Consider the following 72089-nt stretch of genomic DNA (forward strand, 5'->3'; position numbering starts at 1 on the left):
TGAGTTTCTGTTACGCGTGCCATCCGCCTTTGATCTGACGTCAGATGTGACGGGACAATCTATATAGATATAAATTCACGTCTTGATTCAATTAGTTGCATTAAATAGTGCTTGTTGTGATTATATATTGTATTTAAATGTGCCTGGAACGGTGGAAACCTGCCTGTGAGGTCTTGGTGACGTGTGCGCACTGCGGAAACTTCCGCTGCACCAAGCTGAATCTGTGACGCCTCCCCCTGCTGCGCCGCCACACCCATCTTGGCGCAGGCGATCCACCAAACTGCCAAACTGACCGTGCGCAAGGCTGCGCTGGTCGAAACTTGCATTACGCCAGCTCCGCCACCCTGCGCCGCCCTGCGCTGCGCCATGAAACTAGGGCCCCATGTCTTGATGTTGCTGAATTCTGATTGGTGCAGGGAAGACATGACATCACCTGATACCAAATACATGAACACATATACAGAGATGTTCCATGTGATTTAAGTGTTGTGTTTGTGTAGGACACACAATGCTCAGAGCAAGAAGCTGATTTAAATGTAGCTGGTCAAAGCAGATAACAAAGCAAAGTGTATTTTAATTCATAATATGAACATATCATTTGTTTGTAAGGTTTTAATCCACAAAGTAATGAGTAACTACTGTAAGGATAGGGAGTTCCTTTTGGATCTGGTGGAAGGCAACACTAGGAAACCAAAAGAGCCGAAAACTTAAATTATGTTTTATTTTGCAGCAATTAACTTAGTTTAAATCTCTATTAAAATAAAGTTCAATGAGGAAACACTGGAGGTAAAAACACACTGTGGAAACACAAATCCATCAAAAGTGTCAAATAAATAATCTGTGACAGATTCATGTAGAGGCACAAAAAAAAAAAAAAAAAGTTATTTTAAGCCCAAACATGTTTCAGTTGAAACATGTTTGGGCTTTAAACAAGTGGTTTTGTTGCCTTAGGTTAAGGCAACAAATTCACTTAATTAGGTTGAGTTAAACAGCGGTCTCCTGATTGAAAGTCCTGTGTTTGTTTGACCCATCCACCTCCTGTCCCACCCATCTCAATATATAATACTACATCACCAACTCTTACCATTGCATATTCACATGGATGCGTTTCATTTGTGTGTCCAGTGCAAAAATCCTAGTTGACTATTCTATTGGCATTGTTTTTGCGTTGCTCAGGAACAAATGGAAAATTCATGTCCACGTACATGAATCTCTCATTTCCAATTTCGTGACAACATGACGAACAGCCGTGACACTGGGTTGGTAGCGCAGTAAAAAGCAGTAGATTTCCCTCTAGCTTGTGGTAATTATTAAAAGATTATCACGAGGACTTGCATATAGCTGCTTAGTGTGCATCTGCGAGTCAGTAGGAAAAAAAAGCAATTTTGCAAAAGCAAATTATTATGTCCTCAGAGTTATTAAAATGAGCTGCTCAAGTTTAGGAATTCACTTGCAATTTATGCATTACTAATTTGAAAAAATAAATGCAGGACGGAGGGATGCTGATGGTGTTGACGTCTTTGAGGATGTCATTTTGAAGCGTTTTTTCATTTCCACGGTTCCCCCATCTCTGTCTAGATGCCGTGCGGCTGGAGCCGCGCCAACCCCATTACTCCTACAAGACTGTAACTCGTGGCATCATTGACAGCGATGTGACAACAAGCATTTAGACGGAGAGGAAATCATTCATCATTAACCGATGCAGCCGCGGAGGAGACAAACCCATCTGTGCCGGCGATAAGGCTTCGGCGGCACCCTTCCACGCCGTTCGGCGCCCGTCTCACACAAGCCTCTTTGGCTTCCCCACCTCTGCTTTGCTTTTGTGTTCGAGAATGGTAATTAGGGAACGTCCTTCATGAATTCTTGTTTGGAGCCCTCCCCAGTGAGCTGACAGAGGTGAGAGACAAACTGCTACAAAGAGGAGGGCCACCGGTAAGACTTTGACAAAGAGCACTACGATATTGCTGGATGTTTTGTATAATACCTTCTTTGAAGAGCTATCTCAAGAGATATTCTGAAAGCCCGTGGTAATCCTTCCCTCGCCATGTCTGTGTCTGAATCAGCATCAGTCCAACAGTGGTAAAATGAGATAATCTCCCCACATGTCTCTCTACTCCATTCCATTCTATCAGCGTCTTCACTTCAAAATGGAAACGTGCTCCTTAGATCCTCACCGTGCGATAGCTGGGACGAAGGCTAAACTTTTGCATTTGTTTGAGTCTGTTAAATGGCACTCGCTCCCTTTGCAACCACCGCCGCGTTCCAGCCTTGCTATTAGCCCGGTATCAAAAGGCTGAGGGAGGTGCTTCCGGGTGCTTTTGGTTATTGATTCGGCACCAAGGGAGCCAGGTATCAGATGATCGTTAAAACACCTTTCTGTGTTGTGGGCCCAAAGCAATGGTTGTATTGGATAAGCTCATCTCTCAACATGCTGCTAATCACCCCTCTATCTGCATGATCGTGGTGGTATACCAGTTGTATCTCCTTCAGTCAGTCAAACGTCTCTACGGATATTTAGCCACACTATGGTCTGATCAGGATTAGCAGTACATTCATGGTCCCCAGAGGATGAGGTCGAATAAGTTTTGTGATGTCCTCACTTTTCATCTAGTGTCGAAATGAGGTTGACATTTCTGTTTTGTTTTTTGTGAAATGTCTTTTTCAACTATTGGATGGATTGCATTGAAACTTGGTAAAGATATTCATGTGCTCAGGGGATCAGTTCTAATGCCTTTGGTGATGTCCCGACCATTCCTGTAAAAGTTTACACCTATTCTGGTCTCAACATCTAGGATGGATTAGAACAAAACTTGATTGTTTATGTTAATCCAAAGGTCACGTGTGGTGAATCCCTGACTTTTGTCTCGCGCCATCACAAGGGTTGACATTTGTACTTTTGAGTCAAATGTCCAAACAGGTATTGTTTTATTGTCATTCAGGTCCCCCTCAGGATGATTGAAAAAAGTTGCTTGCAAGTTGACTTTTGTGATCCCCTGACTTTTCATACTTTCAAATTTCTCCAGTACTTTGATTTATGAACAAATACTTGCAAAAAGACAAAAATAATACACTTACAAAACATGATGGATACATATTATATCGCTTCCATCCTTTACTGCCTTATTGTCTTCTTAGGAGAATACTGACTATTATATTTCACATTAATTATTGATTGATTTGTTTTTTACTGGAAGTACATGCACTGGTATTTGATCTGTTTTTACAGGTTTTCCTCTGACTAGATTAAATATTTTGCTATTATATTTCTTCCTGGCAAAAGGTCACCCTTTAAAAAAGAATAAACTGATGAAAAACACGTGTGCCTCAGGAGACGATGTGTTTGGTTTGCTATTTAGCAAATACAAGCATGCTAACAAAGTTAACTGAGACTGTGATCATGCTAAACCTACTACACGCTCAGAATTAGCAGGGCAGCATTCTGATTGTGAGTGTGTTAGCATGATGATGTTAGCATTGGATAAAAAACATCAGGTAAGATAACATTTGTGCATAGAACAAAGCTGAGTTAGCTAGCTAGGTAGTTAGCTAGCAAGTGATGGTGACGGTTGTGTTGGTGACGTACATTGCGTGAGATGACAGATGTAGTTCATGGACCGGTTTCACACAAAACTAAGTGACACTAGTACTTTTTTGACGGGCAAACTGATGTAACTTCATACATAAAGTAATTTATGGTACAATTTAAGTTCCTTAAGGGGGATATCGGAAGACTTAGCCACTCCATTAGTACAGCCTGGCAGGGTCGCCAGCGTGCCTGTGGATGGTTGTTTCCTCAAACTGAGACTTCTCCACCTCCCTCTCACACTGGAGCATATTTGCTTTGCCATTTCCTTGAAACCACCTGCCAGTATTGTTATATACACAGTGAAATATGCACGCTGCGATTTGATCCCGTATATCCCTGTGCAGATTAGGGCAGTGTCAGTACAGGATTACCCTGGTAATTCATGTAATGCCGCTTCGCCACAGTTAATTTCCCTGTGGATGAGCGAAGAGAGTTGAGTTATACACCGGCGAGAGCTCCCCAAACTACAGTACATCATTCCCTCGCAGTTCTCTATCTCCTCAACACGTTTGGTATGCAAAAGACACAGCTCCCGCTTTCTGTCTTAACGGCCTGTCGTGTATTTATTATGGGCATACGGCTCCGCCGCGGAGCCGTCTTTCCACTGAGCAGCGAGCTGCTGAATGCAAATAGCACGTTTGTAATCATCAGGCAATCATCATGCAGTCGGATCTCCAATCATCCTTGTCATCTCTCTTACAGCTATGATGTTACAATGGGGAAATAGTAGAGGTAGACGCAGCGAGCAAAAGGGAGACAGAAATCGAGTCATAACTCCTGCGTTGGACTCAACTGCAGCTGATTAGCACGGAGTCAAGAAAACTTCCATGGAGCTGTGTGTTTGTGGAGAGGAGGCCACAGGAGAAGCTGGGATCCCAAGTAATTATCCCTCCCAGTGGAAATTAGAGCTGACCTTTCTAAGTAGGAGCTGATAATAGAATTCAGGGAAGGGATAACTCACTCACGTATTCGCTTGCAGAATGTCCTGTCAGCAATATTGAAGCTGATTTAAGGCAAGACGCGAGGTTGCTAAAGGTCTTCTCTAAGTTTATAAAATTTCTTTGCTGTAAGGAGGTAAAACGCCACATTGGAGATGTGGGGGATGGCTGTACGGATGTGAAACTGAAGAGGTGCATTACAGAGAGAAAAAAAACAATAGCTTGTGCTGGAGAGACTTTAACAAGCGACTGCCACTTTGCTTTGGCTGAATTGCCACCCATGCATTTCATGGCGAGTATCTCAGTGAGGCTTTTTCCAGATAATTATTTGACAGTCTGCAGCAGCCCTATTAGCCCTCCGATTTTTTAATTGGCCCGGGGGCAAAGTGTGTCGGAGCTTGTCCCACTATAGGTCCACTCTGCCTTAAAATGAATTCATAATATGGAGACATTTTTTTTTCTTTAACCTGGATCCACCGCCACACAGACACACAGATGCAAAAAAAAAAAAAAAAAATATCCACAGCCACATTAATACACTTATACAGACCTAGATGAGGCTAACAGAGTACTTTTTTTTGCCCCCCGGCGCCCATAATTCTCTGCTGATTACACTGAGTGTGGTTTAATGGAAGCCCCAATAACCCAGGCTGGAGAACACACACAAACGCACACACACACACACACACACAGAGGGAAGCTGGAGAGAGCGCTGCTGTCAGATAGACAGAAAGAGGACGGAGAGATTAAATTCTGCCGAGAGTTTTTTGTCTGTGAGATTGGTTCTTCATGTCCCCAGCTCCCTCCACACTCCCTATTAGTGCAGCGAAGAAGAGAGAGGACGGAGGGAGGGCTGGAGAAAGGAAAAAATAGGAAACTTCAACGGAGACGGTACTCGGAGGATACTTAACAATGTTATTAATCCATTAATCCTTGTTTGACATTTGCCAATGGATCACCCCTGATTGCTCTTTCTTTTCCAGCTTCGGGCTACAGTAGGTGTGTGTATTTGTGTGTAATGTTGATTTTTTTTAACTGATTAACTTTCCAGAGTTTTCACTAGAATGGAGAGGCGATGAAAACACAACGAAGCAAGATTGTTTCAATAAAATATTCAGCACAGGGTGAGAGGTCAATGACAGTTCTGTCTGTTGCTCACTGTAGTAAAAACACTATGTTGAGTAAAAGAATTGTTGCGGCCCAATGGCAGCGGCTCTATGGCTAAATAGTATGTTTTAAAAGATGTGATGAAGTCCACGTCGACAAAATCAGGACAGTGTTTTCATCTTTATGATTGTATTAAAGTAACATTTAATCTCTCTTCATTACCTTGGATAACCTCAAGACCAAATATTGCCATATTTGTTTTGTATTTAAAGCAGAAAAGAGGAACAACATCACATTACTGTGCGAGTGATGCTGTCGTCGTCCAACGACACATTAGTGTCACCGATTTTAACTCAGAGCAGCAGCAGTACCCACATGAATTACGTTAACCTACTAGCCCGCTAGCAAAGCGGCTTGCTTTTTTCCAGCGAAGCGTCCTTTCACACTGGGATGCCCCTCGGCTAGAAGAACCATCTCGATGAACTGGAAAGTACGCGGAGCATCCTGCTTTGTGATAACTAGCACGTTACTGCGACGCTGTACCCTCTTTATGCGTTCACATAATGATAATACGTTTTCACCACGTTTCTTTTCAATAGCATTGTGTGAGCAGTGCAGTCGTCATGTCCGTAATAAATACATGAAGCTGTTACGTCCATATGTATGACTATGTTACAACATAGCAACGATAGCTTCAGCTAGTAACGTGCCGGGTGCTCGTCCGTCCCACTCACCGCAGAAACAAAAACGTTTTCCTCGTAGATTTTGTATCCATAATGAAACGATCCAGCAGTGCAGTCGTCCTGTCCGTAATAAATCCATGAAGCCGTTATGTCCATATGTATGACTATGTTACAACATAGCAACGACTGCTTACAGCTAAACAGTAGCCGGGAGCCAAAACAATGCAAGTCTCAAGCCAGTACAGTGAAAAATCTTGGACAGTCGCGCGAGGGTCACTTTGATCTCACTCTGTTGATGAGAGACTGCAGTCTGCACACGCGACAGGCGGCGACACGGGGCGACACGCGGCGGCGACACGCGGTGACCCGCGGCGACCCGCAGCAACACGCGCCGCCCACTCGTGCTGTCAACACAACTAGCCTACTGAGACTGCGCGAGATTTGTTGTGGCTGTAGCAGCTTCAACTGTCACACAGGCTAAGCAATCTTACTATGTAGGCTAGCGCTAGTTACACTGTCATATGGACATGACGGCACTGCTCGATGGAAAGAAGTTTGTCACTGTATTGGCTTGAAAACAGCTCCAGAGTGAGGACGTCGGCAGACGGGAACTTGCGCGAGATTTTTGGCTCCCGGCTACTGTTGTAGAGCAGCAGTCGTTGCTATGTTGTAACATAGTCATACATATGGACGTAACGGCTTCATGGATTTATTACGGACAGGACGACTGCACTGCTCGAACATTTCTTTATGGATACAAAATCTACGAGGAAAACGTTTTCGTTTCTGCGGTGACTGGATGGACAAGCTCCCAGCACGTTACTAGCTGTAAGCTATCGTTGCTATGTTGTAACATAGTCATACATATGGACATAACGGCTTCATGGATTTATTACGGACATGAGAACTGCACAGCTCGGTCGTTTCTTTATGGATACAAAATCAAAACTACGAGGAAAACGTTTTCGTTTCTGCGGTGACTGGGATGGAGGAGCGCCCGGCATGTTACTAGCTGTATCGTTGCTATGTTGTAACATAGTCATACATATGGACATAACAGCTTCATGGATTTATTACGGACATGAGGACTGCACAGCTCGGTCGTTTCTTTATGGATACAAAATCAAAACTAAGTGGAAAACGTTTTCGTTTTCCACTTAGTCGAGGGACGACAGGCGCTCGGCTATCTATTGCTAATGTCTACGGAGTGATTTGAGGTGAGTAACTTCATGCTAAAACACACATATTTATGTCGTTTTGCAACACTATTTGAGCTAAACGAGCACCGTGGTGTCTCGTACGGACCCAACCTGTGTTGCATAGGTCTTGGAATTGTTTTCTGAGGCCCAGGAGAGCAGATAAAACGTGCCCCAATGGGTTAGCATTGGAGCGAGTCTGGAAGGCTGCCAGGCAGGTACAGATCTCGGGCTAGGCAACTTCAATTTTTGTCGGGTTTTTTGCTTCGAATAAGTCGGGATGACCCTGGGGACAATGAAAATGGGGTAAAAAATGACCGGATTTCTCCTTTAATGTCAATATGATTATCGATACTAATAATTATATTTAATATATTATTATGATATAATCATGAATATATGGGGCACCACCCTGGGATCAGGGAAAAGATAACCTAAAACTGTATTCAGTCTCAATATAAAGGTCTTATACTCACATGCCAATCATTGTGATCATTGGCATAGAAGTATAAAAACACTCGTTATAATATAATAAGATTTATTAAAATCAGTAATAATGATCACAATCAATAACACTGCAATTAACAAAGCCTTACTACCTAACTACCTAACACACAAAGCTAAGCTAAACAAAGGAAGAGACACACGTGGAGTGTGTGTGTGTGTGTGCGTGCGTGTGTGTGGAGAGAGAGAGAGAGAGAGAGAGAGAGAGAGAGAGAGAGAGAGAGATGGCCGGGCGCGACCACCAGGTGGAGCTATTCCTCACAGCGTTCAGGGGTGGAGCCACTGACGTCAGCTAGAATCGCGAGAGAGGGAGAGAGAGCAAGAGATGGCCGGGTACAGCCACCAGATGGAGCTATTTCCCACAGCGTTCAGGGGCGGAGCCACTGACGTCAGCTAGAATCGGGAGAGACGGAGAGAAAGCGAGAGATGGCCGGGTACAGCCACCAGATGGAGCTATGTCCTTAGCGTCCGGAGACGGAAACAGCTGGCGAAGGATACGTGTGGGGGCGGTGTATGTGTGTGCACATGTGTGTTAGCTGGAACAAAGAGAGAGAGAATGCGTGCGTAATACACAAAGGATCAGTAAGCTATTACCATCACACGGGAGCTCGTGAATGAACTGACGTTCGTTCGGCGGGACCCCGGTCCTTTAACTGATGGTAGATCACTTACTGAGCTTGTGAGTGTGTCCGAGGTTAGACCGAAATGAAACCAAGCGGCGTGGGTACACAATCAGCACTCAAATACAACAACACAGAAAGCAACGGGCTCGGCGGTCCGTGATCAAAACTTAAAACATGTTAACAAGAATTACTATCAAACTTATATCTCTGCCCAGTAGATAGCCTCTTACTGGTGTTGTTGCGTAGGCTGTGAGTCCATTCCCGGCGATGGCGGCGTTCCTTAACGCGGCGGTGACGGTAGTTTGTGAGTCCCCGGCGTCAGTGGGGGATGTGAGTTGGCTGAGTCCAGACGAGAGCGGGGCGTTATCCCTCTCGTTGATCAAACTTGAATAAAGTAAACAGTTTGTGTTGCTTCCTTCCACAGGCAACAATAGAATTGCACGGCTGGGCGATTTAGTCAGCTGACTTCAGACAGGAGCGGGGCGTAGAAGTTATCCTTCCGGCTGGTCACTGAAACTAAAGAAAGTGTTTATTCTTCTTCTGCAGGCAAACAAATAATCGCGCGGGTGCGGCGGTCTCTCAGGATCCAAAAACGAAAATAAGACGAAAAAAGCGAGTCGCGGAAACGGGGGAAAACAGTCTGTCGCTCATCCAGCGAGTTTGGGAAAAGACTGTGGCCTAGGACAAAGGAAACGCTGCAGACGTTAAAAGTTGGCTTCCTGTTGCAGCGGTGTGCTGCGATGGACGAGTCCACCTCCTGTTGCAACGTGGTGTTGCGATGGAAGATAATGTTCTTAAGGCGGCGCCGGTTTATATAGCTCACGGCTGCTCCCGGGGACCCCCCCTGGGGTACCTGTGGTTGTCAGCCAATAGGGCACCAGTTGTGTGACGTTGCACTTCGCACCTCGGTGAGAAGTGAAACCAAAATGGCAGTTGTAGTTTTTTTATCTCCTTTGTTCCTTTGTCCTGATCGCATGTGAAGGCTTTTGAAGGCCGCATTGTGTAGTCCTCATGGTGAGGTCCCAACAGGGGAAACAGAACAAGCAATAAACACAACATTGTCAAGATTGGGGATTTTATTGTGAAAGGTAAGAATGGAAGTAGTGTGTTTCTATAGCGTATCTGGTCATCTCTGCCGTTGTCCAGGTTGAAAGGAGTAATTAAGTTTGTCGTCTTGGTTCGGACCACAAAGCCTCCTTTGTTTTTGTATTATAGATCAAATATTAATTCCCAGCAAGGTGTTTGGTTGATGCCTTTATTTGCGATGCAAAAAGCTCCGAAAAACATACCTTGTTCTCATATTTTACACGTTCTGTGTGGAAAAAAAAGAACAAAAGTTAAAAAAAATATATAAATGTGGAAATTATTCACACAATAACATTTTTTTTAAATGCCAACAGTGTGCCTTTACCTTTATTTGGAGGTACGTTGATTTCAGCTCTGCTTCCTCAGCTTCTATGGCGAGATTACTTTTTATTATTATTATTATTATTGTTATTTCATAACATCCATACGACGGGTGGACTTCTGTAAATCAAGGCACAAGTGCAATGTGAACTACCACAGCTCATAGTAGGCATTTTTCATAATCATTGGCTCAGACGAACAAGCATAGTGAAACTACAGTGTGCCTTTTTTAGTTTCTCCAAATCCCAGCCAGTTTAGATTTGAAACGTAGCTGTGAATCTATGAGCAGCTACTGTTAAACTGTTCATGTGTTCAGTGGATTTTATTCTCATTTGTCTTAGAAAAAAATTGGAATTCTAAATGGGTTATTCAAATCACATAAGCAATGCATATGTGACACTAGAGTTAACTCCACTTTGTACAAACAACTTCAGACTTTCTGCCAATTTAAGTAATGTAACCACCTTTTAAAAGAATATTTTAAACACAATCAGAGGAGTAAAATCCACGTGTCCAAGGTTGCAGTGGAATTCTTCTCCGGGGATCTCGTGAAATCTAAAGCTCGGCAACGCATAAAAGATGCATGCATACAAGGAGGGATATATGTACGTTTAATGTCTTCTCATATACAGAGTGTTTTCCAGCTCCCGTTATCAATATTATGTATGAGCAATAGTCTCCAGTAAATATTGAAAAAGGTTCTGCATGTTGTCAAACTCATTCTGCTGCTGCTTTTTATTTTCTCTCCACAATCGTCAACATGTTTCCACCCGAAGCGCCGTGTGATTTGTCCGTCAGTCTGCTGTAACATGTGATGACGTTTAGAGGTGGAGTGATGCGTGGTGTTCCAACAATAAGGCCATCTTTACATTTAGAAAGGAGGCACCAGCTGCACCACGAAGTCTTGCTGCGTATCAGAGACGGAGGCTTCGGGGTGTGACCCGTCTGCTGCCATGTGTGTGTGTGTGTGTGTGTGTGTGTGTGTGTTTTTAGAAAATAGAAAATTGAAAGCTCTGCTGTCATCTCGAGCCCAATCAACTCTTTGTCCGGAAGCCCAACACACACACACACACACACACACTTACACACACACACACACACACACAAAGAAAAAAACAAGACAGCTCAGTGATGGTGTTTGGTTCAGCTATCAGCAACACTCTGTTGTGGAATGACAGGTCAAAGGTCGAATTTAGAGAGCTTGGATACGCCGGTGCACACTTGACCTTTGACATCCCCAGTGATCGGCGTTAAGAGCGGCGATGGTAAAGCGGCATTAGAGATGAATGAGCGGAGAGAGTCATCAGGGCGCAGTCAGCTGTTTGCCGAACGAGGAAATGTACGTGTTTGGCCCCAACATGGCTGCCGGGGCCGTTATTGGATCTGGGCCCGCCTTGAGGGTCTTGATAATGTGTGGATGCAATAAGCATAATAAAGCGGACGGGATCAAACCAGCTAATCATATTCTTTATTACAAATGAGTTTTCATAATATTTACAACCCTGGAGTTGCCGTCCAGCAGGGACCCCGACGTGATCCAATCACATTGTTGTCTTTCAGCGGGGGACACACTCCGAGGCCCCCAGGTTGGCTTCATGTCTGTTCTTTGTTTACGATGCATTTAATTGCAGTCAGTTTAACAGCGGCTCCGCCGGGGCTTTGATCCTCTTTGATCTGCGCCGTGGAAAACACAGCCATGTATTATGGAGAGCCTGTTTGGTGTGTAACCGATGTTTAAGAAAGCTAATAATTGCTCTGTCTGTCTCATATTTCATCATTTATTCATAGGAGAACTGAGATTTCCAACACGGAGGCCCCCTTCACTTTTGCTCTCTTCTTGATTTATTAACCACCTAGATCGGCCTAATTAGGGAACTTTCTGGAGGAGTTTGGAGGAAAGCAGTTTTGACTTCGTCCTCGTTGCTTTTTGTCACTGACACACAGTTGAAACGAGCTCATTTGCACCAATATCAGACGGCTGTTGATGTGTGGAGACGTGGAAAGCAAAACAGCAAAATATAAATGTATAATGTTGTCCAATTAGTTCCAATTATTCCAAATATTTGTCTTAGCAGGTTTTGATTTGCAGGCGAGGCGGCGAGGTCTGAAACGTGCTGGAGACTTGAGATGTCCCGGGTTAGCACCGCTGGATCCATCAGCAGGCGTCCGGTCATTAATGAAGTTACCAGAGAGAAGAACACTTTCAGGGAGGTGGGCTGAGCACATTTCCCCCCTCTTTTTTTTTTTTTTGGCAAAAAAGACTTGACAGTTGATCCACATTGGTGTGTTTTGGATTAATCCGGATAACAAACAGTCTTTTTTTATTCCACTGAGAAATCAGCATATTAATCCGTCAAAATGAATACATTTTAGATTCCCTACCGTGATAGTGCCACCTAGATTCAGGGCAATCATATCACATCAGATCCATTTTTTTAGCATTTGGTTTGATTTGAAACGTGAAGTCATGACTGTATAGTTGTTGTTACTGTAACAGAGTGAAGTCACAGGACGAACGGGTGAGTTTTGACGGTTGGGTTACTTCCCATCAACACCTACGGATTACCTACCTACCTTGAATGATGCAAGTTAAATAGACTCCCTCGTCTCTGCCGAGGGTGTGCGATCCAGAAGTGGATACAGTTAAGATCCTCTGCCAGTAGTCTACTGGCTGATCCAGAGTCAGAAAGTAAAGAGCTTTCAGAGTGAAGACCCCGATGCTCTGGAACCACCTGCCTGAGGAAAATCTGAGCTAGTCTTCTTTGAAGGCTCTTTTAAAAACACTTTTATCCAAAAGCATATTCTGATTCCATCTGAGTTACCTGCTTTAATTTCTTGTTCATTATTTTATGGCGTTCATGTATTTTATCACTCACCTTGGTATTTAATAGTCTCTCTGTGAAGCACTTTGTACTTTGTTTTGATAAGCACTATAAAAAAAAGTTTATTATTATTAGAGCAAATTGCAAAGAAGTCATTAATTACATTTTTTTCCAATAAAATGCACTCCTGTTTTTCCACTGAAGGTGGGGCTACAAATATATACATATATCTTACTGTACAGACTCCACGGACAAGGAACCCACTCCGGGAATCAATCTAATTGTGATTGTGGAGGTGGGCGTGGTGCAGCATCAGGTGTGAGGAGGTGGATCACGGGAGCAGTGCCAGCTGATTAACGCAGCTGCAGGTGATGTGGGTGATGAGGAAGCGGATACCAGCTCCACAGAGGAGGCCGAGTGTTGTGTGTATGTCTGTGTGCAAAGGTGGAAAATAAAAGCAACTCTCTGAACTTTCTCTCATCCCTAAAGAGCTGTACAAACCCGGGTGGCAATGATCCATGCTACAGTGATTAATTGCATGATGGCCCATAATTAATGATAAATTAATCACAGTTTTTAATCGGTTCAAAATATCTTAAACAGAGATTTTTCAACATGGGAGCGGACAAGTGTGCTTGGTTGAAGAGATTATATGTGTATTTATTATCATGAAATAATTTTGTTTTAAAAACGAATTAAAAATATTGTCCAGAAACTCTCATGCATTCTTCATTTATTATAAACAAATATGCTCAAATCACAACCTGCAACAGATGGACACTTTTAACATCACCTAGAAATGTGACAGACATGTCTACAAGCATTCACTCAAGCATCTGCTTGTTGTCAAGCATTAAGAGACAACAATGGACCTCAATTCATCTCAAAAACACACACACACACACACACACACACACACACACACACACACACACACACACACATTGTAGAAACAGAAAGGATATGGAGGTGAATGACACTTTTCTGTTTCTCTCCCCAATTAAAGATACGAGTTTCAGAAAGTTAATATATTTCTGAGCACATTCTTGGGGAATAACCTCTGGACATCAATCTGACTCGGTCTGTCTCTCTTTCCCTGTCTCTCCCCCACCCACACAACATCTTCAAAATAAAAGTCCAATACATTTACGGGAGGAGCGACAGGTCTTCTGTATGTTAAGAGAAAACTAAGTACGAGGCTCTTTTATAAAAAAAGCCCATAATGTAACTCAATATCCCAATAGGAAGCTCAGTACGTGTGCACGGTTTTAATGGTTGTGCATTTTAAACATTTTAATTCAATTACATGTTATTATAGTGTCCTATCACAACAAAACATAACTCCGGAACCTTTGCACATGGAGTAGGACGAGAACACGCTGATGATTTTCAGAGTCAATTCATTTTCGAGCAGTCTTGAGCAAACCATTTTAGATTTTAGGACCTCATGATTTGAAGGTGTAATATGTTACATACTGTATGTCTTGAAGTTCAAAGTTGGCCGCTCCTCTTCGTCTCAACAAGCAAGAGAGAGAGAGAACACAGATGGTTGAGCGAGCTACAGAGAAAAAAGAGGGAGCATCATTACTGAGAACAAAGCAGTCAATCAGAGAAATAAATGATGATAAAAAATGGAGGGTGGAGAAAATGAATGTGATTTGATGAACTGGGACAAGGTGGACATGAAATGAAAAATGGAGTGATCAATTATGAAGGCATGGGATTTAAAGATCTGGTTTAAAACAGTTGTGATATGATGATATGAACAGAGCCGTGTTTCATCCCTTCTCCTGTCTTACATTCATCATTCGCAACACATTTATCATGTCAGGAAAGTGGCCTCAAGGATGGTGAGCAAAACATTTGTGAACTGAAGACTACAACGATTCATCATCAATTGATTTGATGAACTTGATTGACGTTTCATTTGAAAACAGTGTCACTCTGACAGGCAACTGTCGACGATTCATCGTTTACAGCACGCAATGCCTGTTACGTCCACCCAAAGTGTCAATCAAAAATGAAATCAGCTTTGAATTAATCACTTGATACTTTGTCACACTGTCCTTTCACGTCCATCACGCCACCTTTCCTTTTTTTTTAATCAATGAATGTTTGTTATCTCCAGATGTCATCCTGCCCTCTCGGCTCTCCATCAGTCAACGGACACACTTCCGTGTTCCCATCCGTCAAATGTGGCCGCCGATGGAGCTAAAGGGGGGAATTCAAAGTGAATAAATAAATTAAGAAGCTATTTGAACCCAGGTGTCAGGAGTCAGAGATACTATTGGCACCCGGGGGGAATAACCAGTGAGGCCATTTAGACCCGGGTGTGTGACAGAGACGCACCCAGATGTCCTTGATGCTTTAGAAGAAAATGTGTTACCTTACAATTCTTATTTGTATCTCATACTAATATTCCTTTCTCTCGGAACAGCAAATGTCCTGCTGAGCTGTTTTTTATTGTGTGTAACCCTTGCCGTCTTGATGAAAAGACTCTTTGATCTTTCCCTCTTCCTGAACTGTCTCCGTAACATTTGTCTCACATACATTGATCATGGGTGACCCCTGTAGTGACATCGTCTAGCTGTCCCGAGAACAGTCACATCTTGTAGACATCCACAGATGTCTCTTCCTCTGCAGAGAGACATGTGTTGATTCAATGCAAATCCACTCATGACGCCTTCCCTTTTGTTCTCCCGATTGTTCTGTATAAATCCACCTCGGCCAGGCCATTCGGGAGAATGGATCTTCATGGATACACTGTGCATTTCTTTTCTCCACTGTCAGTGATTAAACCTCATTTGAACCAGCCACAGAATTGGACCTGGAGAGTTTTTCTTCCACAATGCCAACAAGGCAATGTGCCCCTTACGTAGTATACTAAACATACAAAGGCTTATTATGAGCACTGTAGTAAAACAAGCCGAGGGGGGGGGAGATTTGCTACTTTATTACGATGCTAACAACCAGCATCTATGCTAGCTAACTTCCAATGAATGTTGCATTTATTTTTCTAATTAATACAACGTGACGCCTCGTTAAGGTCCTTAAGGTGGTGGCCATTGATGGTTATTGTTGGTTTTATTTATATGAGGCCAAAGTTTCATCTTATGGGTGTTTATAGAGTGGTGAAGTCCCGCCCCTCCATTTCCGGGACATGGGTCCTCAAAAGCAAAAAAATATCAATGCGATTCAATGGGTAGATACAAATTATTTTCTGGTCCCGTTTGAATTGTGCCATGGATTTCACATATGTTCTTTGTGATATTTAAAGAAAATTTTTCACGCAAAGAAGACGACAATTAAGCGCGAAGAGTTTTGATAAAGTTAGGTTTTGTGTGAGCCGCTTTGTGAACTACAGCTCCTCGCTGTTCTCGTCGCGAATGATATACGTCACCACCCGCCGAGTCCGAAGTCCGCCGAGATGGCTGTTTCTCTGCTCCACTTCACCGCTTTTTTCCAAGGGCAGAATAAAAGTATCGAAAGGGGGGAGAACCACTATAAGTCGGGTCATGTGGAGAGCCTCAACTTCGCCGATGGGGAGGGAAAAGGGCGATGACGTGACGTCACATACGCGACACAACATGTAGTCTTTATCATTGTGTTTTCTCAATGAATTTTAACTGAAGAATTGCACAATAAACGGTCAAACTCTTGACATGGAAAATTATAATTTAAGCCTATAAACAACATTTGTGTAATCCAAGGCATAACGACCGGGGGATCAGATAATAATTATTTTCCGTCCATTGAACACCATTCATTTTTTTCGCTCCGAAAGGACCCATGGCGCCGTTACTTCCTGCTTCCGCTTCGGCACTCTATTGATCGGGTGGTTGGGCTAAGATGCTAGCGGTAGCTTTTACTTGTCATAGCAATGGCAAAAATCTGTTCAATCAACATGTTTACTTCCTCTATGACCGCTATAATAAAGTAGCAGATCTGCAACTTTATAAAGTCGCAAATTTGTGACTTTTTTTTTTCTCCGAATATTGCCCACCTTCCTTGGCTTTTTTTCCCTGCAGCGGCCCTAATACGCTATCATAGAAAACTGAAAATCATAATATAAAAAAAACAACAACAACAGAAAATCTGAATAAAAAACAGAAAATCAGAATAACAAAAAAACAGAAAATCAGAATAACACCTCCCCCCAGAAAATAAGCCAATGATAAGTCAACTTAATGTAAAAACAGTCTCCTTAGTGAGCTTAACCATTTATTCTGTTCCCTATACATACTTGGTAGTTCTTTATACTACTACTAGTACTATTAGTACTACTCCTAAACCTTTCTGCTTTCGGCTATACTATTGCATATTCAAGTAGCACATTCAACGTGAAGGTGTAAATATCCAAATAGCTATTGAATGATAATGCTGAAATAGAAGGAACTCAAACAAATCAATCTCAAAGGTTCCATCCCGTTCCTCTGCAGCACCTGCAAACACGCTGAGTAGCAAACCCTATTCTATGATTAATAGAGCCTTGACCTTGTCCTCTCTGCAAGCCTCTGGACTGTAATGAGAGATGCTGCACTACACGAATGCCAGTAATTACACACACACACACACACACACACAGATGCACACACACACACACACACACACACACACAGATGCACACACACACACACACACACACATGTGCGTGCACACCGTCAAACTCATAGCTTTTAATTATTCACAGCAACAAAAAAACCTGAAAATAGCATCAAGGATAAAGTGTCTATTTTTACTCCAAAGCCAGACGTCCACAATGCACTGAAACCTGTCATCGGCAGCGACCGCCAGGCCTCATCGGAGAGGCTTTCTGGCTGTTAGCACGTGTGAACACACTGCACACAGAGGGATCTAACCAGAGCATGTCAGAGCGCGTTGACGGGGCTTTTGTTCGTACCTTTGTCCCGTGAACGCGCTAGAAAGAGAGAGAGCTGCCAGTTGGCGTCGCAGCCGCTGTAACTGTAACTTGTATGCCCTTTGTTTTTCTGACAGCTCGCGGAGACGAAAAAGATCGCTCTCTGATTAAATTGACAACCCAGAAGCATCATTAAAGCTCCGTCTTTGTGTTGTAAATAAACACCTGGGAGATGATGAGACGGAGAGAGGGAGACGGGGAGAAGACGCCTGACAGCCGTGCAGGGATGGAAAAACATATCCGCAGGGTGTTGTTTTTTTGTTGCTATTTACAGTAAGAAACACACAAATCATTAAAAATGCATCTCCTGGCTGGAAGCAGGTTATTAAAAACTACATTCACATCGCAGACGGTGCTCCACGCCACCGCATGTGTTCCAATCCGTGTTCGTCTCAGCGCTTACGTGATTAATCAAGCCGGCCAAGAGCGGCCATGATGATCACATCCCCATCACGCCCATCCCCGCCACCACCCGGCTTCATACTAATAATGAGCCAATCCAGTAATCCCCCCCTTCGAGGTGAGACGGAGAGTGAGCCGTCGTAATCTTCTTATTGAGTTCAGTGTGTTAGCGTGTCTGGTTGTGTGTGAGCACGTTTCCCTCCCCATGAGGAGCTGAGGCCACAGTCCGGGCCAGCAAAGCGTGACACTCTTATCTGAAAACAGTCTTTTACGCAGTGACGATCCTGCTTTCCAACCTCTCTCTCCTTATGCCTTTCTGTGTTTCTTATTGTTTTTATTTAACACTCCGTCAGTTGCAAACTCAGATAGATCAGTGCTTCCCAAACTTTTTTGTCTGTCTTATTTTTAGAAATGACAGACCATCTCCCCCCGACTCCCAACAGGCCTTATCTAGAAATGGTGAGAAGATCGACTTCCACACTGCCTCATGTTATCTTCATACATTACAACTTCATTCCATGCATGCATCATTAAACACATCTACACATGTTGAATACTTCGTAAATGAGACCGGATGTGTTAGTGCCATTTTCTATTTTCTGTAATTTGGTGCCAGATCAATATATTTTATTAGTTTGATTCATATTTAGTAATTGCCCTTTAAGGATTACTAATTGTATTCTATAGTTTGCATTTTAGTTATGGATTTAGGAGATGTTCGATGTACTAGCATTGCATTGGCTTATAATGGAGCGCATGCTGTAATACAGAGCTGTGAGCTGCGCATTCAGAGAGGGAAAACTGTGTGTATTGTATCTTTTTGTGAACATTCAGTAAAGACCGAGCGAACACTGTTTTCTACCGTCGTTCAACTACAAACACGCGTAGAGACTCGTTCTTTTCCATCTAGAGGGAAGGGAACTTTAGCCACTACAGGATGTGTTGGGGCGTGTGCTAACAGACCGCTGTCTCCGTTTCCTCTCAACAATAAAACAAACAGGACGTTTCGTGTTGGATTCATCGAGGGCCTCCGAACCCCGCGTCCTGGTTTTTATTTATTTATATGGCTCTATGAATAACTACCTCCCTTAATGTTTCCTCTAGCGCCACCATGAGGCTGACATACTTGGTTTTCTCAACAGGAGACGGATTGCTATGCAATTTGATTCAGACTTTCATGCTCCACTCTGTTGCCACTATTTGTCAAAATCTAAGTTTGTCCAAAAACTAATGGCAGTCCCATCAATCTCAGCTGCACTTTGTGTTTGGCGCTAATTAGTGAATGTTAGCATGCTAACATGCTAAACTAGATTCTTCATTGTGAACATGCTGATGTTAAAAACGGCCCCACAGAGCTACTAGCACGGCTGCAGACTCTTGTTCTACTCAGCAGGGTTACAAAATGACATTAGAGCTTGTGAACCAAATTATGCACAATCGAGCTCATGTGAAAATGTCTATCCGATACATAATAAAATACTCATTTTGCGAGAGGCATTCGTAAATTCCAAGTCCCTGCCGTTAAAAATGTCAGCAGAAATAATATGACCTGCACAAATATGAGCTGGAAGCTCAACAAGGAGGAAAACTGAAGTTTAAAATAACACAAAAACAATCTAACTTGCACACATCGGTGCCTCGGGCGTGCATTCACGCCCCATTGCACTGATTCTATTGCTGTTTGCTGGCAAAAACAAGGAAAGTGTCAACAGCAGAGCCAATATATGATGAGTTGAAACGATGTGGAGCACATTAGATGTGCACGTGTTGTTTCGGGAGTACGTAGCGCTGTCGGAGGAGCCCCACAGTGTGTGTTTGCAAGCCAGCGTCCGAAACGCTGTCCGCCTTCCTCATTCCCTTTTGTTTGTCTGTTTTATCACCTTTAGGAGATTAAAACGCCTTGTGAAGAGACTGTGCCAGGCAACTCGTGAAATCATTTGGAGGTTCAAAACAACTTTTTTTCCTGTCACATCCAAAAGGATTATTACAGCAAATGTTCTATTTCCATTCCAAATGTATCTGCAGCAGTGGCCTCATTGTTATGAGAGCATTTCCATATGACTAAGAGAATGCAGCTTCTCTCTCCCTGCTTAGGTGATAACAGAATAAGGCAGAGAGTAATAATGGGAACACATTTTAGTACTCGCTGTAGTTGTTTGGTTGCATGGATAAGTGTTACGACAGGAATTCCAGCATGAATTTAACTAAAGAAAAGCTATCATGATGTGTAATTGTGTCTTTTGGAACTTTAATATGTTGCCTCTCTCATGCCCCTTTTACACCCTTCAGTAAAAAGACATTTACACCTGGTATTGTTGTGTCTCCAGTCTCTCTTCACCATTTGTCATCACACCATAAGAGGTTTGGTGGTAAAAGTCACAAAGTATGGTTTTATTCGGACATAACCGAGAGCAGTCACTTGTCTGGATTCCATCCACAAGTTTGACAAGCGTTCCTGCTGCTTTCTTGCTAGTATCTTAGCTTGCTAACTGGCTCGCTCAGGACATATTCCTGCTGCTAGTCGTTGTACGTGGACTGAAAGGCATTTACATTTACAATTGTGCTCAATGTGGTGATCACTTTGGGCCCTAGTTTCGTAGACCAGGCGCAGTCAGCTTTCAGCGCACCTGCGCCGCGCCGACGGGGTGTGTCCGCCTGGACTTTGCAAGTTTCGTGCACCGCGCAGGCTCGCGCAGGCACACCTCCCGTCTCGCCCACCGGCGCAAGTGGGAAAGAGGGAGGAGAAGAAGGCGTGAGTGGGAGACGAGGAGGAGACGAGGCGTGGACTGGGATTAATATAGCCGATTCAGATCTTCACCAATCAAATGAGCTCCTCTCCTCTCCTTTAATGCGTTAGGGGAGGTTCAGTGCAAGTTCCGTCATTTGACAACCCGCTGCTCCCACCACGCTCATCACGCGCTGTGCGCGCGTATCATAATAATAACAATGCCCATATTATAAAAAACAGGAGAGAGAGAGGGATATGTTTTGGTCCGAGAGGCTGAGTTTCCGTTACGCGTGCCATCCGCCTTTGATCTGACGTCAGATGTGACGGGACAATCTATATAGATATAAATTCACGTGTTGATTCAATCAGTTGCATTAAATAGTGTTTGTTGTGATTATGTATTGCATTTAAATGTGCCTGGAACTGTGGAAACCTGCCTGTGAGGTCTCGGTGACGTGTGCGCACTGCGCGCAGTCAGCCAAACTTCCACTCCGCCAGCTGTGATTCGCATTGAATGAATGGACTTTATTTACGCCTTGCGCCGAAAGTAGACCAGGTTGGAGCTGGCGAGCTTTCAGCGCAGTCTCGGCAAGGCTTTTTGCCACGAAACTTCCGCTACGCCAAGCTGAATCTGTGACGCCTCCCCCTGCTGTGCCGCCACACCCATCTTGGCGCAGGCGATCCACCAAACTGCCAAACTGACGGTGCGCAAGGCTGCGCGGGTCGAAACTTGCATTGCGCCGGCTCCGGCACCCTGCGCCACCCTGCGCCGCCCTGCGCTGCGCCACGAAACTAGGGCCCATTGTGTCTTCAATGAACGTTGGTTGCTTCTATCTCAGGGCTGTCTAACTTTCAAGTGGGCCAGATCAGTAAAATCCTGGCCCCTCAACTATAATGGGTTTCGGACTCAATTTACCTACAAATAAGGACAACTTCAAATGTCAGAATGCATGAATTCAGACAGAATTAAACATGGCCAGAGAGTAAGTCAAATGCAGAAAGAAAAATAAAGACATCTGGTTATTTTCAGAATAAAACACTCCGTGCTGACGACAGGTTATAGTTAACGTCACTACGTTTGTACATCACATACCACTCCTTCGGTTGTGAAAACTTGTCTGTGTGTTTTTGCCACATACATCGTATATCCGTGCCGGTCAGCTCCAGCATGGACAGCGACTGTCAGTGGACAAATTTGAGATAGCAGTTACTTTTACTGAAAAAATCTCTGTAATTTTTACACTTATCAGAATCATTAATTAAATGATTAAACCCAGCTGTAAGATTGACACCCCTGTTCTATCTGATTGCAATCCCTTCACTCCAAACGCGTCATGCTCCTTGGAATAAATTCTCTGTATCTCAGCTGCAGGAATTAACAGCATTGTGTCTAACATGTCACCACACCACAGATCAAACACTACGGGCTATTCACTATCATATGATTCACAACATCCTCAATGCATTCAGCAAGCCCTTCAATACTTCACGTAACCATCTGTAGCATGTTTGTTGCTCATTTTCAATGTTTTTCTCTCCCCCCACAGGGCCTCGCGCTGTTTTCAAGAATGTTTAAAGGTGCTTACGACATTTCTATTGCCTCTCAATGGCTCTCAAAATGGCGAGCCGGCAGTGCTAACAAAGCAAAGAGCGAGCAAACAGTGTTTATTGGAGGGGGAGCAGAGATCACTGCTACGCTCCAGTGATGTCGCAGTGCAGAGCGGCTCCCTGCATCTTTTGCATAGGAAATTGTTTTCTGCAGATATAGCGATGCTCTGGACCTCATGCAGACAACTTTAGACATAAGCACTGAAATGTGCAGCGACTTTTTGCGAGGGCCTCAATTTCACACAATTTCCAGCAATCACTTGAAGCTGCAGCCCAACCTCCTTCATGATGACAATTACAGCATTCTGACAGTAACGTGCTGCAAACGCTGATGAAGAAATTAAGATGATGGAGAAGAAGATGATAACGAACAGTGCTTGTGTAAATAACGATTATGATGATGGCGGTGGGGGCTGACGTTGACGACGATGAGGGGGAAGTGGTTGAGAATCCATAAAACAACCCTGACGGCGGCTGCAGGTGAGATCTGGAGTTTTTTCCAGCTGGCGGCCGCACTTCCACCACTCTCTCTTCCTTAGCATCACGCTCATCTACCAATCTGCAGACGAGGGGAATCGCAACTCTTCTGCTGAGTGAGCAGCCGTTTCAAAGTATCAATCGGACACGTGTCAGAGGAAAGTTTTTGCTGCCAAAGCAGCACCTTTCAGAACACATGAGTCCTCCCGGAATGAATGAATCGTCCCCTCTGTCTTCCCTTTCTCCTTGTACTGTTTGTTCCCCGCCGCCGCAGAGGAAGGAGGAGCGCTTCCTGCGAACGGTTTGAGTGATGAGAGAGATAAGTGGCAGGGATGCTTCGGAAGTGGAGACCGGGCCCCAGCAGAACAGAGTGTGTGTGTGCAGCATCGTGTATAGGTGTGCGTCGGCGGGAGAGAAGATGAAAGACCGAAGGTGACAGATGTCAGTAGCCAACGATGAGGAACATGATAAGCAGCCTTCCTGTCATTCAGATGTACAGACCATGACGTCCATGGAGCGATGCGGTTCGAACCGCGGCGTACCAGCAATGTCCGAGCGGGTGTTGTTGATAAAAAAACAACAACTAAGAACAAACAACCGTGGAAACTAACTAACTGCACTCCAAAAAGAAACTTTTTTCAAAAGGCTTGCTTGCTTTGGAGATATATTTCTTCATTCTTCGTTCTGCAAAGGAAAAACTCAGAAAGAGTTGTGGAGACAAATGGAATTCAAAAGGAACCTTTAAGCACATTCTTTTTCCACGACTGGGAGATTAGGAGGTTGGGACCCGTTCATTTTAGCTCCTCTCGTTTTCTGCTGAGACAGGGCAGTTTGCTTTCTGAGCCAAATTCATCATCGGGAAACTGCCGTTTGCTCACACAATAGGCGTATTATGTATTATGGAGCACTACATCAAAATATTGCAGTTACATGGTTTCCAGTGACAGCCCCCACTGCTACTATAACATTAAGCTTTTATGTACACATGTCACATATGATCATATTGTCCTTTGAGCTAATCGATAAGATCGACAGTGTCTTACAATAATTTACTATTTCATGGGCTGAGTGACGTAAAAATAAATGGTTAATATGTTTCCATGTACATGAATCACAAGATTTCAAATTCTTTGCTATTTTACGATCCCGGCAATGATCGAGACGGATCAATGTTCCTGTGAAGCCGGGTCAGTCTTTATTCACTGAAACAGATCCATGAGTCTATAGCCCCTTTGAGACAGATGATTCCAGCATAATGGCAGAAAGGCGAACCAGAGCGTTTAGATAGAACTTTGTTTGTAGCGTTTAGATAGAACTTTGTTGCGTTTAGATCAAACTTTATAGCATTTAGATAGAACTTTGTTTGTAGTGTTTAGATAGAACTTTGTTTGTAGCGTTTAGATAGAACTTTGTAGCGTTTAGATAGGACTTTGTAGTGTTTAAATAGAACTTTGTTCATAGCGTTCATTCCTGCATCATAAACATGTCGATGTGTATAACAGTGGCCTCATACGAGCAACTACCGGCGTTTTATCTTCTTCTGATCTACGCTTTGAGCTCATTAAATTTGACGGCCGTGTGTTGCCCTGGTAACTGTCTTCACTACGTCACGTATTTTCCTCCTCGGAGCGTTTAGATAGAACGCCTCGTCTCCCCCTCTGTGATGACCTCCATTGAGGCATAATATTCTGTTACGCTTCTTACCCTCGGCAAGCGTTTAGACTGACGACAGGGTGGAATAACGGCGGGATACTCCTGCAACAAAAAGGCTGTCTAAAAGGGGCTTTTGAGGGGCTGGATGCTGTCGTAGCCGGCTGATGATACACTATGATTGGCCAGTCTGCATTAACCAGCGGGAGTTAGCGAAGGTTCTATAGTCACTGTTGGTTACTTTTTTCACCTGCTCCAAACACTTTCGATCAGTATTTTAGGTTAGATTTTTAACAAAATCACTCCAATCACTGATTTTAACACCAGATTTATATAGGCAGCGATTCCTACAAGAAAATATTTAATTCTGTGTTTTTTCTCATTTCACATCTGTGCAACCTTCTGGGTTGGGTCAAGCGAGCACATTGACAAAAGAGTTGATCTAAAAAAAAAACATTCCTGCATCACACCCGTAATGTCTTCCCTCTCGGGCCGAGCCAACGAACCAAGAAGCTGCTAAAGTGCCTTTTTCTCAGAGAGGGAGCAGATATCCTGCACGCTGCGATAGATTTTCACCTTTTCACTCCCGCGTTTTCATCCTCACTCCTCTGTTCTCCATCGATCGGGCCGAGAACGTGTCCTGGAGGCACGCGAGGCCGTGTACAGTACACACACCGCATGTCAAGCCATCTGCACAGGACGCCAACTGCTCTTCAGCCACGACACCCTCTTTTGCAAAACAGCCACACATGCTCTTTCCCCACTATTATTTGTTATTCTCACACTAAACTTGCTCTAAATCTCATCTCCTCCTACAATAAATGTATACATACACCTTGTAATATCTCTTAGGCGGTAATTTTTCTGCACCATAAAATGAGTCATTTGTCTCCCGTATGTTTTTCTCTCTCAGCTGGCGAAGAAGGAGGAGCAAGCTGCAAGAGCACCGCTGCTGAGATTAAAACCTGATGGAGGGTGTCTGGGCAATGCATGTGTGTGGAGGTGAGTGTGCGTTGTGTACATATGATTGTGTGGAAAAAAGAGGGGATTAAACCTGTATCTCGGGGCCTCTTTTCGATGTCAGGGAGGTGCTGGGAGGAGGAGTGTTATTGCTGACAGGGCAGTCTCACTCTCATGATATGAACACACACACACACACTCACACACAGAGGCACCCGACTCTTCTTCTGCATTATTTATGAAATGCCGCCATTATCTCTTGTTTTACACCTTGCGTCAACTGAGTGCCAGGAAAAGAGCCATGCATGTGTGTTTGTGTGTGTGTGTGTGTGTGTGTGTGTGGCCCCACCACCACAGACAACCTGCGACGGCTCCTTGCTGAAAACCTCAAGAAGATCCCAGAGGAATCAGACGACTGGCCAGCTCTGCGCCAGGCTATCCACAGCTCAGCCTTAGAGGCGCTCGGCCAGTCGAGGAAACGTCACCAGGACTGGTTTGACTGTAACTCAGCTCAGATACAGTCACTCCTAAAAAACAAGCATGAGGCCCACAAAGCTCTCCTGTCCTGCCCTGGATCTCCCACCCTCAAATCCACCTTCACTGCAGCAAGATCAGCAGCCCAGCGAGCCCTCCGGACTATGGAGGACACCTGGTGGGTGCAAAAGGCGCAAGAGATCCAGAACCTGGCAGATTGCAACAACACTCAAGGCTTTTACGATGCCATCAAAGCATTGTACGGCCCCAGGAAGCGGGCGATTGCCCCGGTCCGATCAGCTGACGGGTCCACGCTCTTCAGGGACCGCCACCAGATTCTTGCCCGCTGGTCAAATCACTTTGAGAATCTCCTCAATCACACCAACCCAGTCGACCCACATATTCTGGATAATCTCCCAGACCTCCAACCAACGACTCACCTGGACACCCCACCACTCTACTCAGAAGTCCAGCAAGCCATTGCAGGGCTGAAAAATAATAAAAGCGCTGGACCCGATGGAATCCCCGCAGAGGTTTTCAAACACGGAGGATACATCCTCACTCGTCGCCTGCACCTCCTGATTCATAACATCTGGGAACATGGGACAATCCCACAGGACTGGAAGGATGCAAACATCGTGGTCATTTATAAACAAAAAGGAGATAGAGCAGTATGCGGCAACAGCCGCGGAATCTCTCTCCTCTCCATCGCAGGGAAAGTCCTGGCTAAGGTCATGCTCAGCAGACTGGTTGAGCACATATCAGAAGCTGTGCTCCCAGAAACACAGTGTGGTTTCCGGAAAACAAGATCTACAACAGACATGGTATTTGTCTTGAGGCAGCTGCTGGAGAAGAGCAGGGAACAACACAAAGACCTCTACATAGCCTTCATCGACCTCAGCAAAGCCTTTGATACCGTCAACCGTGAGTTACTCTGGAAACACCTCTCCAAACTTGGGGTACCACCCAAGTTTCTCAGCATCCTTAAGCAGTTGCATGACGGGATGCAAGCCAGAGTCATCTCAGGAGAACTCCAATCAGAGTTTTTCAAGGTGAACGTTGGGGTGAAGCAAGGCTGTGTCTTGGCTCCGGTGCTCTTTAACATCCTCCTCTCTGCTGTCACCTGCCTCTTCCACCGGGTCATGGGACAAGAAGACGGTGTCCATGTGGAATACCGTCTTGATGGAAGCCTCTTTAACATCCGCAGGCTCCGGGCCCACACCAAGACAAAAACCCGCCAAATCTGTGAGCTTCAGTATGCTGACGACTGTGCCGTCATAGCTCACAGCCCGGACACTATGCAGCACGCCCTCAACAAAATATCCGGTCTTTATCAATCCTTTGGCCTACAGGTTAACACGCAAAAAACAGAGGTCATGTCCCATCTCACCACTCCCGCCCCCACACCCCCCAGTTTTCACATACACGGTGTTCCACTCAAAACAGTGGATCACTTCACCTACCTTGGGTCCACTCTGTCCTCATGCTGCTCCCTTGACACAGAAATACACACCCGGATCAACAAGGCCTCATCATCATTTGGACGCCTGCGCAGCAGGGTCTTTGAAAACGGCAACCTGAAGGTCAGCACCAAGGTTGCCGTTTACAACGCTGTCTGTCTCTCCACTCTGCTCTACGGGGCAGAGTCATGGACCCCATACCGCCGGCACATCACAAACCTGGAAGCATTCCACATCCGCTGCCTACAAAAGGTCCAGGGTCTGTCCTGGGAGGACCGAACCCCCCATACAGACATCCTCCGAAACACTGGCTCTGTCTGTATGGAGGCAGCTGTGGCAAAAAAACACCTGCGCTGGATCGGGCACACAATAAGAATGCCTGAACACCGCCTGCCCCGCCAAGTCCTCTACAGCGAGCTACTGGGCGCAAAGCGCTCCGCTGGAGGGCAGAAGCGGCGCTTCACAGACTACACAAGGGACCTCCTCAAGCGAGCGAACATCCCCCTCACACAACTGGAACCCCTGGCCACAAACAGATCTGCCTGGCAGGGAACCTGTGCCGCGGCAGTTCACCAAATACACAACAGGAACCAGGACAGAATATCTGAGCGGCGCACCCAGCGACACCGGCGGGAGGCTGGCATCCCCCTGGCGTCTGGCTTCCCATGCACCATCTGCGGGCGAGTGTGCGGCTCAAAAATTGGGCTCTACGCCCACGAAAAGTGGCACCAGCGGCAACGTCGCTGACCCCTCCCCCACCCCCAACCCCATCCCTGGAGCAAGAGTCGTCATCGGGAACGATGGACAGCCAAGAGAGAGTGTGTGTGTGTGTGTGTGTGTGTGTGTGTGTGTGTGTGTGTGTGTGTGTGTGTGTGTGCGCGTGTGCACGACCAGAGGTAGTGCATGTGTGTTATGAATGCATGAAGAAGGAAGAGGTAGAAAAGTGGAAGTCTCACCGCTACGGAGAAGAAAATCATACAAGACAGAAAAAGAAAGAATTTAAAAAAAGTTTAATTGGTGTTGGTGTTGAGCTGGTGACAGAAGGCAGAAGGGTGTGGGACAGAGGCTGTGTGTGTGTCCTGGAAACAAAACCAAAAAAGGTTGACTAATAAAAATGTCGACAGTCCAACAGACCATTGAGTACAGTAAGGAAGCCATGGCATTAATAGTCATTGGGCCAAATATATCACACTCACTGTTCTACAGGTTGTTCATTGGTTGCACAAAATACAGATCCGATGCCTGAACTTGCGCATCGGCTGAATCTGAGTACCAATCCGGTGCCAGCGCATTAAAAATTGGATGTTATTGATCACCATTTAGCTCCGTCTGTGGGATTTACAAATATTTAACCATTGAAAAGTGCTGGTCACTAAATATTGCACCCCCTGAAACCGTCGCTCTGGGCCGAGCCGAAGGTAAACGATGACGAGGTGATTTCACCTGACTTCTTACTAGTGCTGCATTCATACGCAAGTGTTCTGATTAATACAAGTAGGACTAATCTTTGATTTCCAAATAGACATGTGTAACGGAGATCCGTTCCGTCTCCGTTAAGTGTGTTAACAGCTTCCGTATTGGCGACGCATATGTGCACCGTAGGATATTTCACACGTTAAAACACAGTAACGTATTGGCACAAGAAATTGCATAATTAATATAAAAATGACACAAGCTACTGTTACGTTCAAAACCTTTATTGGAGGGCTGTGTTTTGCCAATTGTGTGTTTTCCGCAGGCGAAATGGTGATGGTGGTGGTTGAATTGGCCGCGTCACCTGTGAAAAGATTATAACAGTGGACCCCGAGCGGCTAGGCCGTCACTCAAGTGTGGTCAAGTGTATTGATTTGCATTATTAATCATGTCATTATTAAGGTTTGAAGAGTTACGAACAAAATGTAATATGCTAAACACTTACCTGTGCTCTCCTGTCTCCAACTCCCAGGGTGCGCCACTAAAAGAGTCCCCGGGGAAACAAGCGCCTCTTTGTCGTTCCGGGAGGGTTCCATCAGATGGGATTGTGTGGGGGGTGTTATGCTATGTCAGGTGTTATAAGAATTTTGTATAACCTCATGTCTTAAAGTTTTCTTTGTTCGGGTTACAGCTTTATGTGTTGAACTGTTTATTACTTTAGTATCCCCATGGCTGACCTAAATGTTATCAGAGGCCTGGTAGTCATGATGTCTTGTTCTACATTAACTGTCAGTGACGCGTTATCTCCTGTGCCTTTAAAAGACTCAAGTCACAACAATGATTTGAGCACTTCCTCTGTAGCATCCTTACACGTTGTTGCATTGTAACTGCTCCTCTTGTACAAGATTAAAGTCAGACGTCGACTTTACTTATGTCTCCGATCTCCTCCTTGGGTGAATTTATTCGTTTATGGAAAAATTCTTTTAACATCAGGTTATGTGGGTTAGATTTGTTATGGTATCTTGGTGAGGGTTAACTATCAATGGGTTAACGGCAGTAATGTAAATATTTAGTACACATGTATATTGGGGGTTTTGTTGTATTTCTAGGTGTGGGGTAATATGGGTTATATTCAAGCACCCCTGTTTTTCGTAGCACCCACCGGTGGGGACTATAAAGGGCTGCGCTAAGTGCTAGTAGGGGGAGTAATGCTGGTAGCGCTGGGCATGGTAGCTGGTCCTGGATATGCTGGATGATATGTACACACTGAACTTTAAACCTGACTGCAAATAAATGCCCACCATTTGGGTTTACTTTACATTGTTCCTCCGCCTCCTCACTGTTGGTCTGGGCCGCTCACAAGGTCAGTCTAACAACATGTTACAAATACAGAGGCTGGATATCAGAGCTGATGATGATAGTCGCTTACAAGTGAGCCTCTGTTGAGAGGTGAACAGGCTCAGTATTGATCAGACAGGATGTATTGATCGGGTAGCAAGCGACACATGTTGTAAATGAGCTGATAAATGATTAGGAGTGGGCTATATCACATTTGTATCGCAGATACAATTCACTTAATTGGCCATGTAAGGGAACACATCTTAGATAGGAAAAAAACAATATGTTTATTGGCTGACTAATCTTAGTCAGCCAATAAACAGCCTAGGCTGTCTAACCCGTTAACATGGCTGTTAACATGAAAACAAAGGGATTCTGTGCTAGCTCATCCTCTTGTGTGTGTGCAAAAACTAAAAGCTTAAATGTGCGTGTGTTTACCTTGGTAAAGCCGGTATAGCAACATCCATGTCGTCACCTAATGTGATGATGACACCGGTGTTCCGCCGGCCCCTTTAAATGATAATGTAACCGTGTAGATTATTATGTGTTTATTATTTTAAGTATTTCATTTTATGTCACATTATTTTATTATATTAATGTGCAGTTATGATGTTGGTTCCGCATGCTCTTATTTTGGTGGGGACCGGATATACGTGGCTCGAGAAGGTGCTAGCTCTGCCCTCGTGTGCTTCGCTCTCGTCGTTGAACCTGACCTGTAAGTGAGTTAACAAATAAAGTCTTCCTGTCCTGCCGTAACGGTGCCTTTTCATTGGAGAAGTATTTTCCCCCTTGTAACCCGCAACACCAACAGTCCTGGCACGCTACCCATCCAGAAACCAGGGTTACAAACTGGTAGCAGCTGTGTTTTTTTTTCTTCTCCGTGAATTAGCCGAGGCAGTCAACTAGCTACCGCCATGTGGAATCTACCGAACTACAGGCCGCCGCAGCGCTCTGCAAGTGTTTCTTTACGTTCTCCTTGACGAGACGGTTTTGTGGACAGTGCTACAGTGCTAATGTGGGCCGGAGTTTTTTTTCACCGGGTCGTTTTAAGTTGGACAGTTTGGGAACCATGTGGCTGCAGTCGGTTACGGATGGCGCTGAGGACATCGTTCAGGACAACGACTCTCACTCCGACAATGGCGGTGCAAGCGGCGCGACCCAGAGAGACACGACAAAGACGTTTTTTCACTAGAGAGTGGAGTTGCCGCCATACTTTCACGGCGATGGTAAGGACAAAGAAAGCTTTTCTCTGTGGAAAACGAGACGGGAACTGGCAGTTAAAGGGATAGTTAAGAATTTTGGACATGGACACAGTGCACCCGAGGCAAATCAATTGTAACGGCAGACTATCGATGTACATATGTGTTGATAGAATGTTTGAAATAAAACCAACCTTGCATTTCTAAGGATTTATGTCTCAGCAGCAGCAGCGTGTCATACTTCCTAGTAGGCTATGGCAGCGGCGGACTGATATCACCTAGCACTTATAAGTTACTGGTTCTATAATAGTTTGTTGTCCTGCTGTCATTGCTACAGACGCAGAGTAGCCTGCAGTGCTAGTTTCTTCAATCTCACAGAAATGGACACTTTTGGAGAATATACTGAAACTTTTGAAGACTCTGATGAGGAGTTTTTTTCCACCCAAACCCAACCGTACCTGTACGAGCATGAATATACAGAGGAAGAATTGCGCGAGAGGGATGCTCAAAGGGCAGAACGTGAACGAGCGTCTGTGGAGACCGAGATAGCCCCCGCTGGAGCTGTGAACCGGGACCGAACAAACGGAGACTGGTGGTGCCAGGAGGGAATCCCCCGCAACGCGTCCGAGGGTTTACGGGTCTACGGACGGAGCAGAGGTCCGGGTTCGCGGTGCGTAATTGTGGGTTCGCGTGGCCGTTGGCTGCCCGGTGTTTGAGTGAGCTCCGAGGGCTTTTCAGACAGCCTTAGGGGTATAAGTGCCGACAGTTTGGCCCGGTTCGATTGCCTATTTACGGGCAGTATTTCGGGCGGCGCGTCTTAGAGTTTTGAGTCCGACGGAGCAAAGTAAAGTTCCGCTGCTGCTGAGAAACTAGTTCCTCAAAAAATGGATGATTCATGCGATGCAAGGTTAGTTTTGTTTCAAATATTATTCTATCAACACAGATATGTACATCGACAGTCTAGTGTTTTAATTGATTTGCCACGGGTGCACTGTGGACTGGGCAAGACTGTTTTTAATGCCTGTCTAGCTAAGAACCATTGACTTGCGCTAGCCATAGCATAAGCGAACTCGGCAACTAGAAGAACTGAATGAAATTTCTTGAAAACGTCTCCAGACGTCTCGAACACATCCGGCTCACTTTGAAAATAGGTCTTATGTCCAAAATTCCGAACTATCCCTTTAAAGCGTGTGCAGAGGGACAGCAGCTAGATATTGCTACAATACTTCCCACTCGTCTAAGCGGGGATGCACTGACATACTGGCTGTCTTTACCGCCAGATGTGCAACAGGACTATGAGAAATGTGCGGCTAAGCTGAATGAAGTTTTTGGAAGAAAACAATTCTTGCTGCATTTTCAGACATTTGTAAAAGCTAGACAGCGCCTGCCTAAAGAACCTTTAGAAGTTTATGCTGCAGAAATTACTAGATTAGTAATAGAAGCTTTCCCAGAATATGGCAAACCAGCTATTGCCATGGAACGCTTCAGAAGATTTGTTGCTGGTGGCCAAATGTCACGAGCATGGTTGCTTCTGCTATTCCTGCTCCTCAAGAGGAACTGTTTGCAGCTATGGTGTCAACCAGACAAAAGAAATCTCAATCAGACCCATCTGCTGGACTTTTTAAGGGCAGTTAAACAGCTCTCGAATGATCTCCATGCAAAGTTTCTCAGCTGGGACGTAATCCTGATCTCGCAGGGCAACACTGCATTCCACATGTTGCTGCTTCCACCCAAAAATATGACCAACGAGATGAACCGAGGTATCGGCATGGCAGAGAAGGATACCGTCGCTCCCCATCTGCATCACCTGACCGAGACTCACGTACTCGCCGATACTCCATCCTTGGATTCTTTTTGGACTATTGGAGGTATTTGACTGGTATGGAAGAAGCTGAAGTACTTCCTTCAAGCTGAAAGTCCTGCAGATTGGATGCAACTTATTGTTCTGATGCACACTGAACAAAATTAAGATTTCTGTGATTCATACACAGCTATGAGGCACGACTGGGGGTCTTTTTATATCTGGGAAGTCAAAATCATGGCTTCATCTTAACGAACAGCATGTACTTGATTATATTATATTGTATTATATGAGAACTCGCTCAACACGAAGGCTGTATGAATCAACTTTTGATAAGAGGTGTTTGACCTTCCCTGCTGTTCCTGAAACCACTGCTGAATTCATTTTTAAGGTAATGTGCTGCAGCAATCAACCCTCTGTAGTTGGTGGTTTCTACGTCACTACATCCATGGAAGCCTTTCTCACGGATTATGAGGACATTCAGCTTTTGTCATGGTCTTGTAGTTTAATGGATGTAGAACAAGGACTGAATACAGCATCCCTCCATTTATTCTTATGAAAGTTGCTCAGTGCACAAAGCCAAAAAAAACGTTGACTTCCGAGTATAAAATCACCCAGGTCTTCAGCATCAATCATTCTCATGAATGGGGGAAAGAAAATAACTGAATTTGGCTCTAAGTGTACTTTATACCTTTTAGGACCAATTCATTTAAATAAGGGCTGTTAAAGTGACGTCTCTCTCCCACTTTAAGTCTAATGTAAAAATTGACGTGAGGCAAAATCCGTTCACAACAAGCACATAAAAACATGGAACGGTATTTACAGGGACACTTGGGTAAAATCGCAGATTGCGTGCCACATGAGCGGAAAGAGGCAAGAAGCTCTTTTAATCTGCACTCGTGGGAGGGTCGTAGGGAAAAGTTCCCCACATAAAGATGGAGGATAAGCGTTAACTGCACCTAAATATAGAATCCTCAGCATTTACAAAAACTGCCAGTCATAGTGCTCCTCTATTCTGCCTCTTAAAAGCAGGTCTTAACCAGGAAGCACCACATGGATCAGACTATCAATCATGCAACCAGAAATCATTATTACATATTAATTAGATTAATAAGATGCAAAATAAGGAAGTGCAGCGTGCACCAGTCTTATTACATCTACACCTGAATGTCTCTTATATGCAGTTGCCATTAACAAATATGCAAGCTATATTTAGTTCAGCCACCGCTTATGTATTATGCTACATAACTGTATGATTATTTAATTGGAGTGCTATCTTTTCTGCCGCTTTTCTTCAGTGCATCTTTGAGAAAAGTTTGGAGACCCCCCCCCCCCCACCCCCCTGAGTTGGCATCAGTAATGCAGTCCACAGTGACTCACTTCCTGCTGGCACATTAGGGGAAACTTCAGTGCTGATACTACCAGTTGGCTCCCGGCGGCTCAAGTCTGGCAGAGCTGCTCCTGGAAGCCAAAGTCAGAGTCTAAGAATCTGCCTTATTTTTGCTTAATTTCCTCAAAGGTAGACTCGTTGCTAATGCTAATCCCCTCTGACACCGACAACGCATCACACAAACTAATCCATATTTGTCCTCTGTGTACGTAAGGAATTCATTTTGCCTGTCCAAACTGACGCTCCCATAGGCTTCCAGATGACAGTGAAACGTATCTGAGCCAAACTCATTTCTCTGCTATCCAAAAATAAGTCCGAATATGTCAGTGCATAGTGGAGTCGCTGTACACTAAGCTGCTTGTAGTGACAAAGTATACATCCATATATTTTGGGCTGAATCTCTGCCCTGACAGAAGTGGATTACATGGTTTTGTTTAAGTATAATAGCATATAATAGTGCTGAGATTTGAGGAATAGATTTTGATTATTATGTTATAGGTTGTGATTACCACCAAAGCAGATGTTTGACTCCTTTACATAGCAGAGATGTTCACACACAATCGCTGTCCCTGCCAACACATTACCTTAACTCTAAAGTTTCAAAGCCCCCCGAGCCACGGTCTGAAAAGATCTATGAGCTCAGCTTTCTTCGGCTTTCAAACTTCTGTTTTCCTAGTTTTCCTACAAATAAACACCTGTTCAACAGAAATCCCAACCTCCCTGGCTGTGTGCACAAAGCAAACTGAACAAAGGAGCTGACAGCTGCACTTTGGAAGAAACGACAGAGCAGGAGTCAAGGGCCAACATGAAAGATGAAGATTCTATGATTAAAGGAGGAGACACAAATGAAATGGGGGGATGGCGGAGACCATTACCTGTGTGAATCTGTAGACATTCAGGGAGACAGACGCTCTGAGAACAACGTCCATTAGAGGAAAACGCCCAGCGGAAACTGTCTTTTCTACTTTGCGTCAGACAAAGAGGACGAAGAGAGTTGGAGAGAGCAGAGGAAAAAGCTTAACAAGGTCAACAAAGCATTTGAGGGATGCTCGACCTCTCATCTTTTTTTGCAAAGCTGCAGACAGCCCACTGACACACACACACATACACACACACACGCACACACACACACACACACACACACACACACGCTGTAACATCTCAGTATGCAATGAGACATGACAATGGCTGAAGGAAGATTGTTTAAGGCGATCAGTGTGACAGCTTCTTCTCTCCGTTGTGACGTGATACAGTGTGAACGCATCACTAGAAGCCTGAATATTTCACCAGAAACATGACCTGCTTTTCCTCTGCAGACACCGCTCTACTGTAGCACTTTATAGCATCCACATAAAAAAATAAACTTCGCCCGGGCGAAAAGCACAGTCAAACACTTTATTATTATTGCTTATATCTCAGTGACAACGGGGACCTCATGGTAGTTTTCCCCACTTTTACTCTAGCTTTTACCCCAAAAAACGTACCGTCTGAAGGTCACCTCCTTCCGGGTTCTGCGATTCAATATCGCAGGAGGGCATAATTCATAAGTGAACACATCCTCTTACTGCTCAACACTCAAAGAATACACCATGCTTTTATATTATTTAGTGATGACTTTACTTAAGAAATAACGGGAGAAGCTGCTCTGCTTCAGAATATGTTCTAAAGCAAAATCTTAAACTATTAATAAGCCAGACTAGCTACATTTTACCTCATGTCTATCCAAAGAGCGCAGGAAGAACTTTGCTTTCGTGTTAGCCGTCTTTTCATCTTCAAGCGTTCCCAGTATTTAGAGCATTTTAGCACCCAGCCTCTGCATTTCGGGTGAGGGTTAGCTTCAAACAGACCTTTGACCTCTGACATCCATCCTAGCTGCAAATGCTACCTATCTATTATATCTCTTGGCAGCGATAAATTGACAACACAATAATATAGTATATAATACAATAGAAAGTGGTGGTTGTTGTTCGTTGCTTTGGTGAGAACACGCGTAGTTAGCTGGTTAGTTAGCGAGCTAGCTTGTTCTTCTCCAAGCAGCAGGAAATGACACGGAGGAAACCGTTAGATCGACCGCTGCCGCCGTCCACCAGCCTGCTGCTCGGCTCATGTTCTGCCACCAGTAGCATTCAAGAACGACAGAATTAGCAAGCAAGATAACCAGCAAGCTGTCCACTATTTAGCTATCTAACATGCAAAAGCCACTGCTTTTAATTTATTTTGCACTTGTTACACAAAAAGAGCTGAACATGGCTAATCTTGCATTCTGCTGCTGCGAACTTAATATTTTGGGTGGCCAGTTATGGCTGCATGCTCAAGGATGCTAACAGTGTGTAGGAGCCACATTTAAGTTTATTTGGATTGAACTTAATATCTCTTGTTTTCTGCACTTTTGAGCTTGCGCCCCCTTTAGGTGGTGAATGGTGCCACCTCAAGGGAACCGATAAAGGGATGCCGATAAATCAATTGCGCATGACTGGAGGAGAGCAGGCCGCAGAATACAGTCATTGACCTCGCTCAACAAACAATACATCGCAATACATTACAACAATCCCGTTACATTTTGCATCCCACGGCATTTTTGTTTGTGTATTATTTTACTTTATAATAAAAACGGCAACAACTCCGGACAAAACCATCTCACGTGGATTATTTCGGGTGTGAGTCAGACACTGCAAACCTGCCTTCTCACCTGGTCAAAACAGATAGGACTGGGGCTACAGGAAAAGCCAAAACCTGTTTTTGCCAGTACATTTAGTCAATGACTTCTGCAACATCGGGATACTTGGACAACGAAGAACTGTCGCCACTACGCGCAGGAAAGAATTGTTAGACAAAGGAACAAAGGAACCACTCGTTGGAGGGTATGTACGGCAAAATGCCAGAACATTAAGAACTTTTTCGTTGGACAAAATTCATTGGATTATTAAGAAGAAAGTTTGGTTCGTGTTTTTTGAGCCAATTTTTTGGATTACTTGTTTTTGACGTTAATTAATGACCAAACAATCGGAGCGGCACACGCTGTTTATTTTTTAAGGAAATCCGATGTTTAGGTTGAAAGAAAAGAGAACTGTTCTGAACTGCATTGGACTTTTAATGAGCTGAAAGAAAGGAAATTATTATTTGTGACTTTTTGGGAACTTTATTCTTTGATCAATGGCCGAATCAAATGATTCTGAGACACTTGTTGCAAATATGGAGGACGATGCAGTGACGCGTATGCGCAAAGCGAGACAAGGAAAAATGTCCCACATTACACGAAGAATCAACATTGTAAATGACTTGATGGTAGATAAAGACTTTCTTGGCGAGGTTAAACAAAATATGGCGAAGTTTAATGCATTTTTGGAGGAATTTAAAGCGTTACATCCATCCTATACGGACATGCTCGATGAAACTGCTCGCGATGACGATGAAGAAAATCGGTATAAGCCGAGACATGCAGATATTGTTGCTTTTATTGATAAGGTGTGGGAATGGATCGCTTTGGTTGAAAATCGTAGCTCCCCCAGTGCTACTGAAGTAACTTCCTCTGCCAATGTAGTGCCCGAATTGGCCCCATTAGTTCTTGGCAATGCCCAAACCGGGCTGGACATCGTTGATGCGCAATCGCATAGGTCCAGCACTTCGTCAGGCAGATCATACTCATCGACCCGATCTTTACGTATTAATGCAGAAGCAGAGCGAGAAGCTTTATTGGCCAAACTAAGCTAAAACACGCTATTGAGGAGCAGGAGCAATTGTTACGTAAGCAAAAGGAAGCGCTGGAGCTTAGTGTTAAATTGGATGCCGCAAACGCAAAAATTAATTACTTAAAGGCTGCTGAAAGGAACCCCATCGGTCCCATTCCTTTCAATTTAGACACCGCTAGTAGGTCTGTGTTGATAGCAGGAGTATCACAAGCTGCACATATGGAAGAACTGGAAAGTTCAGTTTCTTTTCTTGAAACCCCCTCAGTAAGACCCAAGGCAGGTGCTGCTCATGTTAATTTCCCGTTGCTTAACCCAAATCACAGCAGACCTACATCACCCAATAGGCCCACCAGTACTGACCAGGTGCAGTTCACAGCACTACATAGTCTTCCCTATGGAGGTGATTCAAATACCTCCCTAGCCCCAATTCAGCCAGCTGTTAGTTCAGCTCAAGGTATTCTGCCTACACAGCCCCCCACTCACCGGCCACAACCACCTCCGCCTCCACAGCCTCAGCCCCCACCATGGCATCAGCCTCAACTGCAGTCTCAATTGCCGCCTCAGTCACAGTCTCAGCTTCAGCCTCAGGCTCAAACACCCTCTACGCCCAGCTCGCCGTATGACAGTCATATGATCAAAGTGTTGGAAAATCAAAATGAACTCACCAGACTGCTGATGAAACAACAGTTGTCATCCACCTTACCACAGGGTAGCATTCCGGTCTTTGATGGCGAGGTGCTTGAATATAAGTCATTCATTCACAGTTTTGAAAACATGATTGAACGGAAAACCGACAACCACAGAGACCGTTTGCAGTTTCTCATACAGTACACAAAGGGCCAAGCCCAGCGGCTAGTTAAGAGCTGTGAATATATGGCACCAGATAGAGGATATCAAAAGGCTCTGCAGCTATTAAAGGAAAACTTTGGCAATGAGTATAAGATCTCTTGTGCCTACTTGGAAAAGGCCCTCTCATGGCCTCAGATCAAAACACAGGATGCTAAGTCCCTGCAGGATTACGCCATGTTCCTGAGGAGTTGCTGCAATGCAATGGAGGAGATGTCATACATGGAGGAGCTGGACACCATATCCACCATGAAGAGCATTGCCGTGAAATTACCTTACAAGCTCAGGGAGAAATGGCGCAACAAGGCGTATGAGCTACAACAACAACGCCAAAGCAGGGTAAGAATTTTAGACCTAGTCTCTTTTATGGAAAAGCAGGCTCGCATAGCAGGTGACCCAATGTTTGGCGATCTCCAAGACCAGTCAACTATTACAGGAAATGCAAAAGCTCCTGTTAAAACGCGGCCCTCCAAGTCCTCTAGCATTAGCCATGCGACTAGTGTAGCCACTGTCACAGGAGCAAATCCTGACCCATCATGTCTGTTTTGTAGCTCCAAACATGCACTAGACTCATGCCAAAAGTTCATGAAAGGGGCCCATAGAGACAAGCTAAGCTTTTTGAAAACCAAGGGCATCTGCTATGGATGTCTCACCCCAGGGCACATTAGTAAAGACTGCAGTAGGCGTCTTACCTGCAACGTGTGCAAACGAACCCATCCCAGCATACTCCACATTGCAACCAAGAAAACAGATAGTCCATCTATTGTTAGGGTAGCAGAGTCTTGTGGTCATATAGGGGCCGGAGACCATGAGAGCATTCTTTCCATTGTTCCGGTTAATGTCAAGGCAGCAAAGGGCAGCCATGATTCTTTCCATTGTTCCGGTTAATGTCAAGGCAGCAAAGGGCAGCCATGTTATACAAACGTATGCTCTGCTGGATCCTGGGTCTACTGCCACCTTCTGCTCAGAAGAGCAGAAGGTGGCAGTAGACGAAGAAGTCCACCTCCCTCCCCTGGCTCAACTCTACCTGTCTAAAACTGATGAAGCATAGGGATCAGCTCCTCAGAAAATCTATTAAGTCTGGGCTTAACACAGACCGACTGAATTTTATAGTTGCTAGAAACAAGGTGACATCAGAATTACGTAAGGCCAAAGCTGATTTTTTTATTCAAATTATTGAGAACGCTAGAGGTAACAGTAAAAAAATATGGCAGAATATAAATAAATTAACAGGAAAACAACCCAAGCAGGAATCTAAAGGTCTGGAATTAAAAATCGACAATAAGCTGGTGAGAAACCCTGGTATCCTGGCTCAGGAATTTAATTATTTTTTCATAAACTCAATAGAGGAAATGGTGAAACAGTTCACACCTCTCGAAGTCTCTGAGCAGCAGGTTTCTAACTTGTCTGACAACATCGAGCCTAAATTTAATATTCAAGAAATCACAAAATCAGAAGTTATTGATATCATAAGTAATTTGAACAACTCTAAAGCCAAGGACATACACGGGCTCGACACAAGTTTCTTGAAATCACATAAGGAGGCCCTAGCTCCCCCACTTGTGCATCTGGTTAATTTATCGATCAAAAACTCAACTGTACCTAAGGCATGGAAAATGGCCTCAGTTACTCCAGTATTTAAAGCTGGCGACAAGTTTGATTTAAATAATTACAGACCTATTAGTATTGTGCCTGTAGTCTCTAAAGTAATTGAAAAGTGGGTCGCCAAACAAGTAATTGATTTCCTTGGCAATAGCCATACTCCTTTACATCCCATGCAGTTTGGGTTTCGACCTTACCATTCCACCGAGACCGCATTGACCATGTTCATGGAGAGAACTAAGTGTTATTTGGATGCTCATGGATGGGTTGGTGCTGTCTTTTTAGATTTAAAAAGAGCGTTTGATACCGTCAATCATAAGGTACTTTTATCCAAACTGTCTCATTTTAATTTTTCTTTTCAATCTATTAAATGGTTTGACTCATACTTGTCACATAGAGAACAACGAACTGTGGTGGCCGGTGCCAGCTCCTCTTTTATGGGTTGTCCAGTAGGGGTCCCCCAAGGGTCCATATTGGGGCCCATTTTATTCACATTGTATATTAATTATTTACCCGATTTCTGTTTAGATGTGGATGTTCAGCTTTACGCTGATGATGCGGTAATTTTCACTAAAGCTAAAAATCCTAAGGAGGCAGCACGGGTGCTTTCTACAGCACTCACACACATACAAACATGGCTTACAAGTTCGTGTCTTATTTTGAATGCAAAAAAAACTGTTTGTCTATTTCTGTCGAAGCAATCTGCTTCTTCCATGCCTTCTCGCTCAGGTGTTTTTTTGGGTGCTGACGAGTTGGAAGTTGTTAATGAATTTAAATATTTAGGTGTGATTATAGACTCTAAACTTTCTTTTAAAAATCATGTTAAAATGTTATCAAAAAAAATTAAATATCACCTTTACAACTTTAAGCAAATCAGAGGATCGTTGTCAGAAGCAGCTGCTCTGATGTTTCTGCATTCTATGATTTTTTCTCATTTAAGCTACTGTATTACTAGCTGGTCCATGACCGGCTCTACTATCGTGAAACCAATTGAGCTTCTGTATAAAAAAGCACTCAAAATCTTAGACAAAAAAACGTTTTCTTACCATCATTGTAACATTCTAGTGAAATATAATTTGCTGAGTTTTTCTAATCTTTGTAAGTTCTCCTCTGTATGCTTAATATATAAAGTACTTCATGGCCTGGCGCCATCTCCACTTAAAGAGTTTATTGCATTTAAACAAACAAGGACCACCAGATCTATTACTAATAGGGACTGTGTGGTTCCATACAGGAAAACCTCTTTCAGTCAAAATGCCCTGTCTATGAAAGGAACTGCAATCTGGAACACACTACCCTTACCCGTAAAGGAATGCCCTACCTTGACTACTTTTAAGAGCCACCTGAAGGTATGGCTTAGAGCCAACCAAACGTGTAATCACCTTTAATGTTTTAACTGCATGCTACCGATTAGCTTTTATTTGTCTTTGTATGTATGTGTGATAGAATGGAGAGGGCCATCGCATTTGGATCCATCCATTTATCCATGCACTCTATCTATGTAAACTTGCACTGACACTTTATACCCGGCACTTTATAGAACTCACGCTGACATTACTGCACTTTATTGTCTACGTATGAATGTGTATATGATGTGAATTATTGTTTAACTGTTGCTGTGTATTTTTTACCTGCCAAGGGACTGCGGATGTAAATTAGCAGTCTTGCTAACTCCGACACATTTACATTTGTATTCACATACTGATGTTCATTAATGTGTATTGTCCCTTTCAAATAAAGAAAAAAAAAAAAAAAAAAAAAAAAAGAGCTCATGACGCGTCTCAATCTAAGAGGAAAGAGGACACGCATACTTCTGCGCACCATGAATCAGGAAACATCAGTCCCAGTGCATGTCATATCAGGATTGGAAGTTTCAGCACTGGACAGCGACACATTCTTCCATCTTCCTGACACCTTGACTCAAAAGGACATGCCAGTAACCAGTAGCAGCATCCCCAAGCAAAGTGACCTGGCGCATTGGGCGTACTTAGGTAAGGTCACCATTCCCTCCATTAGTTCAAAGGTAGAACTGTTGATTGGCACGAATGCTTCACACCTATTAGAACCTTGGGAGGTAATAAATGGCCAAAATGGGGGTCCCTATGCAGTTAAAACACTTTTAGGGTGGGTAGTAAATGGGCCATTGAGAAGTGCTGCTGGTACTGGAGGAAGTGCAACAGTCAATAGGATCTCTGTTGCGAGTCTGGAAAGGCTGCTAATCTTGCAGTACAACCAGGACTTCCAGGAAAATGCATCAGAGGAAAGGACAGAAATGTCTGTCGAGGACAAAGCTTTCCTACGCATGGCGAATGAGGCAGTACTGGAGAATGGCCACTACAGTTTGAGACTGCCCTTCAGGAAAGCAAATGTGCACATGCCAAGCAATAGGCAAATGGCAGAACAGCGTCTGTATAGCCTGAAAAGGAAAATGTTAAAGAATGAGCAGTTCAAACAGGAATACACAGCATTTCTCACTGACATCCTTGAGAACTATGCTGAGGAAATCCCACAGGAGGAACTCATGCAACCACCAGGAACATCCTGGTTTTTGCCACATCATGGGGTTTACCACCCTAAGAAGAAAAAGCTCAGAGTGGTGTTCGACTGTGCGGTGTCATTCCAAGGTGTGTCACTCAACACTGAACTACTACAGGGTCCAGACCTCACCAACTCTCTCCTTGGGGTCATCATGAGATTTTGCAAAGAGCCCATTGGAATCATGGCTGACATCAAATCAATGTTCCATCAGGTCAGAGTGGCAAAGTCTGATGTGGACTACCTGCGATTCCTTTGGTGGCCACAAGGTGACACTAGTCAGACCCCAAAAGAACACCGTATACTTGTACACATCTTTGGCGCTGTGTCTTCCCCAAGCATTGCAACCTATGCTCTTCAAAAAACTGCCACTGACAATGAAAGCTGCTTCCCCCCGCAGGTAACAGAGACCATCAGGCACAACTTCTATGTTGACGACTGTGCTAGGTCAGTGTCCAGAGTGTCCGATGCCATCCAGCTGGTAAGAGATCTCACTGCATTGTGCAACAAAGGTGGGTTCCAGCTAACTCAGTGGGTGAGCAATAGTCGTGCAGTGCTGTCATCCATTCCCAAAGAACACAGATCCAAAGACATTAAGTCACTTGATCTTGACAAAGACAACCTGCCAGTTGAAAGAGCATTGGGACTGCAATGGTGTGTAGACTCAGATAGCTTTCAATTCAACATCAACCTAAGCCAAAAGCCTTATACACGCAGAGGCATACTGTCTGTTGTCAGCTCTATCTTTGACCCACTCGGCTTTCTTGCTCCTCTCATTCTTCCAGCCAAGCAGCTGCTACAGGAGCTCTGTCAGGCGGGCTTTGGATGGGATGAGCCTTTGCCACAGGCGATATCAAGGCAATGGATGGAATGGACCAGTAGCCTGGAGATGATCAAAGGCTTCAGAGTGCAGCAATGTCTGAAACCAGAGGGCTTCGGAATGGCCAGGTGTGCCGAACTGCATCATTTTGCGGACGCCAGTGAGAGTGGCTATGGCTCTGTGAGCTACATCAGACAGGTGAACCAGAAAAATGTTGTGCATGTCACCTTTGTGCTTGGCAAGTCTAGAGTACTACCCTTAAAGAACATCACAGTGCAAAGACTGGAGCTGGCGGCAGCTGCTCTGTCAGTCAAAGTGGACAGAATGCTGAGGAAAGAATTACACCTTGATTTAGAGCCCTCTGTGTTCTGGACAGATAGCCAAACCGTGCTTAAGTACATTGCCAATAACCAAGCCAGGTTTAAAACCTATGTGGCAAACAGGGTCTCATTTATACGAGACAACACAGAGTTGTCTCAGTGGAGATATGTAGGCAGCAAAGACAACCCTGCTGACGACTCATCCAGAGGGTTGAATTCCAGAAAGTTCATGGAGCAGAAGAGATGGATTCATGCACCTGAGTTTCTATGGAAACCAGTGGAAAGTTGGCCAGTAGTGCAGGCACTGGGCCCCATGCTTCAGGATGATCCAGAGGTTAGGAAAACCACTACAGTGTTCACAACCATGGTGAAATCTAGAACCCCTACTGACCAGCTTATTCTGTATTCCTCAAACTGGATCAGCCTTTTAAAGGCTGTAGCTTGGTACCTCAAGCTGAAGAGAAATTTAATACTGAAAGTGAAAAAAGGAAAAGAGTTCGCCCCACTCGCCCACTCCGACAGGTCACAGTCAAGCCAAAAGGTGGTAGACGTAAAGCCCCGTGTTGAACAGCACCTAACAGTGAGAGACCTAACGGATGCAGAAAGAGCAGTTGTCATGTACAGTCAGAGACAAGCTTTCTCTAATGAATTCTCAACGTTGCAGATGACGCCTCCCAGAGTATCCTACAGCAGTAAGCTGTGCAGGCTCGATCCTGTACTGGATGATGGCCTACTGAGGGTAGGTGGCAGACTACACAGATCCACAATGCCAGAGGACACTAAACACCCCTGCATCTTGCCCACAGATTCACACATCTCAGTGCTGCTGTTACGTCACATTCATGAACGCATTGGACACAGTGGCAGAAACCACATGCTCTCAGAGCTCCATAAGAGGTACTGGATTAAAAAAGGCAACTCAGTAGCTAGAAAGGTGCTCTCTAAATGTGTAACATGCCGCCGTGTGAGAGGCAAAGTAGGTCAGCAGAAAATGGCAGACTTGCCGGTGGAAAGAATCCTACCTGACCTCCCACCCTTTACAAATGTTGGACTGGACTACTTCGGCCCGATTGAGGTGAGGCGAGGGAGAAGCACCATCAAAAGGTATGGAGTAATCTTTACTTGTATGTCCAGCAGAGCTATTCATCTGGAAATTGCTTATACTTTGGACACAGACTCATGTATTCATGCTTTGAGGAGATTTGTGTGCAGGAGAGGCCAAGTCAAGCACATCAGGTCTGACAATGGGACGAACCTGGTGGGTGCACATGCGGAGCTGAAGAGGGCCCTGATGTCCCTCAATCAGAAGAAAATTCAGGATGCCCTGCTTCCTGATGGTGTTGAATGGAGTTTTAACCCACCAGCTGCATCACACCATGGTGGAGTCTGGGAAAGACTCATCCGATCCATCCGGCAGGTGCTCAACTCCACTCTGCACCAGCAAACCACTGATGACGAAGGCCTTCATACCCTGTTCTGTGAGGTGGAGGCAATCCTGAACAGTCGCCCCCTCTCCACAGTGTCCTCAGACCCCCATGACCCGGAACCGCTGACCCCCAATCATCTCCTTTTGTTGAAGACCATGCCCACTCTGCCCCCTGGAGTCTTCCAGCAGTCCGACATCTATGCCAAGCGCCGCTGGAAACAGGTCCAGTACATGGCTGATCTATTCTGGCTCAGATGGACGAAGGAATACCTTCTTCTGCTCCAAGAGAGGCAGAAATGGACGGGCAAGAAGAAAAACTTCAACGTCGGAGACATTGTCCTGGTGGTCGATCCCATAGCTCCACGAGGGTCCTGGTCATTAGGAAGAGTCCTGGAGACCACATTAGATGCAAGAGGCCTGGTCAGGTCTGTGAAGTTGAAGACCAAGACGTCAGTCCTTGAGAGGCCCATTACCAAGCTGTGCCGGATCCTTGAGGCTGACGATGAATCCTGCTGAGGAAACCCAATGATGTCTGTCCCTTAACACTATACAGGGAAGTAGAATTAATTCATTTCATTTGATTTACATACTTACCTTATTGATAATTGCCCTATTTGGCTCATTATTGTTATGCATATTTAACTGAAACTTTATCACTTGGCTCCTTTTTTTGTATGTTGTAAAATAATTGATTCTTGGAGAACAATTAGGGGCCGGTGTGTAGGAGCCACATTTAAGTTTATTTGGATTGAACTTAATATCTCTTGTTTTCTGCACTTTTGAGCTTGCGCCCCCTTTAGGTGGTGAATGGTGCCACCTCATGGGAACCGATAAAGGGATGCCAATTGCGCATGACTGGAGGAGAGCAGGCCGCAGATACAGTCATTGACCTCGCTCAACAAACAATACATCGCAATACATTACAACAATCCCGTTACATTTTGCATCCCACGGCATTTTTGTTTGTGTATTATTTTACTTTGTAATAAAAACGGCAACAACTCCGGACAAAACCATCTCACGTGGATTATTTCGGGTGTGAGTCAGACACTGCAAACCTGCCTTCTCACCTGGTCAAAACAGATAGGACTGGGGCTACAGGAAAAGCCAAAACCTGTTTTTGCCAGTACACAGTGACTCACACTTATTGCCTGCTTTATACCGCCGTTGACCACCTGCAGACTAGTCTGAACCTGCCCCGGCCAGTAGTGGACACTGGTAAGTAAGTTGCCCACCACAATCTGCTGCCAGGGACACATTCATGCTCACTTTTATTGTTTTGGATGGTGTGTAACTAACAGCTAACGGAACTACACACACAGCTGACTCTGTGGCCAGAGACACTGTAATTAGGTGCCTTTTTTATTGGACATCAACGTCATGTTTACACACAAGTCCAACAAATAGACTTGAAGCCCAAGTAGATGCTTCCAGTGGCAGTCACACCCATGAGACGGAGACGAGGCCGCACAGAGCCGGTGCAGACTTCTGCGTAGATTAAAATGAAAGTGTATCTGCCGTGTGAGACGTGAGAGTGAAAAACAGGACTGATACAGTGTATAGACGGGGTTATGGGTTGTTTTCAGACAATCAAACATTACAGCAGTGGTCACTGCAGATATACCAGGAGGAGATCTGCTCACTACTGAGTGCACTCTTCTAGGCATTTCCTGTCACGGCTGATTGGCTCCACCGGTGGTCAAAAATGCACAGCTCAAAATAGATCAGACAATGAAAGTGCAAGTGCAAATGTGCTGATGATAAACAGCCCCCAGGTTTACTTTAGGGGGGGTTTAGCTCAGGAGGTAGAGCGGCTTGGCTGGCAACCGCAAGATTGCCGGTTCAATCCCCGGCTCCTCCTAGCTGAGTGCCTGGTGTCCCTGAGCAAGACACCCCACCCTAATTGCTCCTGATGAGCTGGCTGTCGCCCTGCGTGGTCGACTCCGCTGTCGGTGTGTGAATGTGTGTATGAATGGGTGAATGTCAGTCATTACTGTAAAGCGCTTTGAATAAAAGCGCTATATAAATGTGGACCATTTACCATTTACAGGGAAGAAAAAGAAGGTGAATGGCTACAAGACAAACACACTTATCAGAATATGTTCTAAAGCACCACTATTCCAGCGGCATAATGGTAATAAACAGTTATCTTGTTTTCAAGCTATTTGAGCATCGAGTATGTGTGTGGGTGTGTCTTTAGGACAATGCAAAGATCTGCTGCGTGTGTATTCTGAACACATTGCGTGTTTTGTAAAATGCAGTGCATAGTGTTGGTCCACTCAACACTGCTGGGTTTTCTTTTACTTGTTTGCGTACCTGAATGAACAAAGATGCTTAGGTCCATTTTCAAACAAACCCTGGTCTGTTCAAACCGGTAATTCCAATTTGTTTGGGATCGTTTAGAAAGCTGTCAATCGAACCAAGTCCAAAGCTGGGTCTGGTGCTGCTCCACTCAGCTGCAGTTTGTTCAAAAAGCTGCTGATCATGAAATCTCTTCCGTATCCTTATGAAGCCATGTACTTTAGGCAAAGGGGCTGCCATTCTCTATTATTATTATACATAACATGCAGCATCTTCGCAGTTTAATAATACTTAAAACAACATAATAAAAACACTTCATAAGAATTTAAGAGCTGCATCAACCTCTGTCAGTCACCAGAATTAGATTTGACCTGTCAGTCTGTATAAGGTCACGTTTACTCCTCTTGGTTGGCCTGTAGAAAGTCCGTATGAGCAGGAACCAGAACTTAAGTGCAGCAAGGCGTGACAAACGGCGTGGATGCTGTAACCCATCCGAGCCTTGCCGAAAGGAGCATCAGCATGCGGCGAGCTCGTGGGGGGGGGGAGCCTCTCCGTTCTCGCGAACACAAACACGATGGGATCTGTTTGGCCACGCTTCTGCTCAGGGCGATGGAACACCAATGGGCTTAACAGGCACTTTTACACACACATGCGTGCCTCTCCCGTTTAATATGACACGACGGCACACACTCATTTTTGGGGCCAAAGCACATGTTTGCAATGCACGCAAAAAAACAAAAAAAAACGGTCACGCACATGTTGATTGATAACTTGCGAAGGCTCTCTCTGACACACTTTGCATTTGAGCTCAGACCCCGGAGAATCATCTGCTCTTCTCAAGTCCTTTAACTCGTATCGACGAGCTCATGGAGCCTGGAGGGCACTCCCAAAAGATATATATATATATATATATATATATATATATATATATATATACACACACACACACAGTGTATATTTATATTTATATTTATATTTACATCAGAAGCATGAGTGCTCACACAGAAAGTGGACACATTACTCCACAGGCACATGTTGGAGTCTCTATGCCGAACCTAAATTGGCCTTTGAATATGCTAATGATTCAGCTGGAAGCAATTCACGGAGGACGGGAACATTAATGTGAAGTACATCAACCATTCACCGGGTAGCCGTGCTCAGAGTGACACAATTACACTCATCACACAGCCTTGACACTACAACTCACTAAACACACACTCACACGCAGACAGACGCATCGGCACAGAGTCTCCATTCAGACCTGTCAAAGTGACGCCTCTCCGCGGAACACTTTGACTAAATGAGCTTAAGTGGATGAGAAATGCAACAGAGGGGGGAAAGAAAGAATGATCCTTTTGTAGCGTAATTACACTGTAAGAGGTTTGGAGAGCCTTGGGGAAATAACAGACACACACACACACACACACCTGTCTGAAGAGTACAATATTTACTGTTACTGTATTAAGTCAACACATATACAGTATGACACAATAGAGACAAATAGCTGATGCAAAACACAAGTTCATGACTGAAATACTGAGCATTTTCAGCTTTGAATTATTCTTTCATGCCAAACTCATAATTTATGATCAACCCAGTTGTGGTCATAAAATAGAAAAGCAAAAAAGAAAGTGACGCAAAGTAAGGGCCGGTCCTGAAATACACAACCATCTTCAGAAGTAAAAGGCTGTTGGGGTTGTAGCAGGAGCAGACTTGGTTATCAACAGTTAATTATTAATATCAATATGATTATCGGTATTAATAATTATATTTAATATATTATCATGATATAATCATGAATAAACGGGGCACCACCCTGGGATCAGGGAAAAGATAACCTAAAACTGTATTCAGTCTCAATATAAAGGTTTTATACTCACATGCCAATCATCGTGATCATTGGCATAGAAGCATAAAAACAATCTAACAATTAAAAAGGCGTGAAATTCAAGCACTAGCCTTCACAACCTGCTGTTATCCAGTGACATATACACAACAAGCACAAGAGACCGCTAGTTATAATATAATAAGATTTATTAAAATCAGTAATAATGATCACAATCAATAACACTGCAATTAACAAAGCCTTATTACCTAACTACCTAACACACAAAGCTAAGCTAAACAGAAGGAGGGACACACGTGGAGTGTGTGTGTGTGCGTGCGTGTGTGTGTGCGTGTGTGTCGAGAGAGAGAGAGAGAGAGAGAGAGCGAGAGAGCGAGAGATGGCTATGTGCGGCCACCAGATGGAGCTATTACTCACAGCGTTCGGGGGCGGAGCCACTGACGTCCGATGGGGTAGCGAGAGAGAGAGAGAGAGAGAGCGAGAGGTGGAGCTATGTCCTTAGCGTCCGGCGGGAACAGCTGGCGGAGGACACGTGTGTGTGGTGTGTGTGTGTTGGTTAGCGGGACACAAACAAAGCGAGAGAATGAGAATTGTCCCTTTGTCCTGTGTAGGCTTTGTAGGGCGCATGGTGTAGTCCTAACAGTTAGGTCCCAACAAGGCTTATATAAATATATAATATATGAACAAATTTTTTCATTTCATTAGATTTTTTTGTTACACTTTTACTACTTAAAACACAGCACTGATGCACTCTGGGAAGTGAGGTCCTTCCACTTACCACTTCACTTACCACTTCACGTTTTTTTCTTAATAGCAGGAAACATTTCATAAGCGATATGTATAGATATAATTAGAGTTGACAGATTATATAAATAAGACTATTGTCCTATTGGCATGAAGAAAAAACAAAGTGGCTGTAGCTATAGACATCACTGCACACACACACACACACACACACATACACACACACACAGAGGCTACTCCTCCGAAGGGACGGGATAATTGGCTGCTGAGCGAGAGCCCCCTTTGGCTTCTCATTAGCAGCTGTGGATGACTGTGTGTATGTGTGTGTGTGTGTGTGTGTGTGTGCGTGCATACGCGTGTTTGATTGAAATGCACGTCACATTCATGTGCATCAGCGATGTCTCTGTGATGCCGTCCTACACAGCCGTGTTGTATTATCGTCTCTGGCAACATGTTTGTGTGAGTACATTCTCACTTTGTGGCCTACTCAGCGTTGTGGTCGGGTTGTTTCCTCCGAGAGAGGATAATGTGGGGTAATCTCACAGCATTAGGAAGCCCTATGGTTAAGTTGAAGAGCTCTCTTTACTCTTGCAGCTCAGAGCTCACACATCTAACCAAGACTCTGGAATGAAGCCTCTCTCACAGATTTCTTCATGACTCATCTTTTGTATTCATTTCCCAATACTCCGCCTCCTATCCTAAAGAAAAAAAATATCGCTGTTTAACATTCGGATGCTTTTGAACGCTGCCTTTGAGTCACACGGAGGCTGATTAAAAAAAAAGAAAGAAAAGTCAACTCCGAAGCATGCAACTCTGATAACATTCGGCGAGATAAAGATTCAGGCAGTGGGCGTCGGAGAGTAACCAGACATGAACGGAGCCAAGGCCTATTCATCGATTCACCATCAAGGGCACCACTGGAGCTGGTTGTTGTGTGTCAAACTGCATACTGGATGCAGTCCGCAGTCATGGGCCGCAAGTTCAAACCAGTGCCTGACCTTTTCCCAGCAAAGTTTCTCCGAGTGAGCTGGAATCATACGCCCAATTTGAACAGCTGAAGAAGAATTAAAGATGCAGCTCTGGTTCAGGGACAAACAACGTTTCACTCCAGGCTGTGCTTCCTCCTTCCAGTGTTTGTCCTGCATCGGCAAAAAGAAGAAACAGGAGACAACTACGGCCCTGAAAAGTGAGCCCTGAATTGAAAAGAACCATTCACGCTCACATTCACACCTACGGGCAATTTAGGGCCTGTCCACACGAAAACGTTTTCAGTGCGTAAACGCAGAAGTCATGTGCATTTCGCCCTGCCGTCCATACGGATCCGGCGTTTTCGCGGCGTGAAAACGCACTTTTTTTAAACCAGCTCTCAGGGTGGAAAAGAAAAAAACGGCCCCCCTCCGTTTCGTGATCGTTTTCGTGTGGACGGCGAAAACGAAAACGCTGACGTCATCGCCCCGCTCCTCGACCCTCGAGCCTGACTTCTTCTCCCGCGATGTCTTGTAACAACAACAACAACGGCGGCCTCCGTGCTCGTAGCAGATATTTTGCTCGTCTGTACGACGGCGTATCAGGGCCACTGTATGTAAAAAAAACCTGGAGAACCAGACTGAAATGTGTGAAAACTTCCTGAGCTTTTTTATAAATAAGGTTTCCAGCATTAGGGCCCTCATTAGTCCTTCTTATGACCACTCAGACTTTGCCACATGCTCTGCTGTCTTCAACCAGTTTGAGCTTGTCAGCCTCTCATCTTTGAATGAAACTATTGGTCATATGAAGCCTGCTGGATCTCATCCGATTCCACCTCGTCTTTTTAAAGAGGGTTTTCCCACCTTGGCACCGTATGTGCTCAACATTATAAACAGTAGCTTAGCATATTTTGACTGTACCTGTGAGTTTTAAGCACCCAGTCGTGACACCACTCATAAAAAAGCCTGGCATAGACTCGTCTGTATTGTCTAATTTTAGGCCAATCACTAAACTTCCGTTTCTTTCTAAGATTCTGGAGAAAATTGTCTACTGCCAACTGAAATCATTCCTAGATGAGCACAACTTTCTTGAAGTGTTCCAGTCCGGGTTTAAAACCAATCACAGTACTGAATCGGCACTGTTGAGAGTTTTTAATGATATTCTTTTAGCCACATACTCTGGTCACTCTGTTGTTCTGGTTCTGTTGGACCTAACAGCTGCCTTCGACACAGTGGGCCACCAGATCCTCCTGTCTCGCTTGGAGAATTGGGTGGGTATCCAGGGTGGTGCTTTGGACTGGTTTAGATCCTATTTGACTGAGAGAAGTTTCTGTGTTCGCCTTGGAGCCGCTCAATCTTCTGTAGCGCCTCTCAAATGTGGAGTGCCTCAAGGCTCTATTCTTGGCCCTCTTCTCTTAACGCTTTATTTACTTCCTCTGGGATCAATTCTTCGGAAATATGGCATCGGTTTCCATCTTTATGCTGATGACAGTCAGATTTATCTGCCGTTGAAACAGGGAAATGCCAATCATCTCTTAGAGTGCTTTGCTGAAATAAAGGCATGGATGTCAGTACATTTTTTGTTTTTAAATAATAAAAAGACTGAGGTCCTGTTGTTTGGACCCAGTGATGCTCCAGAAATTCATATTGATCTGGGCCCGCTGAGCCATTATTTAACACGGGCAGCTACAAACCTGGGTATCAAAATGGACAGTGACCTTAAGCTTGATCAACAAATCAAATCAGTGGTCAAGTCCAGTTTTTATCATTTAAGACAGCTGGCAAAAGTCAAGTCATTGCTTCCTCAACATCACTTTGAGATTTTAACAGTGATGGGAATAACGGCGTTATAAGTAGCGGCGTTAGTAACGCCGTTACTTTTTTCAGTAACGAGTAATCTAATTGATTACTTATCTCATTATTATAACGCCGTTATCGTTACTGCCAAAAAATGTGTCGCGTTACTACATTGAAGGCAGATGTTTGAGGGCGGGAGCACGAGCCAACCGCAAAAGTGAAGACGATTGGTTGGGGTTGAGTAAAATTCTATGGTAAGCCAATTAGAGTGGAAGTTGGGCGGGTGCTTAGTCTGCTTACTTACACTGTGCGCAGCAAAGTTGAGCAGTACGAGCGAGTAGTCAACTAGATCAGACACACACAAGTTACATTGCGTAAATGTTCCCAGGATAGGGCACCATAAGGCAGATGTCCTGTTAAGGAAAGCAGGTAAGACACAGCAAATGAGGACACGGTGCGTCTCGTTCGTCTCCAGATTGCGTCTGACAAGACGGGGGAAGCCTCGCATTATTTACCGTCCCTGCAACAACTGGAGTGACACAAACGTTCCGCCCCACTGTCACACATTACACTCTGCTCTGTTTATCCTGTAACCTGTTCCCTCATTAACGAAAATACAAAAAAATACATATACCAATTCAAATGGTTTATATTTCAATAATCTGCCGAATTCAGTCTTAGGTGTGCCACATAAAAACATACGTACAGTATGTCTACTGTTTTTTTCCCCCTAATTTACACTACAAAGAGTAAATATATTTATTATTTATTTTTGGTACATTGCTTAACAAGCATCATTTAATTTTGCTTAGTTGTGACCTGTTGAGGTGCAATAAATATCAAAAGTTCCAAAAGATATATTGTGTTATTTTTATCAATCCACTCTATAAGCATAGTAATTATAATATCTACAATAGTCCACCACATTTTATTGGATGCCAGTCTCACATTCCCACAGCAACGTTAAAATTGTTTAGATTTGTGCACTGTGGATTTCTGTATTGAGTATCCATTTCATTATAATTCTCAGATTTATCATAAATAATTAACACGCACATGTATTTTAAGTTCCGTCAAAGAGGGATGGAGATGGGGTCCAAATTATTTGACACATCAGTATTTAAAAATTATTTGAAAGTAACGCAATAATTACTTTCCAAAGTAACTAGTTACTTTTAGAATTTGTAACTCAGTAACTACTTTAGTTACTTTCTGGGAGAAGTAACTAGTACTTTAACTAGTTACTTTTTTAGAGTAACTTGCCCAACACTGGATTTTAATCAATGCTTTTATTACAACTCGTTTAGATTACTGCAACGCACTTTATGTCGGTCTGAACCAGAAGTCCCGCTCTCGACTTCAGCTTGTTCAGAATGCTGCTGCTCGACTTTTAACCAGCACCAAAAAGTAAGAGCACATCACCCCGATTTTAGCACTGATTCATTGGCTCCCTGTCCGTTTTAGGATTGATTTTAAAATTATTCTCTTTGTTTTTAAATGTTTTCATGGCCTTGCCCCCCAATATATGTCTGACCTGCTCCAGCCATACGCTTCCTCAGGCTCCCTCAGGTCAGTAGATCAATCGTTGTTAGTCGTTCCTAAAACGAAGAGGAAGTCAAGAGGGGACTGCATGTTTTCAGTCGCTGCACCAAAACTTTGGAATGAGCTGCCTTTGCACATCAGGCAGGCTGACTCACTTCCTGTTTTTAAATCCTCTCTGAAAACGCATTTTTTCTCTTTGGCTTTTAACTCAGTTTGAGATGTTGGCTTTTATGTTATTTTCTTTTATTGTTTTAACTGTTTTTACTGTTATATTTTGTTTTTAATTTATTTTATGTGTTTTATATTCTTCTGTTGTTATGTGTGTGTACAGCACTTTGGCCAACTTTGGTTGTTTTTAAAGTGCTTTATAAATAAAGCTGAGTTGAGTTGAGTTTGCTGGTAAAGCAATGTCACAGGAACTCATTCAAACCTTAAATATAAACTAACAAGATTTCACTTAAAAGAGGCATGATTGCACAGTCTGATCTTGTCAGATGATGCCAGTGGCGTGGCGGTAAGGCTCTCATTCAGCTCTAGAGCCGTCTCAGATTCATTCGACCCGGTCCACAGGGAATACAAAGGGTCTACATTTCTGGGGGGCTTCTTGTAATTTTAAATGTAATCCGTGTTTTTCTCTCGGAAAGAAAAAAAGCTCACACACAAGCAGAAGTCCGACTACTTCAGACTCAGAGGTGATTTTTCTCCCGACCCCTTGGCTGTCGCCATGAACAGAACAGAGCAGACAGTTTGAACAGACACATTGTCAAGAGCTTCTTCTTTTGGCAACGAGAACATGAGGAAAGAAAACAGCAACGCTGTCTCAGTCAGCTTTGACCCTGTGTGTTCAGTCGCTTTTTTTATTCCCTGACAAACGCCAATATTAAGTGCTGCAGAGACAGACGGAGAGAAAACACAATTTTATTCCGTCTATCTAAGAAACCTTTGCAGAGGCCGACAAAGCGATCCGTCCTCTTGAGTCACAGCAGCACAGGAATAACATTTTCTGCCATTAAAGCCGCCGTAGGCAGCGTGTTTTTGGCATCATCTGTGTGCGCCACAGGCAGAAAAAAAGTCAGTGAAAGTCGATGTCTGCCCCGGGGGAGAGCCGGTCCTGCGTGCCACCCTGCGTGTCCAGAAGCACCTCTCGCTGAAGGGATCTCCTTTCATTCACGCTGGCTTTGAACAAAATCACGTTTAGGCGTCATGTCCCTCCTTGGCGATCTTCGAAACGGTGGAACGACCTCCTGAGGACTTGTCCAATGTAAATACAAATAAGAAAATCTTCGCTTACAAGGATAAATAAAAATGATTGGCACAATGAATTAAGATATTGATTTATGCTAATAAATTACTTGAAATTACACACCGTCCCTTTAAGCATATCTGGATGATTATGATTGTGACAACATTGTGATTTGTCCCTACTTACAACAGAGCCAAGAGGTTCTTCTTCTCTTTTCTCACTTAAATTGCATTATGCAGAAAGGTTATTATGGAGTTTTTGCCCAATGAGGCCAACAACATACTGCCTACCCCAGCATTAAAAAAGAAAAAGCATTAAGAGCAGTTCTCAACACCCTCGAGCTACTGACTCTCAGCAGACTTCCATCAAACTCAAACCCTTCAACTATTCACATAAAACTGCTTTTTGATTATAATGCCGGTGGAAAGCATATTAAATAGTATTTTTAACCACTTACGTCGTGCCATTAAAATGTCCTCAGCTGAAATATCACTTCACGTCTGCACCTTTTCAGAGGCTGTGATGGGGGGCATCGCATCTCCTCACAGAATCCTCTCTCTGGCTGCTTGAACCAGCTTATTGGAATTCCCAGAGTGATCTGATTCTAGATAAGAAACACAATGTTTGCTGTTGTCAGGAGGTGTTAATCCTCAAATAGCAGATGTAGCTAAACCTGAATGACACGGGGATATTAAAGTGCACACGCTGAATCCCAAATGCCAGACACAAGATCTGTGCAGGATACGGCCGCTCTGACGCGTTCGTGCTCTCTTGCTGCCCCCGTTAAGCTGCGTGCCGAGTTTGAATAATGATTGTGCAAAAGCACATGAATGCGCAGACGCAGCCTCAAACTTGGAGTGTGGTTAGGGGAAGGTGTTTCTCAGAGTACCAGCTCAGGGAGTGTAGGCCAGCGCTGGCATTCAGCAGCAGATTGGAAAGGGGGTAAAGTCCATTAAGTGGACAACCTTTGACCTGTTTCACGTTGCAACCTAGAGAGGCTTCCAGACCACTAGAGGGAGCACATTGAGATCGGGCTGCAGATATCATTGAAAAGAAAATTAACCCTTACAGCTCATCGCTGGCGAGCATTTTAGACCTTTTGCAGCTTGTAAACAATGACTGCAAGTGTGTAGAGTTTGTACAACAGCTGCATATTTACTGTTCAGATCTGTATGTAGTGGAGCACCATTTGTTTGGCAGTAGAGATTCACTCACCCACTCGACTCACCCGGATCCTTTAACTGATGTGGGTGAGTTGAGTCTGCTGTCTCCATTCACAAATCCTCTATTTGGCAGTTGATTGATCAGACGTTCAGTCTGTGAAATTTGAATAAGCTGATCACACTCTCCCAGAGCTGAAGGTGATGTCTTCAGACTTCCTCGGCCGAGAGAAGAGGCAGTCTGAAGCAGAAGCTGTTGAGACTGCTGTTGGAAAATCGATTCTGACAACTGAACAACCGACATGTTGCTGCTGTTAACAGTTTGAACTCAGTATTCAAAGCTTGCCAACTTGTCTGGATGACTGGGACCAAAAAGGTTACTGCAACAAACCATTAGTTTTGGTTTTGAAAAGAAGAACCCATCAAGAACGGATCCCCACACCTCCACATCCACTTTAAAGTGGTCTTTCCCTGAGTTCAGCACTACGGTGTTAGCTCTGGCTGTTGCATAGTCAAGTGGACGAAATCATGTGTACAAAAAAGCATTCTAAGAAACTTCTCACTGGTGTTGTTTTGTGCTGAGCGACGCAACAAAAAAGTGGACAAGTCAACATCCCCGTCCAAAAAACCAAGAGTTTGCATTTCATGAGTGGCCGTGAGACTGCTCTTGCTGTAGACTATTATTTGGAACAGTGACAATTACCAAAACGTGACCTAAAACAAGACAGTGTGGTCCCATAGATTTCTACTAACATACCTGACAGCTCTGATATTCTCGTCAGTGTATGGAGCTAGAACAGTCTCATAATTCATAAATGCACACAGAAATTCATAAATGCACAAAAAGATTTACAAATGTATTTGGGGATTTGTATATACATGTGACTCAAAACACAAATACATTTTCAATGCACACACAAATATGTTTCATTTCATATGTAAGTAAAAAATATTCACATATAAAAAACAAGATTCATTAACATATTTCCAATGCACACACAAATCTAAAAAAAAATCACAAATACATGAATGTTAAAGTATTTGCAATCTTCATCAAATACGCATTTGGGGCTTGTTACATTCATATATGAACTGTTGGACCTGTATTTACAAAGTGCTTTTAATTTAAACCTTAAACCTAACTTGCTTCTATAATGCTAACTCTAACATGTCAAACTGTATGATGTGTTTGAGGACTAATTTATCTAACTAACCAGCATACGGTAGCACCCGAAATGGTAAACACAGCCGATAAACAACCAAACAAAAAATACAGCTGAATGCATTTACTTTCTGTCACTGAAAACAGGTTTCAGACCAGATTTAGCGTCACGATTCATGCTAAACAGTCATTCATAATTCTGGAATATGACTTATGTAAAAGATTCACAAGAAATTAGTACTTTTTACTTACATTTGAACTGCCAGAGGCCATCTTTCGTCTCCGCCGTCCGGAGGAGGGGAGACACTCACGTGATTGGCTGTAAAGGAGGGAGACATCTGATTGGCTACAGACAACCTCCTCTTAGAAAAAACGCATTTGTGGATCAGAGTCACGTCAGGGGAGTCTCAAAAGTTTCACACACAAATGCAGGGAGGTTTACAAATTAAAAGCACTTTGTAAATACAGGTCCAACAGTTCATATATGAATGTAACAAGCCCCAAATGCGTATTTGATGAAGATTGCAAATACTTTAACATTCATGTATTTGTGATTTTTTTTTAGATTTGTGTGTGCATTGGAAATATGTTTATGAATCTTGTTTTTTATATGTGAATATTTTTTACTTACATATGAAATGAAACATATTTGTGTGTGCATTGAAAATGTATTTGTGTTTTGAGTCACATGTATATACAAATCCCCAAATACATTTGTAAATCTTTTTTGTGCATTTATGAATTTCTGTGTGCATTTATGAATTATGAGACTGTTCTAGCTCCATATCAGTGATGCTCCAATGCTTCAGCTGCTTGTAGCATGCATCATGGTGGTGGGAGAAAGCTTGTTCCTGGATGTTGTCTGAAAGATACAAACGCACACAGCAACGACGCAGTTAGGCAGCAACACCACTTACATTCTCCTACACATAGTATTTGACACAGATCCTGATAGCCTCCTACACCTTCCATTGATTTGTGTTACGGTGGCCTGTAAATGACGAACAGTCCCATTAGCGAGCTGGCTCATTAGAGCACCAAGGTTCAACGGAAACCTTAATTAGTTAATGCCGTGTTAAGAATAGAAGTCTCAATTAGTCTTGAGAGCGAGGCGTTTGACTGTTTATAGTAAAGGTGTGTTGTGGTGTCAGAGAGTGTAATGGCACTGAGCAGCTGACAAAGACAGAAAACGGGTGGAGGCGTTGGAGTTTGGATTCCAGTGGGTGGGGAGTCTTTGTTCCAATAAATGTACGAGACGAGAGCGATTGATCTTTACTCGTCAACGCGGCTGTAGGCGTGAGTTACACTTGTGTTGCCCGGGTTCAGTCTGCTTTGCCGCCTTCGGCTTCTGACTGGGGTTTAGGTCTACGTCCGCCAAAGTGGTTGTGTTGTCAGTATTTTTAAGTTAGCAAAAACCAATGATCATTCACTCACTCATCCAGGGAGTTCTACATCGAGGGCGATAAAGTAAGCTCATTGGCAAAATGAAAAATCACTAAATTACTTCACGGTGGCAGAACCACGGCAGCTGGTGGACCATCTGTAAAAACATACCACTGGCATTGTCTGTAGTAAATACATATGGAAAGCTAGTTTCTTGAGTTACCTCCGATGCAAGCCGCTGCTGCGTAAGTGACCATCAGGTGTATACTACCTTTCAAATTGAATTACTTTCAGTCCACCTTATATGGTATAATAATTCTCACTATACATCCGGACAGCACTTTAAAATGGCAAACTCACTAATTAGTCCACTTTAAAGAAAGAAATGTTTTTTCTCTCTGAACTTTTACCCCAAATTTGCTCGAACCGTAACCCTGAAAAAATCGTATTTGTTTTTTGGGAGGTACATTTCAAATTTGCCACCAGTAAAGTGAAATCAGCTCTTTGATTCGTTATAGCAGTGAGTAGCAAGCAGAAGACACGGTGCCTTCAAGCGCATGATTGAGTGCCGGTCATTCTCATTGTGACAGCATTCAGAGTGCAACACAATTGTTGTAGTTACGTGTGTAAAACGTGAGAAAACCAGAAGCACAAGCCTGGGAAGACAGCTGGATTGATTCAAAACTAGACGGTTATCTGTTCACACCTCTGAAATGCCTCCCGTGAAGGTTCCTGCTGCAGGTGTGTTGAGTGGAAGTAGGCTGATTCTAAATACAAATGTACATCTCAAGAATGTCTTTTCTCTGATTATAATGTATGATTTTATAAATTAAAGTGAGTTTGAATACATTTTGTCTCTCAACAGCATAATAAATTGTGTTGTGGCCATTTTATCCTCTGATGCCTTGAAATAATTATATAGATTATCTAGATATGATCCCAGCTGTCATTGGGCGAAGGCAGGGTACACCTGGACAGGTGACCAGTCCATCGCAGGGCCCAGCATTATCCAAGCCAGATTAAAAGTCATATGTTTGAATGGAAAATTCTGACACGCACAAAACACAGCTATAAAGGGAGCACACAGCAGCTGGTTGGACGGTAAAGAGAAGGGTCTGAGAGAAAGTCTCTCAAGTGCTGCTGCTAAATGGGTCAAATGCTTCTGATTTGTTGGCAGCTCACACCTGAAGCTTGTCTCGTCACATACTGATGCTTTGGTCCGTGCAAGACTTTCGAGTAACTAAAAACTCATCTGCATTGTTAGAAGAAGCTCGGAGGAAATAGTGAGGGAGTGTGACGACGTGGAAGAAAGACTCAAAGAACATCCACACAGGGAATGAGAACGAGGCTGGGGCTACATTAAGAACCAGCTGAAATTGAAATGTTGAAAACTAACATCCTATACAACACCACACATTGTTTTCTGTTGAAAAGTGCACAACACAAACTGCAGCAACTAGTATTTACTTAATAAAACAGTTGGCTCCATTTTGTTAGAGAACTCTACAAATGATTCCAGTCTTACATACTTGATTTACCGACTTGGGCCCGGTTTCCCGATAACGTCCACTCTTAGCGCGCTACGAAGACTCCTACGTTATGACTTACCAAAGTTGTTTACCTCTATAGTCGTGGTTCCCGAACGGTCTCTTAGGAGTCTTCTTAAGAAACACTCCTTACGTCGTTCGTACACGGCACTGTCCAGAAAGAAAGTGCTGAAATCGATTGCTCAGAGTTCGATTTTCCATTTCATGCGCAGGTGCATGACAGCACTATATTATAAAATGTAGGCTATTGCAGTGTTTGCGAATAAAACATTGCTAGAAATCCTTGAGGCCAAACATTTATTTAACCATGGTCGAACATACTACCATAGCCTATACTGATTTAAAAAAAGATATAATAAATATAGAAACAGCGGAGGAGATCAAGCCAATTACATCCTTAATCACATGCGTATTTGTTGCCATTGTAGTCGAACTTATGCAATATAGCCGCGGTGTCGGTCAATATATCCATGGGATTGACGTTGATCCTTATGAAATTATGTATTCCAACTAAACGGCTGCGAGGACGGCGACGTCTTTGGTTCAGCACGAGGATGCGTTGTGTCGCTGCAATAGTTTTGCCACCATTCACAACCGTCACCGGCGTCTATTTATGACATTTCGGCCGCTCAGACCCTAATTGTTTGACGATGTGCCCATTTCCCAAATTGCTTGCAGGATTGTGCATGCCTTGACATTGACTAGGCCTAATGGGCTAATTAAATGACACTGTAATATACCTAGGCTACTTCTGAGGTTGAGGTAAAGCTTAGCCCTGTGATGAAATGCATTCGCCTTTTATTTTTATTTTCTTCATGAATGACTTAAAACCATTTGTAACAGCCACTTTGCTGTTTTTTACTTTTAATATAATTTATTTGTGGCTTTGGAGTATGGAAAGTTTTTGTATGACAAAATGATTTCGTATTATTATCTTATTTGTTCTCGTATGTTATTTGACGTTTGTCATCGTCATGGGGGCTGACGAATGTTTGTGTTGGTCGATGGATGAGCGTAGCCTGGTAACATAGGCTACTTTGTTTTGACCGCTACTGTTGATATAAATTATTTGTTTGATATTTTCTTCGTTAAGATGGCATTTTTTACCTAATTTACAAGCGCATTGGATTACTTTTTTGTTCCTGGAAAGGATCGAATAAATATTGTTTCTATATCGAGAGTGTGCGTAACAATACATTCACGTTTTTATGTTGTTCATCGCCACAAGAAACTTCGGTCGAAATGGACACCACAACATTGGTGAAACACAACACTGGCAATGTACAGTTCCATGCGCAACGGGGATTTCTGGATTACTGTACAGTGGCGGCGACTAGCGTCAGGAGCTGAAACATCGCTACGGTAGAGCTAAGAAGGATCTAAGAGCGCTCCAGACCACTCTTACCAACGTATGACGTACGAAAGACATTCGTAGCAAAGAACGTTTCGGGAAACACGCGAAATGTTAAGTAGGAACTCTAAGTAGGGGTTACGAATGACGTAGCGTTAAGAAGGCTTTAAGAAGGCTTCGGGAAACCGGGCCTTGGTCATTTCGTGACCCACAATCAAAAGACGGAAGGTCGGCCGGTTGAGGAAGATGAAATGAAAGGCAGCGTTGTTAAGCTTCACCGATTACTGTGGGAGTGAATATAATGGCCCTGAAAAGTGTAATCAATGTGGGCTGTAGTCAGATTTAATATTAATGTGATCTTTTTCTTTAATTTTGCCTGTGAACAATTAAGCATTTCTGATTCAGCTGACCTGCTAGTCTTTGTGTCGAAGTGGGAGGAGACATGCAAACTCCTCAAACAAAGAGGACTAACAGCGGACTTTTAAACATGCAAAAAATGCATAATATAATAACATATATACACAAATTAAGCTGTCTCCCCACGGTAGACCTATTAATATAAAATATTGCTTTGGAATGGAATTAACATTTACAAGAATACAATCCTGCCACCAGGCAAAATATTCATAATATATACTAATCCACAAAAAAGTGTTGGAATGCGTGATAAAACAATGGCTACCATTAATTCTTATTTATAATTTGGTATTAAAATAATATTTAAATATTGTTCTTTCAGGTGAGAAGACATTGATGGACATTTGGTAAAAAAAAAAAACAATTCATAAGGCAAAGATTTAATTCTGTGATCTTGATTACAAAATGTAAACTTTGATTTGAAGGTCAAATAATTATAAAAAATGAAGCAAAGCGGTGCAAACATGAATGTGTTTGATACTTGAATGATTTTAAAGGAATGGCATCTTTTGGAAACATGGGGACATATGATTCATATTGTTTCAGTGAAAATCGTCATGATTTTTTTATGATTGGGTCGTTTTTGTAATTGGCATGAAAGAAAAACTTCTTCTATCGCGTCTACAAAGATGATGAGAGGATTCGGTACCTCAAGCTAACCCAAGGGGAGCTGCACAAAGTGGAGACACCCAGCTCATTTAAGAAGTTAATTCCCCGAGACTTTGAGCTGATAAGAACAATGATAATCTTTGAACCCTTTAAAATGATTTTAGGGAGCATGTGTGTGTTTATTCTTAGGGACATCAGATTAATGGCACAGCATGAGGAGAAGCCAGTAGACGCACACTTCATTTCTTCAAAGGCCAAAAGCCCGACTGGAGGCTGAACAAATATCTAAATAAAACATCTACACACATCTAGATACAGTAAAGCCGCTGTGTTGAGCACACACACACACACACACACACACACACACACACACACACACAACCCATTTGTAGAGACAAACTGCAGAGTGGTACTCCAGTCAGACTTTTGTTCACCTTTTCACATCCGAAGATGCCATCCATTATGGCTGGGCTGTCAAGGCATGCTGGGAAACTTGCACAAACACACACACACACACACACACACACACACTGCTCACATGGATAAAGCGCTGTCCCGTTGTTGGTTTGGACTTCTGTGAGGATCAGCAGGCTGCCTTCTGACAGCAGATTAAAACTAGTTCAAAGACACGTTTCTGACACAGTCCTGTGGGAGGGGCTCGCTAAAAAAGCCTTTTTCCTTCGCGTTTTTTAAAAAAGTTCCCTTTTTAGACAACAAAGACGATCACATGGACCCGCTGTAGTGTGCATGCCGGCCCAGTAGGTGGTAGGGAAACGTTCTAACAGAGAGCCTTTCCTGTGCAGGTAAATTATCCATCTGCTGATTACAGTAACGGTGCAGCTTTGTTGGAGGAGCGTTAAAAAATGGATCAGAGATAACAAGGCGAGCACCGCTCGGTGATTCTCGATTGTCAATGTCTTCTTACACATGTACAAAGTGCAACCGTAGGATCAGTTTTGCTAGTTTTAAGATTTCACACTCATGTGCAGCCCCCCAAAATGCCATCGTCGTGGAAACAAATGGCCAGACCGTATAGAAAGACTGCTTATTATGTTGAAACAGCCCCTAAGTCCCACCCACGCCAGATTCCAATGAATTACTCTCCATATAAACCTGAGCTGCTGTATATACTCCATATACACTACACGCTGACATCTACACATCAAGAACATTAAGCAAGCGGTTTCATGAATCACTCAATGTTTTTACAGCATGTTTTATCATTTACAATTCACAGAACACATCGTATGTTAATACACAATACATACTCATACCCGACCAAACAATCCGACTCTGATGACTCATTCTCTGGCTCTCTCTTTCATTTATACAAATGTTTATATGTATGATACCAATCTGGACATCAGCACAGTCAGAAATTCTCCCAGCAGAGATTTTTACTCGCCACGACAACCCAGCACATGTGTACCTTATAACATTATGAATGACTTCAATTAATTTAGGAGTGCCAGGAAGCCGTGGCTGTGAGCCAACACAAACAACAGGGGCCCTGACACCGGATCACCTGTGTGGAATGCAGCCATCGTTAATGTAATTAGCTCCACCTCTGCTTGACACGTCCACATGTCAGCCCGAATTAGATACCACTATTTGTTATACGGAGATGATGATGATGATGAAAGCCCGTGTAGTGAATGTAGTGAATCACTTAGTGAGGTTTTTATGTATCTATTGATTAATATCTAATAGCCCAAGTAAGCACTGGAGCAGTCTGGAACAGCCGGGCTGTCACACTCCAGCTTACATGGTACACGCCAGCAAATTGATGGCTCGCTAAAGGCAGTGTGGGTGAGTCTGACACCGGCAATGCAAGTACTTTTACACATACCACATAGTACTAGTGAACTAATAAGATTTACCTTAACCTTACAGAGAAAAACGTTAGTATGGACATAAATCTTAATATAATGAGCTACATATTTAATTACAGAGTTTGAATGTAAAAGTACACATAAATCTAAAACTAATAAGATTTACCTTAAAATTACAGAGAAAAACATTAAATTGTTAGTATGGAAATAAACCTTCATATAACAAGCTACATATTTAATTGCAGGTTGAATGTATAATTACATGCAAATGTGAAAATAATAAGATTTACTGTAAAATTACAGAGAAAACAGTTAAGATTGTTTTTATGGACATAAACCTTTTTATTACAAGTTACATATTTAATTATAGAGAATTACTGTCATTTTACAATAATTTGTATTTAATTTAATAAAACGGAAAGATCATGTATAATTAATATAGTATTTTTCTGTAAAAAAATTAGAAATAAATGTAATTTCTCATTACTGTCATAATACTTAAAATAACAGGCAGATTGTTCATTTACTGATAAAGTCTGTAATTTTACAGTTTTGTACACTTTATTCAAAGAACAGAAAAACTACTGTAAAAAATTAGAGTCATATACCGTAAAATTTGGATTTTTTTTACAGTGTACTAATGCCCCCTATTATTACTAGTGTGGGGTGCCTGACTGCTACAGAAAACACACGGGACTGCAAATTCATGTTTAGGAAGCAGAGGTCCTACCTGCAGGCTGCTGGGCCTATACCACCAGCTCTACCACCTGACCCATCAGCTCTACCACCTGACGCATCCTTGAAATGTAAAGATTTTTTATTCAAATATTTAAAATGTAAAATGAGTGATTACATTAGACGCCATTTATTACCTTTTATGATTTACTACCTCTGACAATGAACAATATTTATCCTTTAATGTTAAATCCATGCTATTGTGTGTTACTATGTTACAGCCATGTGCCACTGCTGTGGACATAAGTACCCCAGAACGCCCCAGCACCTCCTGCTTGATCATTCAAGGTAATGTTACTTGGATCTAGTATCGACATTTCTAACTCAGTATTTTGTTTTGATTCTAGAAATCTACATAACCACAATAAATAATAATAATGATAACAAATTACATTTGTATAGCCCTTTGTATCTGAAGCAGATCTCAAAGTGCTCATAACACATGATGTTGTATCTATTCATTTTCAGGTGACATAATGAAGCCCTCTGGATGGCTGATATCCATCGAGGGACATGTCGTGATGGGCCCACACCCTTTGTTTTTACACGGAGTAGCTGCTTTCTTCAGCAGCTATTTAAGTCTTCAACCTCGAGTATCCTGCTGCTGGATCGGCGACGCTGGATTCAAAGGTATTGTATAAAGATCTCATTTAACCTTGTAATTCACATTATAGTACAGGCTTCCAACTCAATGATTGTCTTGAGTTCTAAATTGCTGACAATGGAGGTACCTGAGGCTAGCCTGGTGAGACCATCCTGATCTCGCGAACTCATCCATAAATCTATTTAAAACTGAAACTATCTTTGCTTATTAACAGGTGCTTCCTGGGCATCAATCCTGGAAGAGGCTCAAAGACCAAGAAGCGGACAACAATGAACCCTCATGCAAACGCCCTTTTGAGGAAACCTATTGACTTTGAGTGGCCATCATAGTGAGACAGGTAGTTGACTCGCAAGTTTCTGCACAATTTCTCTGCATTTTAAGATGGCTTTGGAAAGTTTGACTAGGAAGTTGAATTTCTTGTATTCTTGAATTTCTTGACATTTGCTGTATGTTGAAAAATATTTATTTGTTTATAAATATGCCATTGGGCTAACATTGACTTTACCTCAGAGTTGTTTGTTCTTTTACAACAATGCATTGTAATATCACAATACTGAAATCACAGTAAATTGCTGTAATCCTTACCGTGAAAGTCGTGCAAAATGTATCCAATAATTTATTGTGAATTCACAGTAAAAGTACAGGGCCTTGTTGTAATGATGTACAGCAAAAGGTTGTAATTCCCCAGTAATGTACTGTAATATCACAGTAATTGCGTTGCCATAGAAGCTGTAAAGTTACAGTATACAGTTGTGCTTTTACAACAATGCATTGTAATATCACAATACTGAAATCACAGTAAATTGCTGTGACTTAATTCACAGTATATTGCTGTAATCCTTACTGTGAAAGTCATGCTAAATTTATCCAATAATTTATTGTGAATTCACAGCGTAAAATTTTGCAGTGTGCATTTCCAATAATGTTGGGTTTTTCTCCACAATCTCTGTCGGAACACACACACGCATATATATACTCTATATATGTATTAAATGTGAAAAAGCAAATTATTCACGTTTGTAAGACCTGTTATTCTCCACCAGGAGAATCATGCGTGCTCCTTCCTTGGTGAGTGAGTGCGTGCACCTCCGTGTCTGTCCACGGCTAATCTCGCATTTTATTGCAGACGTTGTGGTGAATCATGCTTTCTCAAAACACCTTTTTTATGCTGCCATTGACTGCCTGCTGACTCCCAGTCGTGAACTTGCCGGTAGGGGCCGTTAACGATAACAGCTGATTGCATCGATTGCAGCTCCCGGCGGTTTTGACTAGGGGAAAACAGTCTCCCCACTTTTATTGTTGAGGACTATGCGTTTGGCTGTTGGCTAAAAGCTAACGGAACTACACACAATGCTGACTGCCACCAATCAGCCACTGTCCCACGGCCAGAGACAGTTATTCTGAGCATTTTTATTGGGCATTAACATCACATGTACGCACATATAGTAGAACAAATTTAAACCTAAATAAATCAACCCGTGAGACGGCGAGATGCATGCTTGGAAAGAGGCGGTGCAGACATCAGCATGGATTAAAATGAGAGCGTATTTGTTGTGTGAAAAACATGTCTGCTACACTTTCATTCAATCAAACATTACAGCAGCCGTCACACCTGGCAGAGATCTGCACTCTGCCGAGTGCACCTTTCTAGTTATTTTTTCTATTCCCATATGACTTCAAGTCGTCATGTTATTTTTTTTTAATAGACAACTGATCTTTTTATAACTGAGCTGTCTGCGACCCAGGACGATTCACACAGGGACACGGATCGGCGTCTTCCCAGGTGGTGCGTGCGTTCGAGTGTGTGCCGCCTTCTCCCGGGTCGTCGTTCCTTCTGCTACACGGTGTCAGAATATCTTTCTCTCTTTCCGAAGAAAGAGCTTTTCCTCACCTCAGCGGAGCTAATCTGTCTCCCCCAACAAACAACTTGCACTTTGACGATCAATCTCCACAGTGAAAGCCTGAGTCATACAGCTCCAGTGCTTTCCATTCAAACTCTGTGGTCTTAATATCCACCCAAGAGAATATGACCAGACTGGTAAGGTTATTAAGATATGAACCATTAGCCGGTAATGTGTTGGGAAATGGCTCATGACCTCCACCTTAGTATTTAACATTTAAATGTACTGCATGACTCATGACAGCCATTTGGAGAAAGTAGAAAGGAGAGAGCGAGGGTGGAGGGTTTGTGTGGATGAAAGAGTGGAAAAGAAAAGGAGGGCGAGCGAGCGGAAAGCTGCAGCAGCATGACTTGTTAAATTACAGGCCAGACAGAGGTGAGATTGGAGTTACTCAGGTGAAATAAGGTTAATGTTATTTGGAGCTGATGCAAATTTATCGATTCATCAAGCTGCCTGCTCATGTACATGTGATCCAGAATAGAGTTTTCTTGATAAATCAAAAACACGACCACACACACGCACACATACACACACACACAAACACACTCGTATTCTTAAAAAACAACTTACTGGCTGTAATCATCGGTTTGCATTATCTGTAAATGGTAAACCGAGTCCTGCAGGATTGAGATCTAAATCCCAGAAATGAGGCAGATTCTTTTTTAGCACTAGCAATCTTACGAGATTTTATCCTTTTGTTCTACGACATGAAATCATCATGTGCAGTAAATACCGCTCTCTGGAATTTTGAAGCTATTTACGTGGCTTAAAAATGGCAGCTGCTAGAAGGGACTAAATGAGACTACAAAACATCACTAGTGGACTAGTCCTTCAGCCTCGTTGTTATACTCACGGTAATATGACGCTGTGTAGTTCACACATGACCTAGCATTAGCATCTTACTACTGGAAGCTTTAACGCTAAAAATACTAAACGTTGTGGTCATTTGTGATGATTATCTTGCTGAACTGAACCTGTAAGAATCGCAAGCTCGTGTTTGCCACAGAGCCTATTTTCTGCATTAATCCAAAATCCAATGGGTGTTTGGATGAGGGAACTGGTGCGATGCCAATGTCTGCGTCGGACTACAAAAATACGCCGACCCTGCAGCGATCTATGGATGCTGCTTCCATCATGTCAATTGCAACAGCGGGTTTTGGGCTTTTCTCCAGAAAAAGATCGAGCGATGCTTCCCTCTGGACAAAAAAAATAAAATTAATAAATAAAAATACCCCCCACCTATGTAAGGGTTGTGAGTTAGTACTTGGCATTGGTGAAGTAACTGGTCCTTGTGTTTGCCACAGAGCTCATTGGTGAGGGAGCCTGTGATAACTGTGGGGTTGCTCATCCCTGCAGCGCCCTACGACATGGTTAACTTATTGGACTGTTAGTGAATCTAGATGTAAGTGAAATAAATTAGCTTATGACCTTTTATTGCACGTTTCACTTTCAAACTGTACATTGTAACACGCCATCATTTCTGCGCTCTCACTGACATCATTTTGTTGCAGGGATCATAGTAAACAGTGTACATTACAACTTTAAGGTTTTTATATATAATGCATTATAATCGCCCTTCTAATGATGTCATTATAAGTCACAATGAGTGGTTGTTAAAGTAAAGTGAAAAGTAATTTTACAACATTTTGTGAGTTGTTCTTGCATAGACTTAATGGTCATTTACTATGACAGTTGTTGTTTTATTATTATTAATAATAATAATAATAATAATAATAATAATAATAATAATAATAATAATAATAATACATTTTATTTGTTGGCGCCTTTCAAACACCCAAGGTCACCTTACGGGCCCTAGTTTCGTAGACCAGGCGCACCTGCGCCGCGCCGACGGGGTGTGTCCGCCTGGACTTTGCAAGTTTCGTGCACCGTGCAGGCTCGCGCAGGCACTCCTCCCGTCTCGCCCACCGGCGCAAGTGGGAAAGAGGGAGGAGAAGAAGGCGTGAGTGGGAGACGAGGAGGAGACGAGGCGTGGACTGGGATTAATACAGCCGATTCAGATCTTCACCAATCAAATGAGCTCCTCTCCTCTCCTTTAATGCGTTAGGGGAGGTTCAGTGCAAGTTCCGTCACTTGACAACCCGATGACAGAAGCAGCGCCGCCGCTCCCACCACGCGCATCACGCGCTGTGCGCGCGTATCATAATAATAACAATGCCCATATTATAAAAAACAGGAGAGAGAGAGGGAGATGTTTTGGTCCGAGAGGCTGAGTTTCCGTTACCCGTGCCATCCGCCTTTGATCTGACAGATGTGACGGGACAATCTATATAGATATAAATTCACGTGTTGATTTAATTAGTTGCATTAAATAGTGTTTGTTGTGATTATGTATTGCATTTAAATGTGCCTGGAACTGTGGAAACCTGCCTGTGAGGTCTCGGTGACGTGTGCGCACTGCGCGCCGTCAGCCAAACTTCCACTCCGCCAGCTGTAATTCGCATTGAATGAATGGACTTTATTTACGCCTTGCGCCTTGCGCCGAAAGTAGACCAGGTCGGAGCTGGCGAGCTTTCAGCGCAGTCTCGGCGAGGCTTTTTGCCACGAAACTTCCGCTATGCCAAGCTGAATCTGTGACGCCTCCCCCTGCTGCTCCGCCACACCCATCTTGGCGCAGGCGATCCACCAAACTGCCAAACTGACGGTGCGCAAGGCTGCGCGGGTCGAAACTTGCATTGCGCCGGCTCCGCCACCCTCCGCCGCCCTGCGCTGCGCCACGAAACTAGGGCCCATCATGTTAAAAAACTGAAAAAATGTATTTAAACATTAAATACATACACTAGCACATATAAATACATAGGCTACACATATACAAGGAAAATACAATGTTACTAGGTAAATAAATAAGAAGGACAAAACGGTATGGGGGACAGAGACTTATAGGGAGTAGGACAATTTAAAAAGATGTGTTTTGAGGTGGGACTTGAAGGTGTCAATGGAGTCCAGTGTGCATATGTGTAGTCGGAGTGAGTTCCAGAGTCTAGATGCAGAACAGCTAAAAGCTCGT

This window comes from Eutrigla gurnardus, assembly GCF_963514095.1.
Source record: "Eutrigla gurnardus genome assembly, chromosome: 17".
NCBI lineage: Eukaryota > Metazoa > Chordata > Actinopteri > Perciformes > Triglidae > Eutrigla > Eutrigla gurnardus.